The 72,089-nt window shown below is 43.0% G+C and overlaps 1 protein-coding gene across 1 annotated transcript; it reads right to left on the reverse strand.

Moving 5' to 3' along the window:
• Positions 1–20,068: 20,068 nt before the first annotated feature.
• LOC115323488 (enteropeptidase-like) lies at positions 20,069–58,950 on the reverse strand. The gene is made up of 6 exons (XM_040219411.1): positions 58,902–58,950; positions 38,912–39,137; positions 28,625–28,829; positions 28,409–28,544; positions 23,868–24,127; positions 20,069–20,365 (listed from the first exon to the last, which is right to left on the reverse strand). The coding sequence occupies exons 1-6, from the start codon at positions 58,948–58,950 to the stop codon at positions 20,069–20,071; spliced, it is 1,173 nt and encodes a 390-aa protein (XP_040075345.1).
• Between the last annotated feature and the right edge of the window lie 13,139 nt (positions 58,951–72,089).

Here is a 72,089-nt window from a genome sequence, read left to right on the forward strand (position 1 = left end):
TCAACGCGCTGTATAAAAAAAAAATTAATTTTTGTTTTGCGTCGCGTTCTTTTTACACCTTTCATTTAGCCAGAATACATTCCGCTAGTTGTATTTGCCTTGGTTTTCAGGTTTAAGCCTATAAATATGGTAAAAAAGAGCAAGTGCCGGTGGTGAGATTTGACAATTTTCGTGTGAGGCGTTTTAGAGCGCAGCTCTTAGGGGCCCGTTTCCGGCTTGAGCGGCGTCGGCGTCGCCGTCGGCGTAACCGCGCGGTGCATTATGGGTAAATTTCCCCGCTAAATCTAGCGGAAAAATTTCCCCGCTAGATTTAGCGGAAAAAATTCCCCGCTAAATCTAGCGGACAAATTTCTCCGCTAAATCTAGCGGAAAAATCTAGCGGAAAAATTCCCCGCTAAATCTAGCGGAAAAATTTCCCCGCTAAATCTAGCGAAAAATATTCCCCGCTAAATCTAGCGGAAAATTTTCCTCGCTTAGCGAAAAAATTTCCCCGCCGTCTAGCGGAAAAATTGTCCCCGCTAGATTTAGCGGGAAAAATTCCCCGCTAAAACTAGCGGGAAAGATTCCCCGCTAAATTTAGCGGAAAAATTTTCCCGCTAAATCTAGCGGAAAAGTTTCTCCGCTAAATCTAGCGGAAAAATCTAGCGGAAAAAAATTCACGCTAAATCTAGCGGAAAAATTTTCCCCGCAAGATTTAGCGGAAAAATTCCCCGCTAAATCTAGCTAAAAAATTTCCCCGCTAAATCTAGCGCGAAAAATTCCCCGCTGAATGTAGCGGAAATTTCCCCGCTAAATCTAGCGGAAAATTTTCCCCGCTAAATCTAGCGGAAAAATCTAGCGGAAAAATTTCCCCGCTAAATCTAGCGGAAAATTTTCCGCGCTAGAGTTAGCGGAAAAATTCCCCGCTAAATCTAGCTAAAAAATTTCCCCGATAAGTCTAGCGGGAAAAATTCCCCGCTAAATGTAGCGGAAATTTTCCCGTCAAACCTAGCGGAAAATTTTCCCCGCTAAATCTAACGGAAAAAATTCCCCGCTAAAACTAGCGGAAAAATTTTTCTGGGGGGTCACGTGACCCCTCAAGGTCACATGACCCCCCCCTCCCCGCCCCGAGAACAGGTAACCTTCAGTACCCTTCCCTCCTCCTCCTCAAGAGCTGCGCTCCAATTCGGTGTTACAGGGAGTTGGAAATGTCTTTCATTTTTCTGAATCATTCTCAAACCATTCAAAAGAGCGCTTCTATATATTTTTATTGTGATATATATGCAAATCACTAAAACGGCATTATAACTGCTATTTATTATTCGTCGCTTAAATCTTTGCAAAAATCCCCGAGCATGCCTTCGCGAACAACTGTGACCTAAACTGTGGATTTTTTCGTTAGTGGACTATGTTTAGTTTTGTTTTTAAAATAATACCACGTGTAGAACCATTCATTGCCTTCCACATTATGTAAGTGTCTTAATCACGTACGAGTACTGAGAAATATATTATGAACCAGGGGTTTTTACTTTTCATTCATTTTCCAGCACGCTGTATATATATATATATATATATATATATATATATATATATATATATATAGAAAAAAAGGCTTTTTAATTTTTGTTTTCATTTTGCTTCGCGTTTTTTTTTACACCCTTATTTTACCCAGAATACATTCCGTCAGAGGTGTATACACTGGTTTTGAGTTTTAAGCCTCTAAATAGGCAGAAAAATGATTCGGTTCTTTTATCAATATGAACTTCGCGTTACAAATATAACATTTCGCATTTAAAAATCTAGGTTTCCACTAGGAAGTGTATTTTACTCTAATGTTTTACAGTATTATACTTTGATATTTCTAGCCTAGTAGATATTATGTAGCGCATAGGGTTTAGGCTTGAGGCCCCTCTAATCATGGCTCCGGAGGAAATTGTCTGAAAACCCACTTTCGGCAGTTGCGATTTTATAGTGTTCAGACGTTTGGAATTGCAAACTTGCTAATATACGTTTAATGACATTCATATTTTTTAAATGAATATTTATTCAACGTCCCTTAGATTACTATATAAAAGAATAAAATATACAACTATAATCCATAAACCCACCATTAGTATTTGCTCTTTTTTAGCATATTTAGAGACTTAAAACTCAAAACAAGTGCATATACCTCTAACATAATATATTCTGGCTAAGAGAAAAATGTAAAAAACGCGACGCGAAAAAAAAAAAAAAGCTTTTTTTTTTTTTTTTTTTTTTACAGCGTGCTGGAATTGACCAAAAAGTGAAAACTTTCTCTGTTTCGCAATTTAATTCTCACTACTGGTACTTGGTTAAGGCACGAACTTTACATAATCTGGAAGGCAATGAAAGGTTTTACACGTGGTAATATTTTAAAAGCGATGCTAAACATAGTCGACCAAAAAATATTATCCGCAATTTAAGTCACAGTTGTTCGCGGAGGCATGTTTGGGGATTTTTGCAAAAAAGTGAAGCGACGAATAATGAATAACAGTTATAATTACGTGTTACCTACTTGCATATTTATCGCACTAAAAAAATATAGACGCTATCTTTTGAGTACTTTGAGATTGAAAGTGATTGAAAAACGCCACACTCGACAATCGTCAAAACCTCGTAGTTCTTTTCCGCTTCTTTGAGATTTTTTTTCTCAGGAACTAGTCATGTTAGGACATATAAATAAAAAGGAATGTTCTTCTTGGAACATTCTCCAGAAAATATACAAATTTTAAGCAAAATAAAAAAAAACGATTGCCATTCGTTGCCTGAACTCATAAGCAGCATTTCGCGATATTGGACCTCGGAAGTAAATCATTTTTATATCAACATTTGCTTGCTCAAGATGTGATACAAGTGACAAGCCGTCAAATTAAATCTGGCATTTGTCTTCTGTAAAATTGGACAAATAAAATTAAAGGCCGCAGGAGGAGAAATATTTCGGAAAGTTCGGTTAATTCTAGTGCTAGGCACCACATGGAGAACCTGCGTGAACAAATATTTACTTGTTTGAAAAAAATTCGCTTTGTAAATTTTGGCGTTGCCAGCCACCAAAAGTAAGCCTCTATTCGCGATCGACAACCCTGGACTCAAATGATTGTTAGGCAGACGGCTTTTCTTTTTTGGCGTCAAATATTGCGGATTCCAGATACTAACAAAAATTAAAACAGCGTAGTCGAAAAAAAAAAAACAGAAAAAAAAAAGTCGTCATTGTTGCGCATGCGCCGAACCCAAACCGCGTTTTGGATTTACAAGTAGAAACAACCTTATTTCTTTGTGCACTCTACTCTAAAACTCGTACCTGTTAAATGTCTGTGGCAGTTTCTTAGGCAAGAAGTCCCAACCTTTGTGTTAAAATAAATTGAGTGGATGGCACTGGTTATCTAAATATAATCAATAAATCACTTAAATGACTGTCGAAATGGGGCCGAGCACGGTATACACTTTCTTAAACTTCATAAGTTTAAGAAACTTATGAAATTTCTTTCCGACCAACCGAATGTTCACGTCGCAAAAAAAAGATTGAGAACCTCATAAACATGTATAGGTCTGATGTTATGAACAACCAAATTGCCTGATGTTGACGTACCATTACTTCAAGCCTTAGATAAAGTACAATTTAAACGTTCGTTGTCTATCTCCTCCGCGAGTTTCCTCACATAATTAGAAGGAACTGTTTTCGATATATTATGAATTCAAAGAACGATACTTTCAAGAAATACAGATGGTCTTCTTGCGCTGACTATTTGTGACGCATTCCGATCCTAAATGCGCGATAAAAATATACGGGCTTCTTACTGAGAATGTTCCGCCACTATTAGTAAACAAACCTCAGTTGTCATAAGAACAGTCACGGCTTGTGGTTTGGGCGCCGTGGGACCCGGGAAGGCAGGGAAAAGCGTTTTATTCGGATTCCAAGTGTTGCTTGAACCAGCTCCAGCCCAAAACTGTCCGTCTCGTCCATTCTTCTTTCCGTCGTCACCTCGCCTTTTCTCGACGCATCATTCAGCGCACACCACGGTTAACAAAAAGATAAGGATCACAAAACCCGATAACCCGTCGGCGACGGCGCGCGCTGAATCTGGGGCCTACGCATACATGACAAAAACCATTGAACCCTCGTGATGTTTTAGTCGTCGAGTAGACGTATCGGACTGCAGTTCCTAAAGTAAGGCAAAAAAGCGCGGTGAAACGCGACGAAAAACACGAATACAATGCATCCGCCAAAGCGCGGAGGGGAGAGCGGACCAGAAAGTTGAAGCAACCTAATGGCTGCCGCGTCACGTGAGTCCAAGATGGCAGAGCCCATGCGTGGGAGGGTGAAAAGGTTTATATATACGGGGTGTTTTTTTTAGCTTAACAGGTTTGTTAAAAAATATGCCGTGAAAGTTACACTTATGCCGCTTGTGGAGCTGAGTTATACGGCCAGGGGACATATTATAGGGAGCTAATCGTAACGATCAGTTGTCTAATTAATTAAAATTCGTTAATTAACTTTTAATGAATGAAAATAGACACATGGTTCCAGTTAAAAACTTGCTCAGCGTCATCGAACACCACTAAATCAGTAATTTTCAGAAAGACTTTCGGCGCGTGAGAAGCGTAGTATTGTACTAAAAACACCACTCATGGGGCAGGTACAAGGCTGAGGCTAGATAAGAAACGGAAAAATCGCACGGGCGCATTATCGCAACCGCTAGCTTTGTACCTGCTCCACGAGTGGTTAACGTTAGTGCACTACTACGCTTCTCACGCGCTCGAAGTATTTCTGAAAATTACTGATTTAGTGGTTTTCGATGACGCTGAGCAAGTTTCTAATTGGAACCATCTGTCTATTTTCATTAATTAAGATTATTTAACGAATTTTAATTAATTATCCGACTGATCATTACGATTAGCTCCCTGTAATACGTCCCCCTGGCCGTATAACTCACCTGTAGAAGCGGCATAAGTGTAACTTTCACGGCGTTTTTAAAACAAATATGTTAAGCTTAAAAAAAAAAACACCCTGTCTATATATATATATATATATATATATATATATATATATATATATATATATATATACACAACAAGGGCACTTCACACCATCGTACGTGGTCTCCGAGGAGGATATAAACGAATATGTGCAGATGAATGAACCGTACTTAATCCAATGAATCAAAGAATCAAAGTTTTCAGGAACCCGCCAAATTTAAAAAAAAAAAAAAAAAAAAAAAAAAAAAAAAAAAAAAAAAATACAGGAACCTGGCTCCGCCAAAAAACGGCGGAGCCAGGAATACTGGCTCCGCCGTTTTCTGGCCTTCGGCGGGTTCCTGAAAACTTTGATTCTTTTATTCATTGGATTAAGTACGGTTCATTCATCTGCACATATTCGTTTATAAATATATATATATATATATATATATATATATATATATATCAGGGTTTCGAACCGGAACCGAACCGAACCGAACATCGGAACCGAACCGGTATTTTTTCCTGAACTGAACCCGAACCCGAACCGTTATATTGTTATTGCGATGAACCCGAACCGGAACTGAACCGGAAAAAAAATAACGGTTACCGGCTCATGTCAAAACGGTTCGGCCACGCGCTGTTGACAATGAATGTGCTATCAATGCCATTTGTTTTTTTAAGTGCCGTCAACTGACACACACCTCGCTTACATATTTTTCTTCTCCACTCAGTCTTAGGAATATAAACGCTGCATCCATAAATCTTGACAAACGCTGCATTTATGGATCTTGACATAGGAACCAGTATTGCGCTGGTCGCGGCTTGCACGGAAAAAAAAAGAATTGGAAGGCTGTGCAAAAAAAAAAAAATCGCGTCACGGGATTTTATTTTTCTACAATCTCGTAAATCCTAAATGCTGCTGTGTGCTCATCTCATAACACGTTTCTAGAACGAGCGAGTTCTTGAAGCTTGCTTCCATCGGAATGAGAAAAGAAAAGGCTGTGGAGTTTGATAATAATGCATCCGGTTTCGTATAGGCACCTAGAAACTAACATATTTGTGAGACAGCGAACTCTTCTATTTTAATATTTATCCTATTACGTCCTTCTGGCGTTGCGTTCGGTGAAGTGTTTTTCATATTCCGTATCTTGTTTAAAGGGGCGATGTAACGATTTTTGTATTTTGCGAAAATGCGGCTTAGAACGAATCCCTGACGTTAATGACCTGTGAAATACCCGTTCGCTTTTCACCACACGCAATCGAAGTCGCAGGAAAAAAATAAAGAAAAGCGAGCAGAGTTCACCCCCTCAACTCACAGCCAGAACAAACGGCCACGTGATCTGGAGCCCATTATATGCCGCCAATGTTGATCATAGCCATGCGCTGGGGTTGGCAAGGCACAGGACACGCGCTGCGTTCCAGACGTTGTTATGGTTCGGCTGTTGTCGTCATTGCAGCGATTGGACACGGGACACTACCCGAATGCTTCTCGGGCTATAGATTTCACGAGCCTAAATCGAGTGCCGACGGAATGCTCGGGTCCAATCTATGAGCCGCATTCAAATATAGTCACTGGGCGGTACTGCTACCGCCCAGCTACGTCATCAGGTTTTGCGAAGGAGAGATTGAATGAAAACGCTCGGTTTTGTCCTCGAAATTACAGTGTAACAAAGGAGTTTCTTGGCCAGTGGCGCTGCTTGCGAGTATCCTTGAGTCCCAGTAGTGCGAGTAAGCTCGTGTAAAGTGAAAAACATTCCAATTAAATATCGTTGCACCGCTCCTTTAATGAAAACTTCTTTAAGGGTCTAATTTGAGTTACCGAAGGCTAGTTCAAGTAAAGAAAGCTGTATTTTCTCCCCACTGTTACTTCAATTGCTTACACGCCAAGGTGGCGGGATAGTTAGCGAGTTCTACTTGTAAGTGGGTTTGTAAGGAGGTCACGGATTTTACAGCTACTGCGTCGGACCCAATTAGATGAAGTCCGATTGCGTAAACGTCGGTGAGGTAACCTTTGAGTGCACATAAAGAAACCATTCCTGGTAGAAATCCCTGAGCCTTACACTACGATGTATCCCGTTTTGTATGTGCTGATTTCAGATGTTTTATTTGTATTTTATTTTGATGTTGCAATTTGTCATTTATAATTTCCGAACAGGTTCGCGAACCGGTTCAGCGCCCCGAACCGGTTCGCGAACCGGTTCGCGGATCGAATTAGTTGAAGCGGAACTGAACCGGAACAAAATAAATTTACCTGAACCTGAACCGTAACCGAACCCGTATTTTTTTCGGTTCGACACACTGATATATATATATATATATATATATATATATATATATATATATATATATATATATATATTGTGACGAAGACAACGACGCGTAACTGACCATCACGCGCCAAGCATCGCGCGCACGGCCCGGCTTCCATAAAATCCTTTCTATCTCATTGAGTGGACGCGTCATCGTCATTTGCTGCCGGCCGCACATCTTCGTAACATCGTTCCATGATGATCCTACCTCAGGACACATGGGATTCCAAAAAAACATATACTCAAATTAGGCGATGCTACTTCTGGCCCCACCTTCAGACGTCCGTTTTTAAATACGTTCAGTCCTGCTTGAAATGCCAGCGTAGAAAACGCCCAACCACAGCACCTGCTGGCCTACTCCAACCTTTAGTTTGCCCCAGTACGCCCTTCGAAAGAGTGGGGATCGATTTGTTTGGCCCATTCTCAATTTCCTCGCACGGTCATCGTTGGATTGTCACAGCCGTTGACCATTTGACTAGATAAGCTGAGGCCGCCGCGCTGACCTCTGCGACATCTGAAGAAATAGCTCAATTTTTTGTACGTAATATACTCATATGTCACGGCGCGCCACAAGTTCTCTTAAGCGACCGCAGACGGCAGTCTTTCGAGCACACTTGCAGCCATTTTGAAAGCCTGTCGGGTAGTTCAAAAGACAACATTATCATATCACCCGCAGACAAATGGGTTCGCCGAACGTTTTCATAGGACTCTCGCTGACATGATATCTATGTATAGCTCAAGTGATCATTCCAACTGGGACACAATACTCCCCTTTGTAACTTTCGCCTACAACACTGCCCTTCAGTCTACTACAGGCTACTACCCTTTCCATTTAGTGTACGGTCGCGAAGCTTCATGCACTATGGACACCATCTTTCCTGTTCCTCCGTCAACCGACCAAAATGACCTCCTCACCAATTTCACCTCCCGTGCCGAAGAGTGCCGCCAGCTCGCACAGCTAAGCACATCGCGACAACAACATATAACCAAGGATCGCTACGACAAGCATCATACGCATACCTCCTACGCTCCCGGTGCCCTTGTGTGGGTCTGGACCCCCGCCCGACAACCCGCCCGAATTGACAAGTTTCGTCACAAGTGCATCGGCCCCTACCGAGTCATCGCGCGAACATCCCCCGTGTCGTACCTCGCCGAACCCGTGTCCTCCTCCTGCGATGGCCGCCGCCGTACTTCACAGGTTCTACATGTGAACCGCTTGAAACCCTACCGCCCACCGCTTCCCACCGCTTCCCTTTAACCACCTCACCCTCCAAACCCCTCCCCCCCCCCCCCCCCCTCGGGAGGGAGGGGGGGTATTGTGACCCATCCATCGTCCCGTGCAGCCATCACCCTCATTATCGTCATCATCACCACCATCGCCGATAGTTCGCGCTGCTCGCTCGGAGCAGCGCGGTACAGTTCGAATATAGACATAATTGAAACCGGTCGCCAAGCCTCTGTCTTCCCACACTATATATATATATATATATATATATATATATATATATATATATATATATAATTTTCTTTATTCAGACAAATGTCTAGGAGTATGCGGCAAAAGGCGATTTAAATTGCCTGACAAGGCAGCAGCGTAACGCACAGAAACATAGGTAAAAAACAATCAAATACTCATAGTAATATTACACTGAGATACACTGATATAACAAGAGATATGCGGCCGGAAACTTTAATAAGTCATGTTATACCTTAAGAATACGTTTTCAGTGTTCGTTTAAACATGGATATTGTATTCGAATTCTTTTTCATGGACAGTATTTCATGTTTGTTGTTTAATAGCTGTGTGATCTGATTAAGTGTCCTTTGTTTACCGTGTTTGTGCGTACTCTAGACTGAGTGTAGGGGGTGTGGCGAAATGAGTATATTCATGCATTGTTGTTTTAATTATCTTGTACAAACTAAGGGTGCCCTTTTATTTTGTAAAACATGTAAATTACCAGTTTTTCAATGAGTGATTGTTCTACCGTAGGAAGAGAATACTTGATAAAATATGGGCTAGAGTGTTCCTTTTATGTAATATTGTCAATTAACCGTACTGCTCTTTTCTGTAGAAATGAGCAGCTTGGATATGCAGGTCTGTGAGCACGTACCCTATACCGAATTGCAGTAATGTAAACGAGAGCGAACAATAGTAAAGTATAACTGTCGTTTTAACCAGACCGGAATGATATATTTGAGAATATTTATTATGCTTATTGACCGGGAGATCTTGGGTCGGATCTGATCAATGTGATAAGACCAATTTAGGTTTTCCTGAAAATATACACCTAAAAACTTGTGAGCTTTCACATATTTAATTTCATGATTTCTAAATCGTAGGTCAATTTCTTGATTAATACTTTTATTTTTGCTCGAAATATAATATACTTTGCTTTCTCTATGTTTAGCTCTAATCCATTACATGTCAGCCATGCACTTAACTCTAACATCCCATTATTCCTGAGTCATTCAAATTCATCTACGTTAGCACCAGAAAAAAATACGTTGGTATCATCGGCGCAGAGCACAATGTCAGGTGTGTGAGGAATGTTGACAATATCATTAATATACACCAAAAATACGAGTGGTTCAAGGATGGACTCCTGGTGCACACCATATTCCATTTTACCGATGTCTGATTTCTCGCAACTTAAACTCGTATATTGCACACGATCTGATAAGCAATTTTGAATAAGTTCTAGGGCTACACCTCTAATACCATAGTTATACAACTTCTTCAGACATATTTCGTGCTTAATAGAATCAAACGCTTTCCTGAAATCTAAAGATATCCCTAATGTGAAAAGCTTGGTCTCAAAATTGGTTAAAATTTTGTCCTTGATTTTAATTAAAGCTTCCTCGGTTGATCTCCCTTTTTAAAATCCATATTTTTGTTCAACAGTTAGGTGATTTTTAATAAAATGGTCCGACATTCTGAAGTTTATGATCGTCTCTATTACTTTTACAAAAATATAGGCAATACAGATATAGGTCTGTAGTTGTTTAAATTATTAATTGGCCCACCTTTGTGTATTACTCATACTCGGGCGATGTTTAATTGAGCAGGAAATACCCCGGGGCTTAATATTTTATCACAGCTTGCTGATAGTGGTTGACATAGTATCCCAGCAATTGCTTTTATAGGTTTAACTGTTAACTCGTCATCGTTACGTTACGATATCCCAGTCAATGCGAACTGTTCGATGATTTGGCAGAACAAAATTGATGGTATATTAAGGGGAATTCTAAGGGGCGTAGCTAACACGCCTCTGCATACCCCGAGTGAAGAATAGTTTTGATTTCTGCGGCTGCTGCGTTTTGCAGCTCTTTTTAAAAGATGTGTCATTACGAATTATTGTTGTTTATACCAAGTACGGAAAACGACTACGCTTGTTTTATGTGCCTAAACTTTTAATGGCTTACCTGTTTCTTTTTTATAGAGATGAACTCAAAACGTTAATTAAGAGACAGCTAAAAACATTACAAAAAATGTTTATATTTTAATTTTTGTGCCCCTACCTTAGGTCCTTCAAATGGCTGTCAAATACTATTTTCCTTTTGGTCGTGTTTTTGCTTTTTTGACTGACCTTGTCTTTGTAGCTCTCTGGGAGATTCTAGACGAAGTACTGCTTTCTTTATTTATCTTCTGCAGTGTTATAGTGGTTCTTTTAGTGTTATAGTGACCTTGTTTTTTTGCAAGAGATCCCTCTTCGTGCTCATTTTCATCGCATATAATCTTATTTTTTCATATTTTTTTTCTTTTTGCATTTCAAATAATCGATTTTTTTTTGCCATGTGAATAGTTTTGGTGTTTTCTTCGCCACTGCCGAGTCCAGTCCCACAAGCCACTATTGGCTTTTGACGGACCCGCTCTCTTGTTAGTTGCAATAAAGACTTGAAATTAAATTATTATTATTATTTAAAAGGCGGAGTACCACAGGGGTCAATTCTATCACTTCTCTATTTTAATATTTTTGTCAATGACCTCGCCACCATGGTACCGGGATGAAAGCTATATCAATACGCTGACGACACTGTAATTTTGGCGCTACAAATCAACTATGCAAATTCCATCAGCGAGTATAAATCTCAACAATGGCAATTATAAATTCGTTAGAAAAAAACCACCTTGGTATAAATGTAAACAAAAAACTAGTACACTCCCACAATCCACTCAAAACAGTCGCATTCCACATTCCACTAGTTCTGCACTCTTCTTTCTGCCATCAATGCAACTGCATTCCAGTTAAGTATACAGATAGTGTGAAGTATCTAGGCAAACAGTTTGATAGCGGTCTCAAATGGAATGTTCATTTTACATATATCTGTAAAATACTAAGAAGCATTGGTTGCCTTTTATATAATAGAAAATGCTTGTTTCTGTATCCGTTCGAAAACTGATCACCCATTCGCTTGCGTATAGCGTCCTTCGCTACTCCATCAGCGCTTTCGGTAATTCTTCTGACTTTTGGAAAAACAAAGTGGACTGCATCCTGAAACCTATCCTGAAAAGTGTTTCTTTAAACTGAAAACACCTGACAACCCTAATCTTTTCGATTATTTGCAACTACCTAACTTCCAAACCCTTTATGTTCATTTGGTGGTATTGCGACACTTTTGGAATTCTGATTTCAAAATCTCAAACCCACCCTCACGTGAACTTCGACATAGAAACCCTTTTCACATACCTCTTTCTTGCATACTTCATGGCGAAAGTACGCATGCGTTCTATGTACCATAGGTTTGTTTTCTCACTTACTGTCTGAGCTTCTAAGCCATCCATCGTTGGGCAAAGTTAAAAAAAAAGATGCTTAGAGGTATTTCGCTATAATAACCAACTATTGGTTTAGATCTCTACCCTGTTCATTATAGTGTAAACCAATTTTTCTCAGTAATGTGTGCCACTCATGACCGCCTGCCCTTCTGGAACATTGAGAGGTATTTTGCTCTTTGTATGACACTTTAACAGAAAACTCCTTTCGTGAATTTTTTCATTCGAATATTTTTCATATTTGTGGTATTTCATTTTGCTTTGACATTGCAATTCTAACTTCTTGGTGGTAGCAATAAATTATTATTATTATTATTATTAAGTATTATGCAGGGTGCATGGGCGGTGCTGCAGCGGCGACGCACACTCCGCCCCTGCACCACTCATGCCGGCACCTCCGAGGGTCGACGGGCGAGCGGCGCGCCTGGGGTATCCGAGACCTCAAAACTGAGCGTCGCCTCCCCGTCAGTGAGTCAGAGAGCCTTATTTGTCACCAAACTGGCGCCAGACACCACCTGTGAGGATGCTCACCTATCTTCCGTGGGGCTCGACAGTCTGGACTGCCGGCGTCTGAAGACTCGGCACGACTCATACGCTTCCTTCCGCGTGTCCGTGGCTGCTGAGGATCTTGTGAAACTTGCTGACCCTGCCGTGTGGCCGAAATCCTGCCTCTTCAAAACTTTCAAAGGCACCTTTTGACAAGCCCTTCTCCATGTCTCAGAGGGCCCTCCCACAACGGCGAAAGTTGATGAGTCACGTTGATTCACTTTATCAAAACGTCCGCGGCTGACGCACAAAAACCGAATACTTTTTTTTCTGATCTTACCCTATCCAATTAATCTATATTTTGTTTAACGGAAATTCGGTTATGCATTGGGTACTCAGATTCCTTTCCACCTTGTTTTATGGTGCACCGGCGTGACCGCGACTTGGCCACGCGTGATACAACTGGAGGCGGCGTGTTAGTGGCCGTTGACAGGCGTTTCCGCTCGAAAAGACGCGAAGATTTAGAAAAGTTCCCCCAGACTTAATGGGTAGAAATTGAGTGTGCAAAGAAAGTACGGCTTTTTAATGGCCTATTTTACCTGCCTTCGCAAACGAAGCCCGACGACGTTCGCACGTGTCTCGCTGGCATAGAGAACACTGTTAACGAGTTACACAGGTGTGATGTCTTAATGTTAGGTAATTTTAATGCTTCAGGCATACACTGGACCCAGTTTATTGTTTTTACTGACAACCTTTATTGCAAGCACAAAGGCAACGACCTCCTAAACCTTTTTTTTTAGATCTTGCACAACACAACGATATTCTTAACCACCAGGGTATTGCTTTAGATTTATGTCTCTCATACATGGACTGCCTGCGTGCAGCCCGCGGAGAAGTCTCTATGGTTCCCCTGGATAAGTATCGTCCTGCCCTTGACTTAGTGCTTTCTTTTGTTGATTCCTCGATTCGCGCTCCTATTGAGGCTTCTCCTCCGCCCATCTTATACTATTGTTCATCAGGAGGCTACATCGGGCTGTTTCACCACATTTCGAGTGTTGATTGGTCTCCGGTCTTAGAATCCTCTGAAGTTAATGAGCAGGTAGCTTTCTTTACAAGATTGATTTATGAGAAACGCTACTAAAAAGGAAAGACTTCCTGCAAAGAAAGTTTAAGAAAAGTGCTATCTCAAAGTGGGAGGTAGAATTCAAGAGTTTCAGTAAGAAATGTAAGAGAATGTTAAATCATGAACGCCTGGTGGATCGTGACTCATAGCAAGTTCGTTTCACGGCACTCGTGCCCACGCGTGCCCACCGTGGAGCGGATTGGTTTCAGCCGGCAACCCACGAGTGGGTGCACTCTCCGACTTCGTTTCAGCGCTGCACCGAGAAAATTGGGAGTGGGTCAAAATGCAATCCGGTCCTGCCTCGCCTTGGCGAGGAGCTGGAGCAAACGACAAGGGTTCGTCTGCTACGGTGCGTCGTGGAGCCGAAAGGAAAAAAAGAGTAGATTTTTTTATAGAAATCGCGTCTCGCGGGCAACGGAATCAAATGCGAGCTTGAATTGTGAGCGTCTGCTGTTTTATGAAGGAAGCAATTGACAAACCGTGCTTTATTTGGAGGTTTTAAGTCGCTCTGTTGCCGTACAGACGCTAAAATATACCAGTGTGTAAAGAAATGCCGAGAACAGACGCATCAGCGGCCCCCGAGATGTTTATCACCATCCGTGTGCGGGTAAAAAATTGAACATTTGTCGACAAAACTCTTCCAACATAAACCTGTGACTGCCCAATAAGCATCAGAGAAAGCTAAACATAGTGACTCTACCCGAGGCTTGGGCAACATCATAATGTTTAACATTTACCTACGTCAGCTAACTTGCCCCGTCGCATTTTGGTCGACAAAGCTCGTTCTCGACGCCCTCACCAAGGCTGATAAATGATCCACCTGTAAATGACGATCGAAATCAAAAGTCCCACGAAAAGTTTTGCTGAATATTGCAACAGACTAGTTTTAAGACGCACCCTTTCATTAGTTCATGCGTAATACCATGCTCAAACGCATCAAGCTTCTGCTCGGACAGCATTATCAGTTTTCTGCAGTGTAAGCGGCTATAAAGAGATCGCAATCAGCTGCTTTGTAAACACGTGGTTGCGGAAATTTACGCCGTCTGTAACTATCTCTACTACAGCCGAGTTGCTTGAAGTCATCGCAAATATAAACTATAGGTTGCAGCGACCAACGTTTGTAGATAAACGTTGGTAGCGACTGCACTCTCGCAGTCCCACCCATCACTCCGAACCGAAAGGCGCAATAGTCCGTTGCAACATAAGAACGAAGGGCGAGGGTATGACGGGCCTGGGAGGGGGAAGCAGAGGGGACGCTAAAGAGAGAAGGAGGTTTCCCCCTCTCTTCTCCAGCGTTCCTTCTGCTTCCTCCTCCCCGGCCCGTCTTACCCTCGCCCTTCGTTCTTAGGTTGCAACGGACTACAGTTTCGGTTTGAGGTTGGTACCTTTTCTACAACATAGATGGCAGCAGCATCAGCTTTCTGCACTCCGTGCATCTGGCGAGTTCGTTTGATTCCAGTTCTCCGTGCATCACTGCGAGTGCGATGCATTTTGGGAGAGAACTCGAACGGTGCCAGTGCGTGTGAAACGAACTCGCTATCAGTGGAATCTGACCTTGTCGAAAAACCCTAAGAAATTTTGGAGGTACACTAGATCACGTTCCGGGAAGGATATCGAATTGACAATAGCTTTGGATCACCATGAAAGAGATGCGAAGTACGTGCCCGAGCTATTTGCAAATCATTTTAGTTCAGCCTACAAACACAGTGCCGTCTGCTCTGCCGCCACATTGCCTTTCTTGAATGGATTCGGTGACCTACTAAGTCACATTAATGTCGACGAGGAATGCGTAGAGCTAGGTATTAAAAAATAAAAGCCACGTTATCTGCGGGGCACGATGGTATGCCATCTGCAATTCTCAAAACTTTCTATGATATACTCCCACCTACACTTTGTGCAATATTTAATTACTCATTAGGGCAGGGAGTATTCCCCGAAATGTGGAAGATTGCCGTGGTCGGTCCGGTCCTGAAGTTGGGTATAAAGGTGATGTTCTCAACTATAGACCGATTTCCCTTCTCTTGTCATTTTTCAAACTCTTCAAAGCAGTCATTAATTAATATTTGTCTTTCAAATCTCGAAACTTAACCCTCCCTAATCAGCATAGGTTTATGACCGGCAGATCAACATCTACTAATGTTGTAAGTTTTATGTCTAACGCATCCCAGGTAGTCTGCAACAGAGGTCAGCTAGACGTGGTCTACTTTGACCTAAGCAAGGCATTTTTCGATGTTAATCATACGATCTTTTTATCAAAGCTTTCCGCCTACAGGGTTGGTGGCACAGTATACGACTGGTTTTAAAGCTATTTGTCAAAGAGGAAAGCCTACGTTCGAGTTAACAATATGAACTCTTCATTGTACGTGGCAAGCTCTGGCGTTCCTCAGGAATCCGTCCTAGGACCGCTCCTATTCACAATTTTTGTAAATGACGGATATGATGCTAATTCTAATTCTTCTTTCCTGCAATACGCCGATTACATTAAAAATTTACAAGGAAATAGTTGCTTTAGATGATTGCGCTAAGCTTCAGGAAGATGCATGTTTTTTCTTTAGGTGGTGCTCAGCCAATTATCTTCCCTTAAACCGCGCTAAAACCAAGGTTATGACATTTACTTGGCAGGAACAGAATACATTTTTCGCATATGGTATTCATGGCGGACCACTGTCCTGGGCATCTACAATGAAAGATCTGGGAGTTATGTTCGATCCTAGCCTGCGATTCTCTAGTCACGTAACTAGGCTCGTTAACTCGTGTCTGCGCACGCTGGGTGTTGCCCCTTGCTTAACGAGGGACTTCAAGTATCCTTCTGCGTTCCTCACGTTGAACCGCCCGTTGTGCACGCCCGAGTTAAAATATGCCTCAGTTGTGTGGAACGGAATCTCTAAATCCAACTCATTGGAAATTGAACTAGTTCAGAAAAAGCTTATATACATTTTTAAACATCGCTACCTTATGAAAGATGTTCATTGCTCAGTTATGACGCAACGTTAGAGCGTGTTGACTTGTTGAGCCTGCACCGGCGTCAGCAGAGGGCGGACCTAATGTTTTTGTTTAAAACGTTGCATGGGTCAATTAATTCATGAAGCCTCTTGTCTGAAGTGTGCCTTAGGGTTGCACGCGTGCCTATTCAGAATCAATCATCCTTTTATATTTCCAAAATATTTAGTCTTTTAAGCACAATTATTAGACTGACTGAGTGTTATAACCAGTACTCTGAGAAACTCGATATTTTTAACTCGTGCTACAGGGCATTTTTTATTTATATTGAAGATCTGTCCCGCTAGTGAATAATGATTGTGGTTCACTTTAAGATTGATTTCTGAGAGCGCAGACATTGTTGGGTCTGTGCTTGTGCTACGGCTTCGTATATTATTCGCTTTTAGTTCCTCTCAAACTTGTATTTACATCACTACGAGTTCTCTTCATTGTACAAAATAGATAGAAATTGCATTTTGTTACCATTCAGCTCAGTGTATGTCGTGCATTCGCGTCTCCAGCTCGACGCTCGCCCTCCCGCGGCGGAAACGGGAAGCGCTCTAGTGAGGGTCCCCCGATTCACCTGCTCAGCGGGCACGGCGGAACTGCTCGCAATCATGGCTGGCGAAATGTCATTTCCGAACGCAAACAACACTATTCACGGTCCGGTCCTAACGTAGAGCTGCAGCTGGTATGGGATTGTACCTCACTGGAGAGTTTTAGTATTGCGCATAGAATGCGCATAGAAGCAAACGCCAGCGGTGTGTATTTGGGATAGAGTTGCGTCGTCCCCACGTTGTGCGTGTGCCTCATCGCCATGAGCCACCTAGGACCGCAATTTTGGGCTCCGCGCACGCGCAGTATGGAACACACAAAGATAACGCCAGCACACAGCGCTTGCGTTCCCCCGTATACGCAATACTATAATTCACTAGTGCTTCACCGGTTCCAACGCCAACAAAACGTGCTGCAGTGAGCAGACGTGAAAAAAGGTAGGCGTATTTTCGAACTGGAAAGGCTGAGATTGGCAAAACGACGGAGCATAAACATGAAAGTCGCTGAATGCTATGAAAAGATTATTCATTACAAAAAAAGTTTTTTTTTTTATTTTCTTTTTTCTATTATAGGCACTTGGTCGTGAAGGATATTGGCGACGACTTTGGACGTTTTGCCGATTGTCAAAAGTCGCGACTTTGATAGCAAAATATACTTTACTCACAATTATTGTAATTTTACATGGATTTCTCACATTAGCTAGAATGTTTACATTGATTTTAGGCTATTTTTATTTTATTACTTGGTAATTCAAAATGCTGCAATTGGCACCAGTAGTGATAAATAGCACACTTTTGATTGTCATACATGTTTGCGCGTTTGAAATTATATGATAAGGAACAAAGTATGTTACAGCTTAGAAAATTACGTATTAAAATATTGGAATCTTAATATTATTATCATTAATACAAATTGCGGCAATGTTTGCCCCCAATTAATGCCAAGATCACAAAAATACGCCATTTAACCATAATAGTCTTTCCAGAAAGGTATAATTTTGTTTCTTTTTTAGCATATAAAAAAACTCGGACATTGTTATCAAGATAGAGAAACACTCAAACACTGCATGTAATACAAAGTCCTATGCATCACGCGTTGCTATAAAAAAAACACACACACACACACTTCAGCTGTCTGACTCGGATTCCGTCTTCGGGTTGTTGCAGTGAGAACAGCTTTTATTATTTTATACGTTTTGTGGATATATTGTAAAAATTTGAATTATTCTCTTCTTCTTGTGCTGGAAATAATGTTAATCATTTAATACCAAAAAAATCTATTAAAAGGCCCGCACTTCATTACTTCTCACGACAATTATCTGAGCAAGAAAAGGCAGCGAGAACGCACAAATATCAGCACTGATTTTTTCAACAACTACAACAACTACAAATATCAGCCTCGATCGAACATGTATGCCACAAAATAAAGTTTCCGCCGTCACCTTTTCTAACTAAATAATTAAGATGCGAGACACATCTTGAGTTATGAAAAAATCAGAAATTAAGACCTATACCGAGAAATTAAATCAAAAAGAGGTTAAATTCGGTTTCGCTCCAGAATTAAAACTCTCATCCTTACGTAAATATTACGCTAAACACCGTTTTTTTGTTTTCAGGATGGAGAGATGACGTGCGCTCATAACACCCTAGCTTACTCGTATACCAGAAATAATTTGTGTCGCTCAGTGAAGCCAGCACACTAGACAGGTTCAACAGCGGCACGTATCTCCGACCCTCACTATAACCGCCATTTTGAAAAATGAGTGGCGCCACCTATAGTTAGTTGGAGCCGCGAATAATTATATTCAGTTACTGAATAGTGCATTTCTCTTCTGTATTCGTGTTTTATGCATTCATCTGCATCCAGCGTGCCAGTACCAAGACCTCAAGGTTGTTCGTGGGCACCATAATAAACATTGATTGATTGATTGATTACTATTATTATGAATCCATCACAAATAAATTATGAATTGTGAATTATATACCCCAAGTAGATATTACTCAATTTTCGGTTTCTCCTCTGGAAACACGATCTGTGGAAGGTTCGTTAAAGTACCAGTGTCATATAAGAAGTAGACCACATAGGCTGTTTCAGAAATGACTACATTTTATTGAAAGGAAGCATCGTTCAGTGCCGTTTTAAATGAGCAAGGCTATGTAATATACGCTTTGTTGTACCATAATATATTACTCATTACATAAACCCCAAGAGTACAGCCGTTTTTACCTGGGGGGAGGAGACTGGGCTTTTATGTCATGTTCGATCTGAACCAGCTCATTTGCGCCCTTACATTCATATACTAGCCGCCAGTGTAAGTTAAGTGCAATGTGAGAGACGACGGTGATCATGACATTTTGACAGCATTGACACCTCTACATTTGTTTCTAATATGAGAGTGAACGCGCGAGCTTTCGCTGGTCGGGACTGCACGAGAGCGTCTTAAGACAAAGACTTGCAAATTTTGCAGACTTTCATTTCTCCGTGCCGAGACATAAGCCCACTACGGACACCGTTTCCGAAAAATGGTGTTTTAAAACGCAGGAAATGCAAATCGACAGCTGTTCGCGCGTTCGCCCTTGTTATGGACTGGGCTATTTAAAACTACGTGAAGGCATTAAAAGCTCCACTAACGTATGTAGCATACCCCAGTGCTGTCTCTTCTCTGTTTCTATTCCATGCTAGTTGCAGTCGCCTTTATGTTACAATACTCCCTCGGGGAAGGTCTAGTGCTGGATGAACAAAAAATATACTACCCTTAAGTAAACTTTGACGTTTAGTGTTGTAATCAGCGCCGGTATCAATTCACCCCAAACCGCTTGCTAAAAAAATGAATTATTAGAAGTGACTTGAAGATGCATGACATGAGTATACGATGAGCTGTTAACGTTTTTATTCACTAATTTCCTCGTCTTCTCCTGAATCCTCTATCGACATGTTGTAAGAGTTATAAAAAGAAATCACACATTGCTTTCGAACCTCGTCCGCGATACATAAGTTAGGTTTCGCTGATTTTGACTCCGAATATTCCAGTATCAAGGGTAAAATAAAGCTCTCAGTAAAGTGTGACACCTTAACATGTATCGCTGGCCGAGTAGGGTTATAGCAACCACCGCCTACAACAGAATTAATGCCAGCAAGAAACCACTGCCCTTCTTTTTGGTACATCAAGGGTCCTCCGCTGTCTCCCTAAAAACAAATCAAACGATTCAGTATTGAATTGTTTTCAAAAAACTTAAATAAATGCACCTGGGATATCATCAGAACAAACCAGTCTAGCCGATTCAATGCAGCATATTTGGGACTCACGCCATACTAACTGCTTTCACTGTTTGGTAACATTTTGTTCTTGTTTTATTTTTGTTTTGTTCAGCACTATACATATACGTGTGTAGCTCCTACGTTCTGGTGAGAAACAAAAAACTGCAGAAATAAAAACGACTACCACCCTAGGTCAAAAGTTTCGCTCGGCGACTCCAAAATGTTATCTATATGCGAAAACAAATATGTATATCAATTGTATCTTCATTTTTATGAAAAATTGTGACACAGAAATAGAACGCTTTTTTGGGTATACGGCAATACAAATAAAAACAGTCCGAGCGTACTCATGACCTGTTTAAAAAAAATCAAAAGAACTATATAAAATTATTTCTAAGCCGTGATCAAACTAAACCTGTTTATGTGGCGTCACGTAGACCGGTGAACGAGGAGTTTGATGAGGCTGAACTTATCGCGATGCGTACAGACAAAAATGCAAGGGAGGAATCATTCATCCTATCCACAAGACTGGTTTATATTAGACTTTATATTGAACGCCATTAACAACTTGGTAAGGGCGATTCGGTATCAATCCAAGGAGAGCCTGACCATAAAGGGCTTTTGTTGGCAAAATTTAAAGTGGCTGACTTGAGAATCATGTGCTAAACGCTACAATTGCTGGCCCGTTGAGCACGCTGCATAGAGCAATTGGGAATAAGAGACGCTTGACGCGTTCCTCTGGTATAGTTTTGTTACACGATAACGCTCGTCCACATGTTGCGACCATTGTGCAAGATGCATGAGCACAGGAAGAATAGGAGGTTTTTCTACAACGAGATTACAGTCCGGATATGTCGCCATATGACTTTTAGTTGCTCAAACCCTACAGGAAATCTAAAAGGACCACAATTTAACTCCGAAGCGCACTACATGGCTGCGGTTGACAATTGGTTCAAAAAGCGATAGAGTCCTTTCTCGCTAGTGGTATCCGACAGCCTCTAAAAGCAGATGGACGCTTGTGCGAACGCGTGCAGCTATTCTCTGCCTGAACTCTGGTGAGTTTATGTTTCCTTCCACAGGGTGTTTAATTTATGCGTGAACAGATTTTTTTTTTTAAAGCGAGAGTTGCACGGGTGTTGTCTGGAGCTTTTGTTTATCAAGTTCACTGGACATTGTATGATGAAAAACACATCGCAGTAAGTCGGCCAAATAACCAAAACACATTCGTAAAAATTTTAAGAAACGGGTTCACAAAGCATGTAACAATTGCAATAGTTACTCAAAATTCTTAGAAAGATTACCAATTTAACGAATTTGAGAAAAAGAAGGATCCAGTAATCAAATTTTCAGTTTTTTTTTTATTTGCCAGATTTTAAAATTGAGCTTATGTATAGCGCCGAAGGCCTGCTCCCAATGCCGCCTAGACGAGTGACGCAATATTTTCAATTATGTCGCTATTAAGGCACTGTGTCGACGGCGCATGCACCGCGGACGTGCTGGTGAAATGGTAATGACATGACTGAAATGGACATGTACATTCTCCTAAGTGTCATTGTGAACGCTTGCGGCGCTCTTTTTCGTAACACTTTGGAAATTGTAAAAAAAAAAAAGAAAATGCAAAGGGAGATCGATTGACACCTAGAAAACCATTAGCTTTTTCGAATTTTTTAATTGGTCTGTCCTCCTATATAAATTGCAGTCAACACTGCCATTGCAACATCCCTGAAACCAATAGTTAACAGTGACATATTATAGATTTTAGTGAATTACCTAACTTGCTGTGACGGTTTCTTTCTTATCTGATGTGCGCGTTGTTTGATAATTAAATGGGGAAAACTGCACCCGTGGGACTCTCGTTCTGTTTTTAAGAAAGGTATATTCATATCAAAGACGAACAAAAAAAAATATTTAAATCGATATCAAACAATCTGTAAAATGCTTTATCTACTTCTGCCCCATCTGCTGGTGTACCGTACCGTTTCGTTCACCTTCATAAAGGCACGCGGACGGCTGTCTTTTGATAACACTTAATATTTGAAGATTTTTCAAACAAACATATTAGTGTCTTTGTTTTTGATATTCACAATTGTTTGCTTAACCCAGCTCTAGTGGTTGCAACAACGGATCGTGAAAACTTCACTGAAACGTTGTCGAACGCTGAATTCAAATGCGCAGCTTTGCTTACATTTATCATTTGCGTTCGCATCGATTACGTTGTAAGTTTCTGCTTGGTTTCTTCGTGCGAAAAAGTGTCGGAAATAATCTGCAACTGAGGGCGCTCACCCTCGCCCTTTTGTGCTCGCATCACTATTCTACCGGGTTCAACTGAGAAAAACGACACACCGTTTTAGGGGTCGTACAAATAAACTACGCAAGGTCGAAAGCTCAAACGTCAAGACAGGGCGACGCTAGCGGTAGTTAGAGAACGCGCAATTTGAGATCGCATTATCTAAATCAAAAGTTCCAAGAAAAAGACAAGAAATTCTTTGTGAAGCGACGTTCACGTTAGCCATGCATTTCTAAATTCAACAAAATGTCACTTGGGCGTTTGTTGAATTTACTTAAGAATTGTCAACAAGCAAAACAATGTTGGATTTTTTTTTGGCTGGGAAGTTTTTTTATCTATTATTAAAGTACAGGCTACAGGCATTTACAATGTTACTTGTGTTTTTATAAAAACTAAGCTCAGGTGGACGTCGTTTCATATTTGTCTTTCATTTCCTGCATTTATTTTATGCAAGTAACGTCCTGTTTTTAACATTATGGATTTTCGCACACTAACGTCACATTCTCACTTAGTTCCAGCTTTCAGCGTCTAAAAGTTCATATATCTAAGCCGATATCTCGTTTTTTGTTTTTTCCGTGAGACCTATTTATTTTATAGTTAAATAGGAGTCTTCAATAAGGACTGCGACCCTCTTGTTCAGCAGCAGCAGATGCACAGAGCGCATCGATCTGTGTAAACTTTTAGACTTTCTTTGTACACTTAATACATTTTCGAATCCTGGTGCCAGGAATGTCACAATGTTAACTTGCCAATATGAAGAGCATCTACTGGATACAAAAACGAATGCAACCATAGCGTTTTCAGCTCGTTTTAGAACAGATAAGACGAATACAGTTTCAAAAAGTTTTAACACAATTTGCGATACCCATTTCTTCAATCCCAGTTCCCATTAACAAACTTTCTTTCGGCTGGCAACTGAACCAATACGTCGCGTTACCAAATTGAGTAGGGTTGTTAATTCTTTTACATTGTAGGCACGCAGGTTACATCTTTTTTAGATTTATTCAGGCGAAAACGCCAATGTTGAACTTAGTTGCAAATGCATGCGCCTTTCCTACAACACGAGGAGCCATTTAGTTCTTCGTGCAGTTGCCGACGAAATGAATTTTATTCTTAGGGAGTTATGCAATATTTCATACTTACATAATATATTCCCCCATGGGAGCATAGGGCGTATTTTGGAACAGTTGTGGCAAGTTGTCGTTCGCATTGTTCGTGAGTAATTAAGGATATATTTCTTTCCATTAAGGTTTCTGGGTCCGAATATACCAAAACGCCCTCTGCTTCCGACGTTGACGCATCGTTCGTTTTTTCTGCTGAACTCTCATAACCCGCGGAATCTTTCACGTCTTCATCTCCTTCGTTTGATCGTTTATCCGTCTCGTCAGAATAACTTTCATAGTCTGAATAGATTTGTAAAACATTTGATTCTTATTAGGAATGCGCCCCCATTAAAAAGTTTTATACGATCATAGGGCGGCCCATAACCGATCAGTAATTGTTTAATATTTATAACGCGGAGCTTCATATAACTGAATATGTTTAACCAAATTGAAAATGTAAAACTATACATTTCTAAATAAAATATAATTTTGGGTAGGGTATATAGTTTCACCCATGCAAAAATAATACATTCTTAAGGGTGAGCTACAGTTACGTACAAAAAGATGATACACTACCAACGCGCTCCCTAATAAAAGATAATAAAAAAATATGTTAAGGTTTTGCTTAGTTTTATCAATATTATGTTTTTTTAAAAAAAAAAACAGAATTAACCTTGCATTGACAATTCTGGAAAAAACAGGGAAACACAAAATGAATCGCACGTGTGTCGCCCGTTCGTTGTGAATTTTTCTGCTAGTTGCTTCGACCTTAAGGGTGGTTTTGGATGCGCTGCACACTCAACACACACCTGCGATCTTCGGATTCATCAGAATTATTAACACAAGTTTAAGCTTCCTCAATCGTAGAGTGCTTTACGCGCAGGTTTCAATGATAAGTTTTTCTTTGCTTTTGCGTTTTGATGGGCGTGTGCAGGGCCATGAATCTTTAGTACTTTTGAATTATCACAATCCTGTCGTGGTAAAGGAAGTTAATCGCGACAGAGAAGGTTTATTGTGCAATTTACTCTATCAACTGCTATTTTTTTCGAAACTCTGACATCCATCGCAAGCTGTGCTATCTCTTCGATACGTTATGGTTCATAATTCTAGAATTTCCCGAGACTGCCTGAAGCCAGAGAAACGACAGGAAGAAGGAAAAGTTTTCTTAACGCAGCATAAATTATATTGCCACAGAATACATTTATATATGACCTGGACAAGAAAAGAGGAAAGGGGAAAACATGGAAAAGGGAAAACCCGCCAGTGGCGCGCTCCCAAGGACAAAACGCTTAGTACGAACACGAACTGTATCAGACAGATTGATGTAAAAAATATGCTGAAGCTGAATTGTCCAATCAATAGTTCACAGTTTGAACAAACACATAAAAAAGGGGTCGCCTCAAAACCGTGGATTGTAATTATAACAAGCTCAATTGAAAACACAGTGTTGAGGGAGGCACCAAAGTTGCGGTTTTCCACAAAGAGGCCAGAGAAAAACTTTTTCCACAATTTAGACATCCAGTTAGGACTACATCCGGGTTTGTATACAGACCGTATGGCAAGGCGACGGCAAAAGCAATTCTTTTGTACACCAGCTGCCATTAAGAAACTGTGAAGTCGGGTTTAGTGAGCCATCTCCTAAGTAACGCAGTCCAAAAGCCCAGCGCTCACTCTATAGTGGAGTCATTACCAAAACTGTTCAGCCGTCTCAACGAGGCAAAATACCCTCAGGAGCTTTTCTACAAGTAGCTGCACTAATTCGTTTCTTCCAAAAGGAATGCTAAGAAAAGTACTGGGGAGGGGGGGAGGAAAACGATGCTGTCTTACCGTTTTTTTTTTCTTTTAATACACCATAACCCCATATCTTTTGCTGAATTTGGGTCCCATCCAGCATTAAGCATAGACTACAGCTTTAAAAGGTTGATTACCTTCACTCCAGCTATAAATAATTACCTTAAAGCAAGAAGTGTCGCGTGTGTTTCAGCGAGTCTCTACAAAACCACATTTGACTGTGGTTTGCGCTATATTGGTAAACCCAAGCGGTGTATCAATGACCGTTTGAGCGAACATAGACGGTGTGTACAGAATAAGAATCCGTATTCGGTAGTTTCAAAGCACGTCGAAGAAAGTAACAATTGTGTACCTTAGTGTAATTTGACGTCTTGTGTGATTCCAACAGACAATAATGACTACAAACATTTTTTAAAAAAGTGAATTTTAATAGGAAACCATAGAAAGTTAGTAAATAAGCCGGTCCTATATTTGGAGGCCGAGTGGAAAATATTGCTTGACCTCTAGCATCTGTGGAGGTGGAGGGGGAAATATTTGTCGTAAAAGTTGGCTTTTTTGTCGTTTTTTTAAATTTTATGTTTCGTTTGTACATGCGTGTTCTTTAAAATGCACGGCTTTGAGGTCACCTCCTTTGTATGTGTTTGTTCAAACTGTGAACTATCTTTTGGATAATCGAGCTTCAACATCGTTTGGACCTCAAACTGACTGATATAATTAATATTCATATCGTGTGTTTTACCCCTGAGATTATATCATTTACGCTTTTTTTTCTCCTCTACCCCGGTTTTCTTTCTCCCACTTTCTTGTTGAGCCCATATATAAATGAATTGTATGGCAATGAAAATTTGAGCTGTGTTCAAAAATTCTCCCCTTCTTCCTGTCGTTTTGCCTCGACGCCGCAGTATCGGGTAATTTTACAATTGTGAACTTACACCAGCTACCTTCCACCTTCCCCTTTCTTTCATTTATGTTTTGCCCGTGGTGTGATGAGTAAACATGAGGAGGAATAGCCTTCGTACAGGAACCAGCTGCGGGCGCCGACGGTCACCCAGGAACTAAGTATGGTGGGCTAGGTATTTCTCGCCGCCAAAGGTGGCCTGTGGACTCCGTTTCACTTTAAGTCCCACCGCAGCCACCGACGGAGCCAGTCAAGCAGTACCAAAAGTGCATCGTCAGAGCGCTAATTGCCTTTGTAGTTTTGGTATAACCGACGTCTAGGGAAACTGCTAGGACCACCTCAATGACAACGTCTAGGATGAAGTCAACAACGTCAGGTCACCTCAGCTTCAGCTGCCGGCGCCTACGAGCTTACGCGACTCGCAGTTACGCGATTGGCGCTTACGCACCTGCGCTTACGAGCTTAAGCGACCGGAGTTAACATGAGCGGTGTTTAGGCGACCGGAGTTTACGCTTCAGCCGCCATCGCTTCAGCCACACTCATTACGTGACCTTCAGCGTTGTTGGAACTATAAGACTACTTACTGCCTTCAAACAATTTATGTTTTTCGGATGTCCAGCTGCCAGCTACTTAGTATGCAATTAAAGTGATGACAACCGAAGCAATGAAAGCGGTTTCACAGAGTGGACATTTTTAAATATAATTTTGTGTGCATGCTTACCCCCCCCCCCCCCCCCTCCTCTCCTCTCCTGGCCCTGCTTTCGGCTGTCACCATTTTCGCAGACCAAAGTTCCGTTCGACCAACATATTCAGCAGCTATCTTTACGCATATTTCGTTTTCTTGGTGATCCTTGTATGAGTATATGCTAACTTGGGGCCATGAAAGGCAACGAAGATCAATACAACTGCACGATTACAATATATTTTGACGGACAAAGGCAAGTCCGGCTTCGCTTCATTTGCAGTTCAAAGACAACCTCGCAAGCTGAGCTTGTTACTGGAAGAAGCTTCATTGTCACGCTTAATTATGCATCACGGTTTTTCATCAATAATATACTAAATACCACAAAGGCTCGTTATTACTTTTTTAACAATTCCCGTCGATTTGATTGTTATACGTGCACAATATAATTTAGCTGCGTATCGAACATGTTGGGAACACTTTTGAAACAGCGAGTTGTGTTGTGGTAAACGCCCTGTAGCTGGAGAAACAGAGTCGCGTCAGTGTTAAGATTCTTTGATGTTAATTTTCGCAGCCACTATATTATCATGCCCGTAAAAGCATACAAAAGAGTTCAATTTTAGTCAATTATCCGTTTGAACAATCTGTCGGGGAAATCTGCGTTAACAGTTAGGTCAGTGGATACGATTCATAGCTTTAATTATTAAATAAACCATTGTGCCGCCGTGTCTCCGGAACTTTTTTGTGTGTATATAAGCATTTGCAATTATTGGTTTCGCAAATACATTATAAGAAATATTCAGTGAAAATTACAGACATCAAGGTAAGTTATACTAATACAGTGACTGTACCAATGAGGGCGCTCTTGTTTTTGTTGATTGTTTCTGTATCTCAAAGTAGATCTATCCATGTCCCCGATCAATAATCACTAACGTAACAAAAAAAATTTGATTTGTATCAGATATTTCAGAAACAAGGGAGTGCCCGCACGCCGTCCCCAAGAAATAATTTAAGGAAATACATAAAATCACCCGCATTCTTTTAGCATTTCAGAATCCACTCCTGCCACTGACCTGCCTTTTTCGTATACCGCAGCAAACTCTGCATCATTCAAAGGCTTGACTTTTATATTCTTTCTAAAATCTTTGTCCCTCTTATTTGTTTACGATAAATTATATGTGGAACAAAATGAGGCGAGAAAACTATTTACCATAAACTCTGCCCCAGCCGACAGCATACATGTCGACACTTGAAGGTGGTTCCTCGCAGTGTTGAGGAAGGCATATTGGCTGAATGTACTTTGTAAAACTGACAGGTTTTCTTAACTTCAATAGTGCAAGGTCCCTCTGTAAGATAAATACTGTAGTTTAAACAAGAACCGGTTCAAAGCTTTTTTTAAAGAAAACAAAACAACAACAATACATACCATGAAAAGGGTACAGTTGTCCTGAGGGGGTATACAGACATGATCTACATCCATGCAAATGACCTGGCCTTCCAGATCCTCATGGACGGCTCTTGTATCACTTCTTTCTAGATAGTTCTCTGTGTTTTGTTGACAATGTACGGTATAATTGGTTTTTTTCCTACTTCCCAGGCGAACTGAAAGGAAGTCTGTAGTGTTCTCGGATCTTGAAGCATTAGGGGAATGGAAGAAGAATGGCAAAAATAACTATATGTTGTTGACTTACTGAAGTCTACGTCAAAAGATGAACCGCTTCCACCACTTCAAATGATGGATGAAAAAAAAAAACGGTTAGTGATATCACGACGACATCTACTTGAGTCCTGATAACTATGGAATATAAGAAACATGCATTATATGCATATACCGAGCGTTCCATCTAAGACGGAGACAAAAGCTGCTGCAGTAATTTGATCACAACTAAACTCCTCGCACGTCTTTTTCTTTTTTTTTTGAGGGGTGTAGTTATTTTTGAGAAATCATTAACCTATAGAGATTGATTCACCAACTTTCAACGAAAGCGTCATTGCTTATCGCTAATCAAAGTCGCGGTGACATCATATATGTGAACTGCTACTGTTTTTAGTATTTAGAGTTTTGCTTAAAACAAGCAGTGAAAACCACACTAATGCGGTCTACGCACGTGAGTCATGCGACCAGGGAGACATACAAGTAAGAAAGCAAATTAAGTACAATTTGCGAATGCACTTGACAATTAGTAAGAATAAGCATGGTTTCGATTATAAACTTGCTGAGCGTCGTCGAAAACCATTTCTTCATTAAATGTTAGAAGATTCTGGAGTCCGTGGAAAGTGCGGTAGTAAACTAATTGCACGACGGTGTTATTTTATGTATCCGCGCTTTCGCACCACAATTTCCGGCTTCAACTAAACAAACGGCCACCTAGCGTTTCATATTCGAAATTTTCCAGGGACGGTTTCCTGCTAATTAAAGTTTATGCAACGGGATTTTCGGTTGCGTGGTGGTGGAAGCACGAAGCTGTTTCTTGAGGGCCTGAAAGCACGTGCTTTGTGTCGCGGATAGCGTTGCACTTCTTGCACGAGTTATAACTTTAACGCACCACCGCGTTTCTCAGGCACTCTAAATCTTGCTAAAACTTACTGACTTCGTTTTCTTTTGATGACGCTCAGCAAGCTTCTAATTGGAACCATATGTTTTTTTTCACTAATTACGAATTCATTTGACATTTCAGTGAATTACTACGCTTATCGTGAGCTATTCAAATGTGGCTTCCTCAAGGACCGTGCTTTTGGGAGTTCAAGCGTTGCGTGTTATCCAAAACAAAATGTTTTACAAAGTAAAAAATTAACCGAAATATCATCTTAATAGCCACCAAACCCACGAATTGGGGGGGGGGGGGGGGGGGGGTAAACTTACTTTAGACAGCGATTCGGCTACAATCACGACTTTACTAATTATTGGAATACATTTGTTCGTATTTTCTCGAATATGTGTTGCGATTCTGTTTTCAAAAAAAATTTCGCCCGTGAGCCTTAGATCAATGGTGCGACTCACGAAGATTTTCTAAAAGAATGGAGCTTAAACTGCCAAATTTTGTGAGGGGGTTATATTTCTCGTTCGAAGTGAGGATAAAAGTATTTAAACTTATCCACGCATACGCTAATACTGCGTTCATATTACGCATATGCGGACTTTTCAATGCCGTTTCGACACTTTGGCGATACAAATGCAGCATATGTTCCATTTTAATTCAGATTTATTCAAAACATTCGTAAAAGATGCGCTAATGCGGCTTGCGTAGGCGAGTTATACGGCCAGGGTTGCATAATGTGATCAGCTAATCTTTGCGATGAGTTGGTCGGATAATTAACTAAACGTGCTTCTTTAGCTTTTGAATTAGTAAAAATATTCATATGTTTTAAAATAGAAACAAGGTCTGCAAAATCGAAAACCACTATATCAGTCAATTGTTCGAAAAAAAGAAAACTCAAACCAAAAGTTTAGAAACAACAGTTCCCAACGTTTCGGGGTCGACTTGACTCCTTCTTCAGGGGTGACTAAAAATGGAATGGGACAGCGCGAGCTTCGACCTCTCCTTCTTCTTCTACCGAGGTGATGTTTTCTGAACGTGACGCAGGCCATGGACGTAAATAGATGGTAAGGCCCCGAGGGACCTGTTAATGTTCCCCGGTGTATTCTGGATGTGCCACGACTCCAAGAACAGGCGTCTTCGAATATGTGGCTCCGTGTCTATCACGTGTGCTTTTCCGAAGTCGATCCGATGATCAAACACCTCGCAATGTTCCGCGACGGCGCTACGCTCGCGATCGAAATTGCGCACATCGTTCTGGTGCTGGCGCATGCGTTCGGGAAAAGATTTAGTTTCACCGATGTAGGCGGCGGGGCACTCTGCACACGGTATCTTGTAGACCACGCCCTGTGCTTTCTCTTTTGGGAGGCGATCTTTCGGCCTTGGCATGAGCCGTCCTAATGTTGACACTGGCTTGTGCGCCACTTGAATCCCTTCTTTTCGGAGCACGCGCGCCAGTGTCTCGCTCGTCCCTTTTACATAGGGGACGCTGATGCGCGCGATGGGGCGGGGCTGTGTGTCACCCGATGATCCATGGTTATTGCGCGTGCAGCACTGTCGACGGGCGACGCGTTGGACGAAACTCCTTGAATAGCCGTTTTTTTGGAGGTCAGCAAGTATGGTCTGATTCTCCTTTCTTCTGTCTCTTTCCGACGAGCAGATGGTCGTTGCTCTAGACAAGAGAGTAGAGACCACCGACGTCTTGTGACTCGTTGGGTGGTTCGAGTCATAATCAAGGTAGCGTCCGGTGTGTGTTGGCTTCCTGTAGACCGTGAACCCCAGCTTGTCTCCTTGCCTTTTCACCAGAGCATCGAGGAACGGCAAGACTCCATCTCTCTCGTGTTCTACAGTGAACTGGATGGCCGGTTCTATGGAATTCAGGTGTGCGAGGAAGTGGTTCACCTCTGATTTCTTCACGATGCCAAAGCAATCATCTACATAGCGCATGAACTCTTTTGGCCTGTTAACGAAAGTGCTAAGCGCTTTCTGTTCAACCACTTCCATGGTGAGGTTTGCCGTCGTGACCGAAATAGAGGCGCCCATTGCCGTTCCGCTGACTTGTTTTAAAAGCTCACCCTTGAAGCTGAAGTACGTACTGCCAAGGCAGAACTCGAGAAGGCGGCATAGCTCATCAACACTGAGGCTGGTTCTTCAGCCCAATGTTTCGTCTTTCTCGAGAACCTCTCTGGCTGCAGCAACTGCTAAGGGAACTGGCACGCTGGTAAAGAGCGACACAACGTCGAAAGACACAATCGTGTCATCATCGCTGAGTCTCACTTGCGAGGCACGTTCCACGAAGTGACCGGTGTTCAGCACATGTGTCGGCGTATTTCCAACAAGGGGAGCTATAGTCCGGTGTAGGTAATTTGACAGCGCTCGGAGCGGGGAGGTCGTAAAGTCCACGATAGGTCTCAAGGGGATGTTAGGTTTGTGGGTCTTGGGTAGTCCGTAGAAGCTTGGCGCAGAGCCATTCCTGCAGATGAGATGCAAGTAAAGGGCTTTCGACTCTGGATATTGCTTGAAAATGTCGGACAACATCTTGTTCATGTTCCGCTGAATTTGGGACGTTGGATCTTTCTTAAGCTTTTCATAGGCCGGACTTTCCAGAAGATCCCGTGCCTTCTGTTCGTACTCCTCCCGGTCCAGGACGACGGTAGATTTCCCTCTATCTGCCGGCAGTAGCACAATCTCTGTATCTTCGCGGAGCTTCCGAAGCGCAGCAGTTTCATCGCGAGATAGATTGTGGCGTTGCCTCGGCGGAGGTTTTGAAAGGATGCCTATCGCTTTAAGTCGTACACCTTCTCGGACGCTAGGGTCTAGACGCGCAATGCCGTCTTCCACAGCGGCAATCATTTTTGGTAGAGGGGGCCGGGTCGTGGTCATGTTGAAGCCGTGGCCTTTTGCCAAGACTTTAATCTCGCAGGGGGAGAGTTGTCTTGAAGACAGGTTCGTGAAAAAACTGGCGGTGTCAGCGCCTCCCCTTTCCGGGTCTTTTTTCCTTAGCTTAGAAAGCTTCTCTTCTTGAGATGCCTGTCGTTTTTCTCTAGTAGCGGAGGCGATGCTGGAAGCGAACGACTGCAACGACGGAAGCACACCGGGGATGCGATGTTCGAGCTGCCAACGCGTGAAGTACAGGTCCAGTTCTTTTCTCCTTAGGATGGAGTGGCACTCGTGAATCCTGGCGCTTACCAACCGGTGCTCCGCCTGTGCCAAGATCTTGTTTCCCTCCTGGGTGTGTACGAGGCGCTTGAGACGGAGGCTTTTGGGAATCACGTGCAATTTTTCGAATTGTTCCCCAAACCAGACAGATTTCTGTCGAAGATGTTTACTTTCAAGTCATTATCCATTGACTTTGGACCGGAGACAGCCCAGCTAGCGAAGCGGTTTGTTAACATCACCCGCAGCATCGCTACCTACAAGACGCATATTGACTTCACGAGGGCCTGCCAGGACTTGCACGTGATTCCCAAAAGCCTCCGTCTCAAGCGCCTCGTACACACCCAGGAGGGAAACAAGATCTTGGCACAGGCGGAGCACCGGTTGGTAAGCGCCAGGATTCACGAGTGCCCCGCCCCATCGCGCGCATCAGCGTCCCCTATGTAAAAGGGACGAGCGAGACACTGGCGCGCGTGCTCCGAAAAGAAGGGATTCAAGTGGCGCACAAGCCAGTGTCGACATTAGGACGGCTCATGCCAAGGCCGAAAGATCGCCTCCCAAAAGAGAAAGCACAGGGCGTGGTCTACAAGATACCGTGTGCAGAGTGCCCCGCCGCCTACATCGGTGAAACTAAATCTTTTCCCGAACGCATGCGCCAGCACCAGAACGATGTGCGCAATTTCGATCGCGAGCGTAGCGCCGTCGCGGAACATTGCGAGGTGTTTGATCATCGGATCGACTTCGGAAAAGCACACGTGATAGACACGGAGCCACATATTCGAAGACGCCTGTTCTTGGAGTCGTGGCACATCCAGAATACACCGGGGAACATTAACAGGTCCCTCGGGGCCTTACCATCTATTTACGTCCATGGCCTGCGTCACGTTCAGAAAACATCACCTCGGTAGAAGAAGAAGGAGAGGTCGAAGCTCGCGCTGTCCCATTCCATTTTTAGTCACCCCTGAAGAAGGAGTCAAGTCGACCCCGAAACGTTGGGAACTGTTGTTTCTAAACTTTTGGTTTGAGTTTTCTTTTTTTTGAATTGTTCCCCAAACCAGACAGATTTCTGTCGAAGATGTTTACTTTCAAGTCATTATCCATTGACTTTGGACCGGAGACAGCCCAGCTAGCGAAGCGGTTTGTTAACATCACCCGCAGCATCGCTACCTACAAGACGCATATTGACTTCACGAGGGCCTGCCAGGACTTGCACGTGATTCCCAAAAGCCTCCGTCTCAAGCGCCTCGTACACACCCAGGAGGGAAACAAGATCTTGGCACAGGCGGAGCACCGGTTGGTAAGCGCCAGGATTCACGAGTGCCCCGCCCCATCGCGCGCATCAGCGTCCCCTATGTAAAAGGGACGAGCGAGACACTGGCGCGCGTGCTCCGAAAAGAAGGGATTCAAGTGGCGCACAAGCCAGTGTCGACATTAGGACGGCTCATGCCAAGGCCGAAAGATCGCCTCCCAAAAGAGAAAGCACAGGGCGTGGTCTACAAGATACCGTGTGCAGAGTGCCCCGCCGCCTACATCGGTGAAACTAATGGTGAATTCCGCTCGCAGATCTCGAGCGCTCCAAAAGCGCTCCATTTGGAGCGCGCATATTCCGCTCGCAGATCTGGCTCAAGTTGGTCATCTTCCGCTCGTAGATCTCTGGCAGCGCCCGCTCCACGGAGCGCCCCAAACTCCGCCGAACTTGCTCTGCGGGATTTCACAGATCTCTCCGGAAATTGACAGAGCGGCCCACGTGATTTCCGTCTAAATCGGCGGTGCGCATGCGCGGCGAGGTTGGAGAGATCGGCGGGCCGGTCGGGCCACGGTCGGGTCGTGGAGTTGGATCTGTTCGGGTGCGTCGGTTGTTTACTCTGGACTGTGACGGCTCGAACGCTTCTACCTCGCGTAGATCAGGGATAAAAAGCCGGGAATGTGGAGCGTGGCAAATCGTAAGCGCTGACATCTGTGATCACCGAGGAAGAACGAAAAAAAGAACGACAGAAAAGCCGGAGGCAGACGCAAGGTTAGGCCTATTCATTCTGCAGCCAGTGATTGTTTACCTTTTTACACTGCATTCCATCGGCGTTTTCCCGTGAAATAAAGCAAGAAGTGGTTAGGCAACGACCGCGCAAGTGATGGTTTGTTACCTCTGTGTTTATTAAAGTCGTACTAGCAATCTGAACTCCACCGCTGGCAATCGCTGTCCGTGCCCCGCCGCTTCGAGGCGGCCGAGAGGTATGTGACGGTGCCGAACGCGGACGTCTTCGCTATTTGTGACATGGGCGCCGTGGTACGTATAATTCCGCCCGGCCTGTGTCGCGTGTTACTTCTGCAGCTAAGCAGTGACAGTCGTCACTGGTCGTCGGAAACATCAGCCGGCTGAGGCGTTGGTGGGCTGGTCAAGTTCGAGCAGCGGCCATTTTGAACGGCGGAAGGAGAAGGGGTGGGGAGGGGTGTGGGGGAGGTCGTTCCAAAAATGCAAGTTTATCTTCCCCTCGTCGATACGGAGCGGGTCCCACGGAGCGGAATTTCGCCTCCCTCGCGGATTTTGGAAAGCGCTCCAGATCTACGAGTGGAATTCACCATAAATCTTTTCCCGAACGCATGCGCCAGCACCAGAACGATGTGCGCAATTTCGATCGCGAGCGTAGCGCCGTCGCGGAACATTGCGAGGTGTTTGATCATCGGATCGACTTCGGAAAAGCACACGTGATAGACACGGAGCCACATATTCGAAGACGCCTGTTCTTGGAGTCGTGGCACATCCAGAATACACCGGGGAACATTAACAGGTCCCTCGGGGCCTTACCATCTATTTACGTCCATGGCCTGCGTCACGTTCAGAAAACATCACCTCGGTAGAAGAAGAAGGAGAGGTCGAAGCTCGCGCTGTCCCATTCCATTTTTAGTCACCCCTGAAGAAGGAGTCAAGTCGACCCCGAAACGTTGGGAACTGTTGTTTCTAAACTTTTGGTTTGAGTTTTCTTTTTTTTGAATTGTTCCCCAAACCAGACAGATTTCTGTCGAAGATGTTTACTTTCAAGTCATTATCCATTGACTTTGGACCGGAGACAGCCCAGCTAGCGAAGCGGTTTGTTAACATCACCCGCAGCATCGCTACCTACAAGACGCATATTGACTTCACGAGGGCCTGCCAGGACTTGCACGTGATTCCCAAAAGCCTCCGTCTCAAGCGCCTCGTACACACCCAGGAGGGAAACAAGATCTTGGCACAGGCGGAGCACCGGTTGGTAAGCGCCAGGATTCACGAGTGCCACTCCATCCTAAGGAGAAAAGAACTGGACCTGTACTTCACGCGTCGGCAGCTCGAACATCGCATCCCCGGTGTGCTTCCGTCGTTGCAGTCGTTCGCTTCCAGCATCGCCTCCGCTACTAGAGAAAAACGACAGGCATCTCAAGAAGAGAAGCTTTCTAAGCTAAGGAAAAAAGACCCGGAAAGGGGAGGCGCTGACACCGCCAGTTTTGTCACGAACCTGTCTTCAAGACAACTCTCCCCCTGCGAGATTAAAGTCTTGGCAAAAGGCCACGGCTTCAACATGACCACGACCCGGCCCCCTCTACCAAAAATGATTGCCGCTGTGGAAGACGGCATTGCGCGTCTAGACCCTAGCGTCCGAGAAGGTGTACGACTTAAAGCGATAGGCATCCTTTCAAAACCTCCGCCGAGGCAACGCCACAATCTATCTCGCGATGAAACTGCTGCGCTTCGGAAGCTCCGCGAAGATACAGAGATTGTGCTACTGCCGGCAGATAAAGGGAAATCTACCGTCGTCCTGGACCGGGAGGAGTACGAACAGAAGGCACGGGATCTTCTGGAAGGTCCGGCCTATGAAAAGCTTAAGAAAGATCCAACGTCCCAAATTCAGCGGAACATGAACAAGATGTTGTCCGACATTTTCAAGCAATATCCAGAGTCGAAAGCCCTTTACTTGCATCTCATCTGCAGGAATGGCTCTGCGCCAAGCTTCTACGGACTACCCAAGACCCACAAACCTAACATCCCCTTGAGACCTATCGTGGACTTTACGACCTCCCCGCTCCGTGCGCTGTCAAATTACCTACACCGGACTATAGCTCCCCTTGTTGGAAATACGCCGACACATGTGCTGAACACCGGTCACTTCGTGGAACGTGCCTCGCAAGTGAGACTCAGCAATGATGACACGATTGTGTCTTTCGACGTTGTGTCGCTCTTTACCAGCGTGCCAGTTCCCTTAGCAGTTGCTGCAGCCAGAGAGGTTCTCGAGAAAGACGAAACATTGGGCTCAAGAACCAGCCTCAGTGTTGATGAGCTATGCCGCCTTCTCGAGTTCTGCCTTGGCAGTACGTACTTCAGCTTCAAGGGTGAGCTTTTCAAACAAGTCAGCGGAACGGCAATGGGCGCCTCTATTTCGGTCACGACGGCAAACCTCACCATGGAAGTGGTTGAACAGAAAGTGCTTAGCACTTTCGCCAACAGGCCAAAAGAGTTCATGCGCTATGTAGATGATTGCTTTTGCATCGTGAAGAAATCAGAGGTGAACCACTTCCTCGCACACCTGAATTCCATAGAACCGGCCATCCACTTCACTGTAGAACACGAGAGAGATGGAGTCTTGCCGCTCCTCGATGCTCTGGTGAAAAGGCAAGGAGACAAGCTGGGGTTCACGGTCTACAGGAAGCCAACACACACCGGACGCTACCTTGATTATGACTCGAACCACCCAACGAGTCACAAGACGTCGGTGGTCTCTACTCTCTTGTCTAGAGCAACGACCATCTGCTCGTCGGAAAGAGACAGAAGAAAGGAGAATCAGACCATACTTGCTGACCTCCAAAAAAACGGCTATTCAAGGAGTTTCGTCCAACGCGTCGCCCGTCGACAGTGCTGCACGCGCAATAACCATGGATCATCGGGTGACACACAGCCCCGCCCCATCGCGCGCATCAGCGTCCCCTATGTAAAAGGGACGAGCGAGACACTGGCGCGCGTGCTCCGAAAAGAAGGGATTCAAGTGGCGCACAAGCCAGTGTCAACATTAGGACGGCTCATGCCAAGGCCGAAAGATCGCCTCCCAAAAGAGAAAGCAGAGGGCGTGGTCTACAAGATACCGTGTGCAGAGTGCCCCGCCGCCTACATCGGTGAAACTAAATCTTTTCCCGAACGCATGCGCCAGCACCAGAACGATGTGCGCAATTTCGATCCCGAGCGTAGCGCCGTCGCGGAACATTGCGAGGTGTTTGATCATCGGATCGACTTCGGAAAAGCACACGTGATAGACACGGAGCCACATATTCGAAGACGCCTGTTCTTGGAGTCGTGGCACGTCCAGAATACACCGGGGAACATTAACAGGTCCCTCGGGGCCTTACCATCTATTTACGTCCATGGCCTGCGTCACGTTCAGAAAACATCACCTCGGTAGAAGAAGAAGGAGAGGTCGAAGCTCGCGCTGTCCCATTCCATTTTTAGTCACCCCTGAAGAAGGAGTCAAGTCGACCCCGAAACGTTGGGAACTGTTGTTTCTAAACTTTTGGTTTGAGTTTTCTTTTTTTCGAATTGTTCCCCAAACCAGACAGATTTCTGTCGAAGATGTTTACTTTCAGTCAATTGTTGTAACGACTTGAAGCAGTGGTTATTTTCCAGTTTATGAAAACATTAACTGAAATTTTGAAGTGTTCCGTAAAGGATTAAGTAAACGCAGCCCCAAAAGTTGTCTGCCCCGTCTGCGTACGGTCCTAATCACAGTTAGCGGGAACAGGTGAGCGTTTGGCATCACACGCTATCAGAGCATTCGGCATGGCAGGATTGCAGTATAGCGATTCGGACGCTCTTCAGTTGTCTGCCGGGCTGGTAGAGTGCTCTCGTAGTACTTAAGAGCACGCGCACTGACGTTCTCGCTAGCAGTGATCAAGATAGTACGTCGTCACGAACTCGACTTTTATAAACCCAAGTTAACCAATGTGAAATCCCGAAACGTAACAGTTGATCTCGTAACTTTATATTTGTTCTCAAAAATACATACCCATAGCAATGAGCAGCAGTTAAGACATACTGGTTGCTAAGTAAAACGCCCCCACAATGGAATTGATCTTCCTTAGTGTACAGCCCCACCATCCACGGCCAGTGGCCCGGAGTTGCATTTGTGCCGTTAATAATTCGCTCAGAAACTGTATCCGGTATTCCACGTCGTCCACATATCTTCATTAAATTATCTTTCTCCCCGTTTGTGTATTTCGAGCATGCCCCCTCTGTAAATGAAAAATAGGAAATAACCGTTTTCATAAGAGGGTATATAGGCGGTAATAATAATTATTATTAACTACTTTTTAAGCAAAATAAATAGTTTAGAAAAGTTTATTGGGCTGAGGTTGATCAGTTCACTTTCATAGCTTTCAAAGAAATTCAGCTTCGCTAGAATACTCAAATCATTCCCGTCTAAAAAATAAATAATAAGTCCAGAGAATATAACGAGACTCAATGAGAAGGATTGCATCGCTTTCTTACGAACTATAGTCCTGTCTTGATTAAATCCTTCTACTTACATTCATTTATGTTATAAATTGAACGTATATTAGTGGGCTTTGCGGCGATATAACATCTAATAAATAAACAAAGATCAAAGCTATATTCCGTTAATGAGAATAATTTCTGTAGGAAATTATATAGGGAAGTTAAATATTTTTGAGATGAACGAAGAGCATATCTCAATAGAGAAATATTTCTGTTGCGTTGTCCTAGTAGTGGGCATCTCATATCAGATTATTTTAAGGCAGTGTAGAAGTGAACAAAATAAGTTTGGTCACGCCCTGTAATCTAATGCATATTTTATTCCCTCGACCCTTCTAAGTACTACATTTTCTTCGGAGAAACATTATTTTGCAAAACGTGCCCATCAAGGCACTCTTAACATTTATTTGTTTTTCCGTTTCAGCTTTTTTTTGAGCCCATGATTGACGGCATATATATAAATGTGTTAATAATGAGCTCACCATTTGCGAGCTCTGATTGTGCTCGCATGAACTTTAGTGCGTTGCATGAGTACCTTATGCGCGAGTCCCACTAGAGCAATAAAAAAGAAACAAACGACAGTGACATGCATCCAACCATATCCTCCTATATACTCACAAAGCCTGGCTGATCGCCGCGAGAAGCGTCCGTCGAAATGGGTAAGGGGGAGCGGCGGACAACGGGTGAAATGTGAGCCACGTGACTGCTGCGAGACGCCGAAACACACTTGTCCGGAGCTAACAAGTGTGTTTCGGGTCCTCGCCGCTACTGCAGGCTGTGCGCTGGCGTCCAGGTTCCCCGAGAAATGGCTCTTTGATGCTCTGTGATACAAGATCCTCGCGGTCCAAATCTGCGACCGGACACTTTATGGCTCCGTCGTCGAGCTCCCAGGCATTGTGAGTATAGAGGAGGCTATGCTAAAACACATGCACGGTGCTCGCGATGATACCTTTGGCAGGCGTTTAGTGATTCGGTGCTCGTGAAGTAAGCACGAGTGATCGCAAGCCGGCCAAAGACACCCTCGCATGCATGATGCTCGCGTTTCAGCATAGCCGTCCTTTATTCCACGGAGCCGGCCGAATTGCGAAAGACTCTAGTTTGAGGCTTGTCGCTCTCCTCTATTTCCGTTTGTCCCTCTAATGGGACCCGTGCACTAAAACACAATTGCATAGGACAAAACCTTGGAACGCATTTTGAGCAGCACTCAAATCACTTTCAATATACATGAACCTGAATAGAAAGCAACACATTTCGAGACGTAAACAAACTATTTTCTCAAATATATGACAAGCTGAGAAGCAAGTGATGAAGTTGTGTTTTCTTAAGAAATAATAGAAATGTAGTCCACTCGCTTAGATCTTTCTTAGTAAAAATCGAATTCCGCGGTGATCTCTTTAATGGCCCTTCACCACCTACACAAATGACTTCCCCTAGGTAACCTAGTTGCCATAAGTTTAGTTGACTTCACAGGGATCTTCATCATAAAGCAGAATTGGGAAATGTAGGCGAGAAAGTCGTAGAATAATTATGGCGCAGACGGGGTTAACTTCTTTTAGGCATGGAACTTGCTGTTACATCGTCTGCTTGCAGGCTTGCTTCATAAACCGTTCGGGGAGAGTGCACAGAGGTGTGGCTTGTATAACCCGAGAAGCTCGTCAATTTTTCTCAGTGTCGCCCCTCCCTTTAATTGTCTACGTGCTCAGTCGAGATGCGTGTTATTGGCAGAAAAAAAAATGATTGATTGATCTTGACAGTACGGATAAAGTCAATGAACGCAGAGTGCGTTTCCGCGGAATTTCTCGGTGTTTGTGATGGACATTGCAGTTCCTTCTTTCTGTGGTGATTGAATGTTATTTCATTTAAAGCTGTCCTTTTGATATGGTTGTGGCACGTCTTGCACTTTTCTTCTATTTGAAATTTCAACAAACGGTTCAAATGGGAACGAAATAACGCCTAAAGCCACTTTTTGCGCTGAGGCGGTTAGTGACACCAAAGCAATAGAGACAGTCACTTATCTTTCCCTCTATATGCCGCATGCAAAGCTCTTGCCAGCTATCATCATCATGATATTCGCATCCGCCATATTGCTTCTTCCCACATCTTTCATGCGTAGACAGTGCGCATCTTTATTTAATTCGGTTTTTATAATAATAGGAAAATTTATTTGTGGAACCAATGAGTTCCCGTTTAGTTTCAGTTCAGAGAAGAAAAGGAAAAGAGTAGCGAAATTTTGTAATAGGAATAGGCTACTTCCGAAATTCCCCCCAAGCAACACTGCGTGTGCTGCATGATGGGGTATCTTTGGGACGTGGTAGGGTGTACAGTCGGGGACAAAAGTCCCCAGGACGCGCGTGCTGCGACTGAAACGCATTGCTCTGCCATCTGCCGGAGAGTCGTCTGGTTTCGAGTTTCACAAAAGCGCACGCCCTTCCTACTCTGCCTGCAAGCATCTGTGTGTTTTCCGCTCTTCTGCGGCACAGCACCTAACTAGGAATTGGGCACGTGGTACCGCTTGGGAGATAGCGCTGGCGGCTGACGAGCGCCTGCTACACATTCCGAAACTCGAGATACCGCCTGGGGCGTTGCTCTGCATTTCGGAGCAACGCCCCAGGCGTTGCTCCGAAATGCGATAAGCCGTACTGGTTATAAAGCAAGGTCAGCGGACCTTGCTTCATAATTAGTACAGCGTATCGCCCAGTTGAACTGCCGTGACTTCTTGCTTTATAGGTGCCATGTCAGTAAGCGCTATCTCCGAAGCGGTACCACGCGCCCGATTCCGAGTTAGGCGCCGCGCCGCAGAAGAGCGGGAAAGCGCACGTGTTTGCAGGCACAGTAGGACGCGCATGCGCTTTTCAGTAATCTCGAAACCAAGCGACCCGTCGGCAGATGGCAGAGCAATGCGTTTCAGTCGGAGCTCGCGTGTCCTGGAGGATTTTGTCCCAGACAGTACCTTACCCTAGCCATGGAGGGGAGTAGCATGGTTTCGTTTTGATCGCCGCGTCTTCTCAGCACTGCAGAAAAATAAAGTCAACGCTCCCGGATAGCCCTTATTCACCTTCGTGACAGCCTTTGTTGAAACACAAACCTACAGCGGCCGTATGGACATGCCTAGAGTTATCGAGGAGTAGGAGTACGGCGGGCCGCGTCCCATATACCGTACCTTCCAGGCTACATTTCTACAACTCAAGAGTGCAGCATGACCCTCCCGAGTGACGGATCATTTAAGAAGTCTAGGGCAGTGAGACGATGGAACAGGATGAGAGAGAGAACAAATCTTTATTGCAATGAAACGTTGAAAGTGAAGATGTTAGCATAAGCAGGACCAGCGCTGAGTTCCCCAGATCATTGATTGAAATTAAGAGCAGCATATCAATCTGACAAAAAAATATTCATTTACATATTTGCAGTGACCAAAACTTAACGACACAATACGTCCATTCATCCCTGTTTGGATGCACCGTCCCGGACAAAGCACCAGTCCTATATAGGAGGAGGTAGTCACGTTGCATATCGTGCGTTCCCGGTGGGTTATTTTGTCGCACGATTCTTGTCTCCACACGTGAAAGGAGCTGCAGAAACCTTGCCCGGCTGAGGCGACGCTGGTTTGGTACTCCTACGGGTCCGTGAAAAAAGCTTCCGCCAATACTCGTCTAGCACGCCGCGATAATTCTTTCACGTCCAATGAACTTTTCACCGAGCAAGCCCTTTACTTGTGGCTGTGGTGTACTGAAGCGTTATGCAGAAGCGCAGAGTGCGAGAAGGAATCTCCGAACGCCCCTCCGCGAGTCCAGAACTTCGTCGCTTCTACGCCGAACTCTTCTCGAGCAGGACCATGGTTGTGTCACGGTCATGACTTGGGTTAGTAAACCTAGTGGCACTTCGCGCGAAGCCTATCACGGTGTTTGTCTCGATCTGTGCGTAACAGTGGCTACGATTCCTTATCGCCGAAGCAAACGGTGATTTCTCTTTTGGACAAAGGTGCCACGCTGCGAGGTTAGAGTTTCGCAGCACTATGGGTTGGCGAGAAGGTTCGGTTCGTCCCCGCTAGCGTTTGATCGTCGTCTTCCTCGTGTGGATGCGCCTGGGATACGGGCGAACCGCGGACATGTCGTGACGTGATCAATCCGTCCGTGGATCACTCCGTCGTGTGAACCGGCCGTAAGCAACAAAGTGGTTGAGAAAGAGTCGAAGCATACAAAACAAAACAATTATAAAAATAAACTGCCCGATGGCTCTAACAGGGGGCCCACGCATAACAACTCAGAAAAAGAAAAACAGAAAATCAGGCGCAGAAAAGTCGCCAGGGCGCCGCGGCGTTTCATAAAAAACAAAATGAAAAAAAGTAAAATAAAGTCAGAAAAACGAACTCAGAGTGAGACCTTCCTCCAAATGCTTGCCTCTATCACGCGCAAGGAAAGTTAGACATCTACTTAAGGTGGGGAGTGTATTATTGCAAACGAGTTTCCTTTTCATTTCCGTTATAACGCTCTCTTTTTTCGGGTGTGTGAAAGTGCCAATTATTTCACACTCCGTTTGTTTTTCGTTTAAGTCTACGTGTACGTTCATTTCTGTATTGACCTCAAATTTTATATGCACACTCTCCTCCACGCAGCATATGGACATCGTGGTAGTTAATACATTGTCATAGGGTTTATGCGGCGTTTTATTTTTATAGCTGGCGATGGGTGTCGGCAGAATTAGCCGATTTTGTTTTCGGTAAAACAGATATGACCAAGCTATTCATAAAAGCGGTAATGCCAACATCAAAAGTAGGGCGTATTCAATGATCCGAACACTAGATTTGAGCCATAGCTAAATTTTGTGAGCTTTAAATGTTTAAATTAGAATTAACAAAAACAAATAAGCAAAGATACATTTTTGGTTCGCATTTCTTGAATAAATTTTGATATTAGAATGATTTATTGGCTAAAAAAATCTACTTAAGAGCCAAGAAAAACATTTTTTTCGCAAAAAGTACGTGATCCTTCGCTCACAAAATTAAATACCTTTTAACAAACAATGCGAGCAAAAAAAAAATTCCGAGGACACCCAAACGCTTCTTATAAGTTGTGAATGCGAACGCATAAATGTCGTTCTTCCGCTACCTTAGTTTGTTTGCGCTGTACTGATGTGGACGGCCACGTTGCGCTACTGCCGAGGTTGCGGCAGGCGGCCGAGTGAACGCTCTCGCGAAGAGGCCGCAGCCCCCTCCGGTAACGCCTGACGCGAGAGCGAGCGGCGACCGAGCGCACGCTTTCGTGCAGAGGCCGCCAATGGCTACCTAGGAGCTGTTTTGCTCAGCCAATAAAATAATCGTCATTTCTTGCGCGTTTTTTTTTTTTTGTTTTTTTGTTTGGTTACACGCGTTGTTGGCTCAGCTCCATGGAGAAGTTAATGCTTTCGCAATAAGAAAAAAAAAACTATCGTGGTGTTATTTTTTTGTTTCCCTCGTGCGGGCGGAGATAGGCAAAGCCAATGCATTTCGAGGAGTTTGTCTGCTAGCAGAGACTCCAGGCTCACCAGGGGCACTGCGATCAGTTTTCGGCCGCGCGCAAAGGGAGTTTCCAGTGTAGGTCTCAAATGTGTTTGGATACACTTTCAAGTACAGCTTTGTTAAAGGGCAAGTTCGGAAAAAAGAGCTCTCCCACAATGCTAGAAACAAGGGGAATCGGTGGCCAAATTCAGCTCGGCCACCGATCCCGCACACGTTACTGAATATTGTGGGTGTGTTATTGACCTTACACCAGCGGGAGGGCACGCCGAAGTCAAAGTAATAAAAAAACGCGATATATTACTATTCTTTTAATTGGCGCGCAACTTTTAAGTTTGGTAAGACAACAATTGTGCGATATGATTTAAGACTTTAGTTGCGTGTGACGTGGGCATTGACGTCATGGTTTTGTTGGCATCTTCAGTACGTATCTTTTTTACTGTTATTGGATTCAGTCATTTTTATTTTAGATTTTCTACGTTAGATAATCTGAGTGCCGACTGTGCTCAAATGTCGTCAGATGCATAAGAATACCAAAGTGGCGACCGTACTATAGCGTATTAATTTTGTTTTAATTCTGCCAATAAATGCAGAAAGCAGGAGTATTCTGGACTTCATTAGAGGTCAGCAAATACGATCTCGAAAAGGCACCTCTCTTCAGCTTGCAATTGGCAGATACAATCACGTTTGCACTAACAGGCTGGAAAATCAAGACAGGACGTTTCTGTGTAAATGCAGCAGATTTATACATAGTTCAACTACTCTACTCAAACTACTTTTCCGGGTAACTTGGTAACTTTCGATTACAACTTTATTTGGGTAATTAGTAGTTTAATTTCACTACGTTGTTCAGGTAACTTCTACTCAAACTACTAACTACTTTAGAGATCTGGTGCTAATTTTGCTCATCACGAAAGTGTGAGCGCAGAAATAAATAAGACGCCAGCAGATGAAGTGGGCATTCCCGAACAAGGGGCTTGCTCACATTCCGTTCCCACGCACTTATACTCGCCAGACGTAGAAACTGCATCAAAGGCGTCCTTGGGCCAACGTGGTGACGAGTAGCTAAAACATAACACCGGCGCGCACGAACGCGGGAGGTGATGCTTAACAAGCCTTGGTCAGATATTGACCTAATCTGGTAATCCACGCAGGCGCCGCGCCTCCAGCTGCAACCGTGAAAGACGGGGACACTCCGAGGGTCGTTGTCTTCATGTTGTCTGCCTTTAGTGAGTTCTGACTCAAGCGGTTTGGGGGTTCCTGGGGAGCCACCACTGGAATGACCTCGCAGCTGGGCGCCTGTTCCTATGGTCGCCTCGACGTCAGCGCATACGCCCTTTCAAAGCCGGACTCCCCCGCGGACAAACACAGACACGGATAATCCGTTCATGGGAGTACGTTCTCGCTTCCAGCTGCAATTGTACGAGCGACGATGCTTGTTCACGTAATTTTTCGCGTCCTTCCGACCTTCCACGCCAGGGAGACCTGATCTTTGTTTAAAACGATTTCCTTGTCAGGCGCGTCAGGCTCGTCACGATACCGTAGTCGCCGGCAGGGGTTACGAGTAACACCTGGGAGGGCAGCATCCGCCCTGTTGGACCCGGCGTCAGCGGCGAAGTATAGTTCGTTTCGTCTTCTGTTATACAAAAAAAATCTTTTTTTTCAGTATCGTAGCACTAGCACTGCAACGAGACGCGCAGTCGTCCGGATGATCTCATCGTCACGGCGCGAGACTTGAACCCTTGACGGTCAGGTGTACGTACTCGCTCAGCGTACTCCCGGAACGTCGTGGAATGAAGAGGGGCCAGTGATAACAATCTCAGGTTGCCGAAGAAAAAAAAGGAGAGTTTGTTACAGAAGACCCTCTAGCCGAGGCAAACCTCACATGCTTACCCGACCCCGCGCAGCCTGTTTCTCAAATTCAACGCCGCCGTTCCATCAAGCGCGTCGGTGGAACATCTTTTTAGCTTGGCTGGGGACGTGTTTAGGAGGGAAAGGGGAGAACTCTTCTATCGAGAACTTTAAAAAACAATTGCTTCTGCGGGCGGACGAACTATTTTCGTGAAAACACAAGCCATAAAGTGACTGCATTTATTCTAGGCTCGCAGGGTTTTTCACGGATCAAAACTGCTGTTCATTTTGCTACCACAAAAATATAAAAAAGTAACTTCGAAAGTAACTTCAAAGAAACTCACTACTTTTTAAAGTAGTTAGTACTTTACTCAATTACTATTATAAATGCGTGATTTCTACTCTACTATAATTACTTTTTGGCGTCGATACTCAGTAACTTAACTTAACTACATTTTCTGAGTAATTTGTACATGTCTGAAATGCAGTTATCTCTTGAGCGACTACCCACATGGAGAGGAAGGTGGAAATTTTTAACTCATCAAAAGTCATCAGTCATATGTTGTTCAAAGTATGCTGCGAAGACCTGAGCATCGTTCATGCAGACACCTTCAAGAGGGAATTTGTTTGGAACACAAGTCATATGCAAGAATCCGACAAACTTCCAGAACCATCGTCGATAAACTCATATATATATATATATATATATATGTATATATATATATATACAGAGATGGGCAAAATACGTGGACATATGTAATGAAATACAAATACAAAATACTTTGTCAAAATGTATTTAATTACAAATATACTTACATTTCCAAAAAGCATTTAAGTACAAGATACAAATACAACGAAATGTATTTGGTCTCCTTTAAATACTTTTCCAAATACATTCCTGAATATTTGCGTCAGCGACTTCAAGGCACCAGCAACGGGTTTCTGGGTATCTCATTTTAATTTTGCATCGCACACTCGGGAGTTAGTGTGCGAGGCTCTAGTAACGTAATAAGAAGATAATCACAAAAAATGTATTCAGCTTCGACGTAATAGGTGAAAAAAGTGCAGAGCTTCAAGTAGTCTTTTTTGTCGATTACGTTTTGGTATAGACCAACAAAGGACCGAGACGACCAAGACGCGCAGCACTAGCTAGAGAATTTTTTATTGTTGCAACTCGCACCAGTTACGAAAATCTGGACGACCCACGCATTTAGAATGTTCCGGGCAAAAACATTGATGGAATGCAGGCTGGAAAGCATCACAAGTTGTCACAGGCACTTATTTAGCCAGTCTGCCTGTGAACATCGATTTCGTCACGGTTCTTGCCCTTGACTAGCACCGTAATCACAAAGTCACTAAACGCTTGTGTTTGATTGAGATACACTGCATTCGGTGCAGAACATAGTTTTCTTCCTGCTCTGGACACGTCTTAGGATGAGCGAAATGAGTCGTGACAATAAATTTGAAGGATGGCTTCGATGCCATCTTGAAGAGATGCGCCGCCGCTTTGCTGTGCAGCTTGATAATGCAGTTATGCCGTTTTTTTTCTTTTTCGTTTTCGCCACATAAAAAAAGTTTTTTTTTTTATTTAATTTAACTGGCGTTCTTATAAATTGCCGCAATTTCAGGAGTCATTTTAAAACAAAATTTTTGTCGTTCTGAAAAAACCTGAAATTTTATTTCCTATCGCTGATCGTGGCGAAAATGGCGATGCATTCAGTTACCATGCGGAGAAAGGCAGTTCCAGCACCCGGTTCAATCCTATGATTTTGTACTTCATAGTTATTACCTTATTCTGTACAGCGCACACGAGGAGTTCCAAGAACAGGCTGGTGATATAATTCTCATTCTCGGCTGTCAGGGTGTGTTTTGGTGTAGAACGTTCCTGAAGTTGCCTCTTGTAAAATAAGAGCGGTCGCTGCCTGCTTGGGCAAAGTTGTCCAACCTTTAGTGCGTGGAATCAAGCTCCGTAGTACGTTTTTAACGTTTTAGAAGCACAACATTGCCTCATAAAACATTTACTTTAAGTTTTACATGCGTCTAATACTTTCCATCCTGGGACACTATTCACCTTACAGAAGGATTATTGCTCTTGGCCCAATGATTCGTGATATCGGAATGTATTTCAAGTGTTCTTTTTTTTCTGGTTTATCTGGTCATGCTCTCAGCCACATCTCTAATTCGGCCGATTTTTGTAATTACAACGTTTTAATGAAAAAAAAGTGAGTGCGCAGGCGAGCTGGTGGACATTGATAATGACGTAGAAAACCTGACACTGCGGTAAAAGCAGAGAAACTTGGTCGACCAAGTTTCTCAGGTTTTACCGCTGTCTCGGGTTTTCTACATCATGAACGTTTCAGTGTTAGGGAACCTTAACGTACCTGGAGTTAACTGGGATTTAAACATGTCCAGTCCAGATTTAAGCACTGGATGTGAGCAGGAGCTACTCAATTTCTTGAATTTTAATGGTTTTCAACAAATTAGTCGTGCTGTAAATGCTACCGGTAACGTCCTGGACCTGTGCATAACGAACGTCAGAGCGGTCTCGCACCGCGTTGTTGCCTTTCTAGTCGTTCCGGTTGACAAGTGGTGCCTGTCTTTTTCAGCGGTGGTTTCATTTCCCTTTACAGTCAGATCGGATGCGCGGGCTCCGATGTTTTACTACGCTCATGGTGACTACCTCGGATTGTATGCGCATTCGAGCAATATTAACGGGACACTATTTACAAGTGTGCTGATGTTCACAGTGCCGTCTCTCGGCTGACAGATCTTTTAAAGTCTGCTGTGGACCGCTTTATGCACTCTCGGAAAAAAGAAAGGTATATTCTTACACCACTTGTCCCATATTCGACACCCCAGAAGTTAATTTCAACGTACAAAGCGCTGCCGTCGAACAGACGGCCTCAACGTTTACGTGGTGCTTGAGAACGGTGAGATATGCTTAATTAAATCGCTAAAATACGTATAAAAGACAGCGGAAGAAAAACACTGAGGTTTTGCACTAAGGCTAAGAAAATCCCGATTAATCTTTTTTTGTAGTCAATAACACATACCTTTGCTATTTTAATAAGTTGTACCACTCGGCTATCGAGCCTCCTGTGAATCTTGGGAACGTCGGTTTGACGTCACTACGATGTACGCCGAACTGAAATTTTGGGATGTCCCATTTATGGGACAAGGGGTGTAAGATTATACTTCTGGGAGTGTACCGATGAAACGTGGTAGCCGGGGGAAATGTCCTCGGTGGTTCTGAAGTGATCTACGGCACGCACTAACTTTGAAATCGCGTTATCACAAAAGATGTAAGTAGTCTGCCTTGGACAAATGGCACTCCTTATTTAAGGAGTATCGCTCTACCGTGAAGTGTTTAATTAAAAGAGACGAATGGCCAACTGCCTGTCTTTGTTGAGCCTGACCTTAAGCGCTGTCCCGACCGCCTCTGGGGATATGTTAGGTATAATAGGCCATCCAGTATGGCTGATGATATAAGTCTCAAGACTCAAACAGGTCATGTCTCTGACTCATTCAGTCTGTGCAATCTCTTTGCAAAAAACACTTCTCATCAATACGAAACCCCAATGTCCTCCAGTCCAACAATGCAACCCTGTGTTCTGAAAATTCCTTCTGATGCCAATCCCCGTACTGACTATTGATGACGTGGTCTCGGCCATAAAAGAACTTGCCCCCAAAAAGTCATGTGGGGAAGATGGGATCCCGGCTTTTATTGTTAAAGGGTGCTCTGATATCTTTGCTCCTGTACTGTATCCCATTTTTAACATGTCCTTAATAACAAGTACATGTCTGTCAGCCTGGAAAACTGCTTTGATTGTGCCAGCACACAAATCTGGAAGCTACACGTGTATTGATAACTACAGACCAATTACATTGCTTTCTGTTTTTTCGAAGGTTTTTGAAAAAGTCAGTTTTAAGCGTCTGAGTTTTCATTTTCAACAGACGCTTAGTCCAAATCAGCACGGTTTTTGTCACGGACGATCTGTTGAAAGAAATCTTTCAACCTTTTTGTAGTTCGCGAAACCTATAGTTTGGTCCCGGTGGTCAAGTTGATGCTATTTATTTTGACTGTTCGAAGGCGTTTGACCTCGTAGATCACAAATTATAGCTGTCGAAGCTGTTACATATGGGTCTTTCTTCGGGTTTCTGCGACTGGTTTGCTAGTTATCTTGGCGAACGCTCAACCATGGTTTCCTACTTAGGATGCAAATCATTCCTTTATCTGTTGAACCCTGATACCCCAAGGGTCGAACCTCGGACCTTTGCTTTTTAATATTTTCGTAAATGATCTTGTAACTAGTGTGTGTGGCTCAATGATGCACCAGTATGCTGATGACGTGAAAATTTATCGTAATATCCCCACGCCTGTGGACTGCGAATTGTTACAAAAAGATATTGATGCAATTCATTTGTGGTGCTGTGCGAACTCGCTGGTTTTAAACCCCAACAAAACTAAGATCGTTATTCTTTCCCATAAGGCAAATGTTGTACATCCTTACACATTAGACAGCTCTGAAATTTCAAGATCTTCTGTTGTGCGTGACCTTGGCATTTTGTTCGATTCACGCCTGAACTTCAACTTTCATGTTTCAATGGTTATTGGTGATTCTTTGCGAATCCTGGGGATAATTGCAGGCATTACCCATGACTTCCGGAATTATTTGAGAATACTGCCGGCCAACTTTTGAGGGCCAAGGCATGATAGACAAACATCAGAAACCATCAATGAGTCCAATGAACAAACAACAATAAACAAGTAGCTTAGTCATTGGTGACAAAAAACAATTCATCAACTGCACTCGCAAATAAAGCGGTAGAAGCAATCGCCGTCACACTTGGTGGCAACTCATTCCACTCACTAACAGAACGAGAAAAAAACGAGTTTTTAAAAACATCTTTTCTGCGGCGGACCTCAAGGAGCAAATTCTCGTGCTTCTGCCTTGTAGCGATATTCGCGTTATACTGCAAATAATCATCAAAATTTAAACCAGCGTTATTATGAATAATGTTATTCAAAAATGTCAAACGCTTTACTTTCCTTCAACATGATAATATAGACACTCCGGACGCGGTATACAATGGTGACACGTGTGAATCTTTGCCGTATGAATTGTAAATAAACCTAAGCGATTTTTTAAGGCCTTCCGATTGGTCAATAAGCGATTGCGAGTGCGGGTCCCATACAATGTCAGCCTATTCCAGCAAAGGAGGAATCAGCGATCTATAGGCCGTCAGCTTTGTCGCAGGAGTACAGTGACACATTTTCCTAGGTAGGGACCATAATTTACTTGACGCTTTTGTGACAGTCTGCTCAATATGACTATCCCAGCTTAAGTTGGACGTGATAGTAACTCCTAGATACTTGTATTTATTAACTACTTCTAAGGCATTTGAATGAATAGAATAAGAAAAAAAGATAGGCACCTTCTTCAGTGTAATCGACACCTGCACACATTTCTTGACATTCAAATTCATTTGCCATTTTTGACACCGTAATGAAATCATCTGAATACTCTCCTCTAAGCATTTTTGGTTAGATACGCAAGATATATTTGAAATCAATACACAATCATCAGCAAAAAAAAAAAAAAAAAAACGGCACTGTATCGAGGGCTTATCAACTCGCAGGTCATTGATAAAAACCAAAAAGAGCAATGGTCCGAGTACCGAGCCCTGGGGCACTCCAGAAAGAAAAGGTAACTCTATTGATTCAGCATTGCCTACGCACACAAACTGTTTACGATTTGTAAGGTACGAGCTATCCATCTCAGTAGGCGATCATTGCCCAACACTTGCTTCAATTTGTGCAGTAACTTGCGATGCGAAACCCTGTCGAACGCGAATTACAACTGTATACTGAACCTTTTTCAGGCTTTGGTTCTATTACGGTTGGACTTTTGTTCTACGGTGGGGAATTTTTTGGGTGTTAGTGAGGCGCTCAGGTTGGAGTGCATACAGAGACGACTTGTGAGAATCGTCTACCATCGCCACATTGGACGGAGTGTTTGTTTTATGATTATGTGCTTCTTTTCGGCACTCTTCGTCTTTTTCCTCTTTCAACAAGGCGACTAGTTCGCGACATGATGTGTTTATATAAGTTGTTCACTTCTGTTTTTGATTCCCCAATGTTATTGAGTAGAATCTCAATTGATGTCCCCCAGCGACAAAATAGGTCTACTCCTTTTTTTTACCCCCCTTATCTAGAGTCCAGTCCCCCGCTGACACGGATGATGCTCATGTACAAGTATTTTAATCCTCACGTGGACTTTTTTATACCTTTTAAAACGTTCAAGCATAGTGTTGTGGTTAGGACTGCCGTGTAGTTTGATTAGTTCAGTGCTGTTTTATAAGCTGAAGTGTAACCCTAAAAAGGCCCCTAAAGCTGTTTGGGAAACACAGTAAAACTCTGATTGATTGATTGATTGATTGATCTACCATGCCACTCACATTGGCAGCTCTGCAGTTATAGTGCTGGGACTCATCACTCGTATAACTAAACGTTTTTATGCGTGACACATGCATGTTTATGTTATTCTTGTCTATCATATATCTAAATATGGAGTTTCGATTGTATGGAGTTTGCTCAGCGAACCCAATGCAACCAAAATACAGTCTATGCAGCGACGTCCTGTGCGTATAGTGTATGACAAATATTGGTCGAAGACATATTTTTTTCATAATTGTGAATGACTTTTTAATTATACAATCTTTAAGTTCTATATATGAAGGGCTAACCAAAGGTGCAGGTTAAATTTTTTAAAAAATGCACAGTGATATTTATGCTCTGAGCTTGTGTGCTCAGTAAATATTAATGTAACGTCTAGTCTGATTAGGAGCGTTTTTTTGTCATCACTATCAACATATGTCATCACCAAAGACAAGAGTAGAGATATGTGTAAATAATTTAGAGCATGAAAGGCTTGAATGTACTTTTGTTATTATACTAAGTTAAAAATTAAGTTGAATGCGATGCTTATTGCTTAGCTCAGAATTTGTTATTCTGGTAGCTTCTGCTTTTCATTTTCGTGAAGTATGTGTATTTTATATGTTTCAGTACGTTTTACATTATATTACGTTGCGCCTCATTACATAATACTGATATTTATGAGCTAAGAAATAAAGATATGATAAATAGAACAGGGAGAAACATCAATAATACTTAAAAAGCGAGCGAGCTGGTGATGATTCGTGGTAACAGAACCCGAGACTCAGTAACACAGGAGGGGACGAACACAACACAACGACGTTGAGTTGTGTTAGTCCCCTTCTGTGTTCCTGAGTCTCGGGTTTTGTTACCAGGGAGAAACATTGCAGTGAAAGGTCACAGCAATGAAAAATGATGTGAGTTTTCGAGATTAATAAAAGTATATTTTATAGCAAATGGCCACACAAAGATTGATCCTGAATGGTACCTGCCATCGTACACGTCACGCTCCCGAAATACGAGGAAATATTGCTCCATTCCAGTACAGGAATGATGTTTTTAAATACTCGTTACTGCATGTGTTTTACTATAACTGACTAGGTTGATCTATCCGATCAAGTTGTCAAATGTTGTAATCTTGATTTATATGAAACCGGTTAAATGAATTATATAGTTAAATCACTTCGGTGCGTAAATCAATATTTGTGAAGTACATTGCTGTTTGTAACGCTCTTCTGAATCATTCTTATGAATCATCTGCTTAGTTAACTCCTTAAGTGCATGTTCCAATATTGCTAATGCATCATTTTGTTTAGTTAAATTGTTTTGAGTGCAGGATGAATATTCCCGGTGTATATTTTCACCCCTCTGTAGAGCGGAAGGTCCACAATATTGCAAATATACGAATAAATAGCATAAATAATGTGAAGCATGAAGCTGATGATGACGGTAGTGGTGGTGCTGGTGGTGATAAAATAACAATATGTCGCTGTTTTCCTACTCCCTTTCGTCGGTACGTCTCAGAAAACGATGATAATTTTATGTGTTTTTTAAATATAAATTTGAACCTTGACTATAGGCCGTATACACATTTTCAACACAGGAGGAAGGGCAGATCTCCCTCCGATAGCATGTTCTTTTATCGGTCCACACACAGATGTCTGGAGGCTTAGGCCCGTGGCTGCAGCGACCCCTGCCACCATACAAAGCGGACCCCTATATAGCTACTTATTTGCCCACATTTTCTGGAAACGGATGTTTATTGGTGGGTGCTGCTTATGCAATTGGGCGACTTATATTTGAATTTTAGTATCGGCTGTCTCAAATAGCGGCCACGTTCTTTATTTCGACCGCGAAATTCGGTTTCTTAACCTATCGCGTTACGATTTTGTGCAGCGTTGCCCACAGGTGGTGTATTTTTCATATAAAAATTGCAAAGAGCGAACTTACGCGAGGAAAAGTAAAGGAAGAAAAGTCTTACCTCCTATGATAACCCAGCGAAACCACCGGTCTGAAACCAATAGGGCGCCCTACTGTTTAAAGACCAATGGCTTCGCTGCATTTTCATAAGAGTTAAGCATTTTTTTTTACTTTTTTCTCATTTAAAATTGCCCTTTGAATATTTTATAGAAAAAAATGAACAACTGTTGCCGAACGCTGCACAAAAGTGTAGCGCAATAGGTTCAGAAAGTGAATTTTGCGTTCGGTTTAAATCGCCTGGACGCTACTTGACACATCCGGTAGATCGTTCCAATACCTCCAATAACGATATGCGATAATGATAAGATGCCTGTGCTAAGGCATCAACGGAGTATCGGGTATCGCTATCGAGGTTATTTGAACGATATACCAAAACTACCTATTAACCGGAAATACAATATACATAGATTACCGTAAATTGTATTGAGGATTCGTCGGCCATAGTTTGGAATTGAGGGCTAGTCAAAATGTCACAGTCAACGATCTCTAAAACCCCGCCGTGCATCCGCGCGTTGCTTTGAAATTTTAATTCTTTAAAATTAAATAGGTTTCAATATGAAGTGTAATTTCGCGCTGTATACGTCATAAAATATCAATACACAATTAAAAAAGTGAAAAAGATTCTAAATTATTCTACTGCCTGACTCAAAATAAAACTACCCGAATGTTTGCAGTACGCGGTAGGAGTTAAAACGAGGGCTGCGTAATTGATGACCTAATTTACCGATTAAGCGATAAATGCTTTAGTTGTGATCAGTATTTCTTAACGAAATAATCGATTGGGTTTAAAGTTAGGAAGTTTGGGGAGAACTTAAAAAAAATGCTTCCTTTACAACTTGGTCCATATTTATAAACTTTAGGAGATGGCACCGTTTTCTTTCCACGGTTAGGCACTTTAGCATTTCCCGTGGTTGTATTCCAGCGTGATTATCAACGTTAACATGTTATAGATATATGAACCATTTCAATGGCTTTCGTTTCTTGAGGGGTACGTATTCCACCAAGAATAGCATAGCCATAAATAGTAAGAAGAATTAGAAGTTGAGTCTTTGTCCTTCTGTCACCTTTTGCTTTGTCTTTCGCGGATTGATGTTTCTTTAGGTTTGTCGCCTCGGTTTCGGGCAAGTCAAGTTCAATACCCAGCCCCGCCCGGTTCGATCTGAATGATCATCGTACCAGCCTGCGGTCGTGTGGTGCGTGGTGCACGTTAAAGACCCCCAGGCTATCAGTCGTACTGCACTGGCTGAGTTGATCATCTATTGTGGGTGACACTGCCACCATGGTCGGGCTGACTAAACTCCTGGTGCATAAACAATAACGACTTTTTTTTTTTTAGCACTGGCCTACGGATCCCCATGTTGTGGTTCAAATCCCGGTCGAGGTTCCCGCAATCTGACGGAGGCTTATTGCGGAGGGGGCGCCGTGTAACCGAACTTTCGGTTGCACGTTAAAAGATCCCCAGGTGGTCCAAATTAATCCTCAGTCCTCCTCTGGGCCGTGCGAGATGGCCGGCTTGGCACGTAAAACCCCCAAATTTTTTTTTCGCCGAAAACGTAAGTTTTTACATTTTTTTAGATATTATATGCATGGACGTCGACGCAACCTAGTAATGAAATGACTAATCGATAAAATGATAACGATTAATTCGGTTGATATTTTAATCAATTCAAAGACTTTGGGCAAACATATTTTTGTGTTTTAAGGGGACGGGGTGTCCCACTTAAAACACGAAAACATGTCTGCCCAAAGTCTTTGAATTTAAGATCCCTTAATGATTGCAATAATAACACTGCTTGTCATTCCAGGATTTCAGCGGTTAACTGTATTGATGAGGGAAACACTATATATATATTTTTTATATCTGACCTTCCTAACAAATTTTTAGTATCTGTACCAATTCAGTCGTTTTGTTCAGCGTAGTATAGGTATAGGCTAAGGAACTTAGCATTAAAATTAACGCTAACTGTTGTCCAAGAACTTGATGTCAGATTTTTAACACTCAAGTATTGATGTTCGGCAACTGATATTCAAACTGCAGGTTCCCTTAATGAGCAAAATGCAGAATATAGGGTAGTTTAACTCACCAGCCTCGATCTAAAATCGACAGTTAAAATCGACGCCTGCACGTAGAAATTTAAACTTTTCGTCAATGGTGTAATTCACGGGTCGGTTTTTTCTTGTAAAATTACAAAGCAAGGCTATCTTTCTGTAAAAAATAAGGCCAAGAAACTTGCCAGGGTCTACGGCGGGAAGCAAAGCAGACAACAGGGGTCCAGTAGTGGGATGTGTTTGGTGTTCGTATTGATAGATGGCGCTACCTCCTTATCGCGACGGCTCGCGACCACCTTGGTTTATTAAAACGAATATAATCTTTTTTGAAATGTACCTTAGGTTAAAAAAAAATACGAACAATAAAAGCAAAACTCAAAGTAAAATAAAAAAAAAAAAAAACGCGCCTGGATATCGGCGGCGCTTTTTGCGGCCAACGGATTTCGTCTGCGTGTCGTCTGTTATCTGTCGCTGGTCGGCTGCACCTTCAGACGCTGCTCCCGTCGCCATCTATGGCTACGAACGCCAAACACACCCAGATACTGGACTTGGTTGGGTGGGTCGCCAGCCACCGTAGACCCGGGCAAGTTTCTTGGCCCTATGTTTTACTAAAAGAGAACTACGCTTTGTAATTTTACAAGAAAAAAAACCGACTTGTGAAATGCACCATTGACGAAAGGTTTAGATGGCTACGTGCAGGCGTCAATTTTTTACGGTCCATTTTAGATCGAACCTGGTGACTTGAACCACCCTATATAGTAGTTAAAACGACGGAGGGGAAACTCATAACGAAGATATGTTATGAATTCTGTCTTTCTGCTTTTGCCCAGGAATGTCGGAAGCATTTTGTTTTTACATTTCTACGCATTTTCTCTTACTCTGCACTGGAGGTGAAAGCATATTGGATCTTAATATTTAGCAGCCAGGGATTTTCCAGGCAGCTGACTTCAGGCGTTGAGGCAACACAGTTTATCGAACAACATGGAAGCATGTTGAGAACTCAAATGTCGAAGGGCAAGCACAAATAACAAAGGATCAACCCTTAGACCTTTTCGCTTCCATCTCAGCTTTGTGCTAAAACTACGCATCGTTTCTTTTTTCGTCTTTTTTTTTTATGTGGCAGATTTTCCGAAAATTCCGTTTCCCAGAACAGCAGTCCTGGTCGAAGGCGATTTTTCATTCCGTAACGCAGTACTTGCGTCTTCACCTTCTAAATGAATCACGTACGGTTAATAAGACGCGATCCTGCGCTTACTTTTGTGCATGATTTGATTTAGCCGGCGCTTTCAAACTCACTAAAACGACGAGAGTCATGACCTTGAACTTTTGACACTGCACGCCTGGCTCCATCGGGTTGTAGCGTTGGTCGGGTTCGGGCTGAATGTGTACTTCAGCAAAGGGCAATTGTTTTAGTGTTACGACGTGCAGATTAGCGGATACCGATTCTACTTTGTATTTCGTAGATACTAGATAGTGACTCATCAAAAGAAACCCTTGTATTTTTTTCGAAACATTCTGAATCTTCCAGACGTGCGGGAGGTCCCAACCACTCAAAAATAATTCTACGTAAATTTTGCTCGAAGTCTACGTGCTAATACTCCAGGTAATCTTCTTTTTCTCTCGATCCTAGATTGCGTTTGTATTTTTGGGGAATAACAGTGTTTTGGTCCCTGATCGTGAGAGGGAATGTTTACTTACCGAAATATGTGCTGACGATAAGCAAGAAACCAATGTGACGTGAGCTCATATTTCCTACCTACAAGGCGACAACACGCCGCTTTCGGTTTTAAGCGTTTAAACAAGGTTATTTCTTATATCTCAGCTATCGATGATTAGGAGAAACCTCAAGCTGTAGTTAGGTGCAGTTATGTAGGTCTTAAAAAGCCCCTCGCGAGCGGGCTTCTCAATTTTTTTATGATGAGCTCTTGACGGGCGGCTTACGTTCGAAAAAGCGCTGACGTCAGGACTAGTCCATCTGGAGCAGATAGCGGGGAGCCCATCAACGCGAACTGCCGTTATCATCTGTGCCAGAGTCACCACGGCATTATTGAAAAGGCGAGGGAACTCTCGAAGCGGCGCATGTGGAGCAGATGGGGCTCTCCCCTATCTTCTCCAAATGGAAGAGTCCTGACGTCAGCGCTAGTTCGAACATAAACTACGACTTCAGCGCTCCTCAAAAACCACAGAAAAAATAAAAAAAAATCGCCTACTAGCGTGGAGCTGTTTAGTGTCTTCATGGCTGTACATTGTGACACGTGTTGTGTCCTAGCTACGCAGCTGCAACACAGTTGAATGAACCCGTTGTCTCAAACAATCATTTTAGCAGACTCCATATCATGGTGTCCTAAAGACGAGTTTTAAGTGAAGATTGTAGAGCCTAACAGATTATTTCTTCAGCTTTTGGTTTGAATTAAGCCCTTCGACTAATCACGGGCTTTCATAGAGTTGGTATTACTCAGTTGGGGGAAAGAATTTATGGTACGCTGTATCTAATGCGCTACTTCATGGAAGTTACAAAAAAAATTACCGCATCTCCACGTGGTGAATGATGTTGATTGGGGCGAAGCTCTGATGGTGTTAAGGATACTGACTTTGTTCATAGGTAGCGCTGATGGTGTTGATTTTTTTTTTTTTTAGTGGCTACTTGCAAGATATTATCCATGACATCCCCAGCTCTTGAGTTACTACCATATCTCAGAGCCCTCTACTCGTCCCGCAGTCGTGGCCGAGTGGTTAAAGCGATGGACTAGAAATCCATTGTGGTCTCTCCGCACAGGTTCGAATCCTGTCGACTGCGCAAACTTTTTTTTTCTTTTTTTAAGAAGACAGATGGGATGGCAGTCGATGTGAGCACGGACGCCGGACGAAAAAGGCTGGACCCTAAGGAGCTGCGCCCCTAAAAAAATGTACTTTACTTGAGGTACAGTGCTAATTTAACTTGTCTATTACGCGCGAGCGTGCGGCTTTCTCCGGAGAGTGCTAGACTGGTGGCATTCGCGGAAGCTAAGCTAGTCACGTGGCGCAACATGGAACGGCCCACTCGAGGGGTGTCCTGCCCGCTCTATCAGCTTGATAAGCGATAAAAGGAAAGTGCTTTATGATATATTTTTGTTTTTTGATGACGACATCGTTGATACACCTTCATGCTTTAGTTCGTTTATTGTTCGAGAAATGTTGTTTGTAAAAGGCGTATGAGCAGCCTTCGGCGTTCGCCGCCAGCTGATAGCTGCTGATTTCATGTTGCGCCACGTGACTAGCTTAGTTTTCGCGAATGCCAGCAGTCTAGCACTCCCCGGAGAAAGTCGCACGCTCGCGCGTTCTATAGACAAGTGTGATTAGCACTGTACATTTTCCCAGCATGCAATGGTAATTAACGTAAGCTACTTTTCTGGTACTTTCCGGGGAAAGTAAAACTCCCGAATCTAAATTACATTACCCAAATATTGTTTATTTAAATTTGTTTCACAATATCTTGCTTTGTGAAATATGACAAAATACTGGAAGGAATATTCACCTCTCACCAGAAACGCGAGCACAAGACGCATCGCTCTCATTGCACCGGGGGCGGTTTTCTCGCAGCATTTCAAACTCTTGATACTTCTCGCACGTTCAGCAAAAACCAGGAAGTTGTGTATATTATGAGAGGACACTCCTCAACGAGACAATTGCTTGCCGAACAAACGGCGCTAACGTCATGCTCTCTCCTAATACGTTTAAGCCTCTAGGGTGCAAGCGAGTATGAGCGGAGTCAAATTCCGAAATCTGAGGGAGAGGGGGGAAATTGCGAAATGACTCAAATGCAGAAGACATTAATTATATTGACTGGTATTGTTAGTCTAAATAGAGCTTACTGAACAAAAATTCCCCTTGAAAGGATGCGCTCCCCTGTTTGACTCAGAGTATTTACATGCACAAAACTATGCCTACTGCATGATCGCACTGTTACAATATGTAACCAGCTGTGGTGTCTAGCCAAACCTTCTGACGTGCATCTTTATAATTCCCATATTTTTCTCAAATATCTGATAGCAATTTAAAGCTTCGGAAACTAAATTCACGTGGTTTTCGAAATGTTCTATCCTCCAGTAGAGGTATGTGAAACGTTTGGCGTTGCTTGGAACTTGCAATAACGTACCAGTTCTAAAGTTTGGAACCCTCTACTTCTCAACTATTACGCGTGCGTTCATTGTACCCGTGTAATCTGGCAGGCTTAAGCAAACGAATTAATATATTAGCGCCTGAATCAGTTGAAAACGTATTTTAATATTTGCCAAGGTAATACTGTCACGAATGGCAATTGATGAGGCGACGAAAAATGAACGAAACTAAACGTTTAATGGGGCGAACTTCGTACTGCGTGGTACTGTGCTGTAAAGTACTGTGTGGTACTGTGCTGTAAACATTTTTTTGTCTCATCAAAATTTATGCCAAACTTCCAGGGGAAGTTTGTATTTCGTCTAGATTTCTTACGTTTAATATATCGTGTCTTTTTAAAATAACGCATTTCACTTTCAAAAAACTGCACGTTACTGATTGCTCGCAATGCTCGCTTTTGTATGAAAAGAAGGCAATCTAAGTTCGCTTGGGATGTGGATCAGCAAACTAAAAGACAGTAACTCAAGCGAGACTGTACGGCGGCAAAAGAGATTCGCCGTTTCACTTTCGTTGTGGCGCAATAGTTTTACGCGTTCGAAACAAAACAATCCCCCACAGGTTCTTTCTCATGGAGCCAATAAGCGGTGTTCATATTAAAAATTCAGGAAATTAAACTCTTAAAAGATTAAAACAGAGCAAACGACGACGGACGAGAAACAGGACACATACACAGCGCAGTGTATGTGTCCTTCTGTTTCTGGTTTCCCGTCGTTTGCGCTGTTTTAACATTTCACAAATGACGCATCAACTAGCCCCATCTTCAACCTGAGTTAAAATGAAACTCTTCAGAATCGCATTGTTGATGGGAGTTAAATAAAAGAGTCACGAAGTTATAATTTCAAACTTGAGGATGACATAAATCACTTTGGTCAAAACAGTAAGTACTTCGTATTACTGATTTTTAAAGGAAGTTTATTTGATTTAAGCCACGAGTCTGAACGCAACAACCAACTTTTTTAGCGCTTCCGGAGAGTTCTATCTTGTTCACGCTAGAAAAAAAATATTTGTATTGTCGGCATAATTGACGATATTTGATCTACCCTTTACGTTTGCGATGTCATGTGTATATTAGAAAAATAAAACAAGAACCAAGAATGGATCCGCGGGGGACCGCATATTTGTAGTACTGAAGTTCTGAGATTAAACAATTTATTACTGCATGCTCTGTTCTAGAAGTAAGATAGTTTTCTCACCAACGTTAGTGTAACTCCACTTACTCGGGAGACAGGGAAGCTTACTTAGAATTGCACCATGTTGACCGCAATGGAATGCATTTTTAAAGTGAAGAAATATGCCAACTTCATAGGTTATATGTTCTCAAGAATTCTGGTGTTTTAGACCAAACAATGCAACTCTTGGGGACTTATCCTTCTGAAAACCGAATTCCACGTTTACTATAATCGTATTGTAATTATTAAAACTCTGAAGTCTTTTATGTATAATATGCACAGCGACCTTCGCGAGGACTCAAAGCACAGAAATAGGTCTGTATTTGTTTGAATCATCAACAGGGCCACCTTTATGTATAACAGCCACACGTGCATGTTTCATTTTGTTCGGGAAAACGCCTGTGGTTAGCATAAGGTTAAAAGATGTGCCAGTGGAGTACACATTGTCTCACAGATGGCCTTTATCGGCATAGGCTTAGTATCATTGAAAGGGCAGTGCAACGATTTTAATGTTGAAAAAATCGGGAGTTTTTTCATTTTTTATATTGTTTATGCAAGCCCAAGGGACCATAAACGCGTCACCTTTCCCCGAAAAACTGCTATTCTGCTGCGTAATCGCAAAGCAAAAAACGAATTACTTGCCGATCTGCAGCCGCCTTTGGTGATTACAGGAATTGAAAAGACAGCGTCTCTGGGGGATTCGCGGAAGTTCACAAAACTTGTACCCCTCCGCTGCTACTATCACCGTCAGCCCCGTGGCGAACCGTCCTTGGTGTCGATAGCTCGCCGCAATTTTCGAGGATGCTTATCCTTTAGAGGTCGACAATCGCGGAGGAAGCGGCTGGGGGCTCTGAAGAGAGGGCCCAAGGGGAAACCACGAGAACCCCCAGAGTACGTCACTCGAAAGTCGACGTGGAGAGTTGAGAGGCACTTTGAGCTTCGATTTTTTTAATTTTTCTTTTTTTAAAAAAAGAACTAGCGTTTACAGAAAAATACGGTTTTCTGTTTTTCGTTTCATATGTGACGCTGATTGATTTTCGCAGTTAATTGACCAAAGTATGAAAATCGTTGCACCGCCCCTTTAATATTATCCGCTCCAGACGTACAGATATATTTTTTTTTAAATATAGAATTAATTTAATGATTTTATACTGGTCAGTCGGATAAAGAAAGAAGGAATTTAAACAATTCGTTGTAATGAACTGTTTGCACGGTATTTCGACGCAGTCTTTAAAAGGAGCACCGACAGCAACAAAGTGTGCATTAAATCGGTTTGGGGTGATTTCAGATAAGATCGACCAAAGGGTGGCTGGTCGACATTTTTAAATCAACTGATGTTTTTATATGACATTGTCTAGTGTCTGGTATAAACGAATCCACACTTAGTTTTGACCAGAAAAAAAAATTTGGAGACAAGAAAAATCGTAAGGCAGGGAGAGGTGGACAGTTGCAATAACGCGCGCTGATGGAGGGGGCAAGTTTGAAAGTGAATAATTAAAACAATAAAATTAGGAGAATTTTAAAACTTTTTACAAACAAACTATGGGTTTAACTTGCTTGTAATATAAAGTAACAATATTTATTAAAAATTTATTTAGTTTTCTAAAAATTGCCAAACATGCCTGCTCGAACGACAAACGGCAAACTTTGAAAATCTGTATCTCATGAAATAATTTAATCATTACTACATAACTTGCAGACATTATTTTACTAATATATGGCTATTATTGAAAAAATAAATAAGGTATCTGAGTGACACAATAGTTACAATATATTTAGGCAAACATGGGAAAAAATCAAACAAAGAAAAATTCCAATGCGAATAAAAAAAAAACACCACCTTCGATTTTTTTTAAATTTGGGTACCCTGTTATACTCTATTTCAACATTCATTTCTATTAAAAACATGTTGCATCATTGCACTGTGAAAGAAGAAACAACTCCCCAAAGTAGGGTCCTTTTTCAAAGCCTACACTTAGCAGTGTCCTATACAAGAAGTGACTCTGAGTTCCAGTTTCATGAAACTTGCACAAATCTTTTATATACATTTATTGAGATGAGGTCATTGATAAAAAGAGCGATCGGTCACACTGTAAAAGGGAGGAGAAACTATATACAGCGTTTTACATAAGCGTACAAAGTGGTATCATATTAGAGACTAATGATTTGAGAAAAGATGATGTAGTGTGAAGTTGTACCTTCCGGTATATTTTACATCTAGAGTAAAATAAATAACTTTACTTCCACACACAAAAACAAAGATATAATAGTAAGATATTTAGGTTGGCTGTGTATTTACGATTACAAACAATTTCAGGTGACGGATGCCATAGTGCCTAACTGGAGCAGCTTCGATGCTCTCGGTGTATGAATGAATCGTGGCAAGCCGATATATTTTATCCTGCTCGAGGATAACATTTTGGGATTTTTTTTTATAGTGATCAGATAAAAATTATTAGTAACCACCAACAAAAACAGTAGGTTAAATACCCCATGAAGAAAAATGTGATAAATAAGATGTCCCTGCATTCAAAATGAGCAGTCCTTGGGAAATCAAATTCGGCACTTTACGCTAAGTTTTTCCTCGCTGTACCCATTTAATAAAGTTGCTTCCAAGCAGATCCGAATGTCCGTGCTACATATACGTCACAGGTCCCTTCTCTTGATGACTTGCTGAGCCGCCACGCGTGCCAAGACTGAATGCCAGGGAAGGCGCGCACCGTCAGCCACTCTTCTTTTTTTTTTGTTCACGATACCGAACAACCTCATTTTCGTCCAGATATACAAGATGCACGCCTTTCAGTTTCTTTGATAGAACGCTCACCATTGTCCTGGCCGTCTGAATTGCGCTTACTGAACGTTCTCTCAGGTTGTTCAGCGTGGCCTGGTGCTTCACGAGTCCGCCAACTCCGTCACATGCATTTTTTCCATGTCCAGATGCAGAAAATAACCACTGGGCTTGTGGGCAATCGACCTTTGCAAATTGGTGAAGCTGGTAGCGATTCTTGAAATGACTGGCGGCGCCGTCACTTACGTACGTCACATACGAGTATACCGCAACGTTGTCTTCAACCCACTCCTTCACTTTTTCTAGAGCCAAGCAAGCGTGAGCGGCGTCGTGACAGAGGTCCTCACTGATGATGGCAAAGCTGTTTGTAGATTTTCTTGTCGTCACTACACATGTAAATATCGAAACTTGTTTTTTTTCCCAGTGATATGCTTGCACTTCCTCAGGAAGCACGATGGTCTAGTTTTCAGCAAAGTCAAAATGAAAGACAATGCTCCCGCGTTGCATGCACTGTTTTTCATCGTAGATCGCTTTACCTTGCGTTTGCCGGATATGGTTGTGAAGTACCCAACTTCCAACCGTCACTTGGATGACTTTTAGGAAAGTCTCAGGTTCTAAAGTTTTTTTCACAAGGTCGCCGGACTCCCATGTTGCAAGCACAATCTCTTCATCCTCCGGGATATCAAGTTCCTGGAGTGTAAGAAACTGGCCTTTTGGGCAGTGATCACAGTCTCCTAGAAGGCACAGTTCTGTTGCTGGATCGCACAGAAATGCCGAGTTCATTTCACCAGTGTTGAATGTTGAGCCTGTAACGTTCTCTAGAGCGGCAATACAAAGATAATAATTGGCGCATCGCACACAAACGCACACTTCCTGGTGTGGAATACATTGGACCCATCTAGGGCGCAACGAATAAAATTTCGTTAGCCCAACGCCGGAATCGGGATGCTTGTCTTTGTATATACGGAAGGCCTCTCGTATTGAGCGTGTCATGAAGCGCTTTGGCACGAACGTTTTCTCTCCGTTGAGCATGACAGAGATGACGTCCTTCTGGTTGGGACTTTGGCGCGAACATTGTAGCTCGTCTTTCGTGAAGTACTCTAGGGCAGCAGACAGGTTCTCCCCAAGTAGCACAACTCGCCGGTTTGGGACTGGGGCGGTACCGGTCTGCCGGTAAGATCCTACTGGGGCGACGCTGGAAACGCACCGCGGGGCGACAACGGGCCAGTGAGATTGCCAGTCACTGGCCAGTGACTGGGACGCCCGGCACTGGGCGTCCCAGCGAGTTCCCGGATGCTGCCAGCACAAATCCCCAGCGTAGTACCAGTAACGCGGTAAGATACCAGCAAGATCCCAGGCTAGCGGCCTCAAGCCATACAGTCCCCGGGCTTGTTTTGTCCCAGCGAGTTCCCGGGCTGCTGCCAGCACGAATCCCCAGTGCACTACCAGCAGTACCGCAAGATACCAGCAAGACCCCAGGCTAGCGGGCTAAAATCGTACAGTTCCCGGTCTTGTCATACAGCCTAACATGTGGTTTTGTGTGCAATTTACACCTGAATAGAAATGATGTAGTTCATAAGAAGAATAATTTTAACAACAAATGAGTGTAAACAATTATGTTGCACTGTACATGAAAGTAAATTTCTGGCATAGGTATACACCTTATTGGTAAAGCGGCTGCCACAGCCATCTGTCGCTCATACACATGATAGCAAATAAAACATACAAAATTGTTACCGTAATTGTTTATTGTCAGCTCCAGTGAAGCTACAGCTTGGCTGGTCATCATGGGCTTGTCGCTAGAGGAGTGCGCTGGATGAAAGAGGCTGCATGTCACGGGCCTAGGAAATGTTCTTCACACTTTTCATGCAGCTTGTGATGCAAGTCGACCATGCACCCAGGAAGGGGAGTCCTTCATTAGAGCACCTGCAAAGAGAATCAACAGCACAGTAAAATGACAGGGTAAATCAATACCAGCTGCACATGATAATCCAGAAATTCCAAACTGGGCAAGCGCTTAAAAGGTTAAAACAGCGCAAAGGACGACGGACAGGGTAAAGGACACGGACAGAGCGCTGACTCGAAACCAAATTTTCATTGAACTCAACGGCGCAATATATACACACTATTGAGAACAAAAAAAAGAAAATCAGCCTGAAAAACACCCAAAACAAAAGCACAAAAACTAAGTATCACCTCTAAAAAGATAAACCAAGCTAATCAAGTGGCCAGAAAACCAGAGGCATGAGACAAGAAGCCCATGTAAAAGAAAAACTTTTTGTAACCAATGCATTAATTGTCTTCATTTCATTTTCAATCTGGAAACTATATCAAAACAAAAATACTTTGATTGCCCTAAGGGACACCTGTTACAACACACTGGATAACCAAGCGGCAAAAATGGCCCAGTTATCTCATAATCAAGGTTAGCTATTTGCATGAAGGCCCACTTCAAAGAAAGGCTCGTGGAAATCATCTACTTTAATTCAAAAGGGCATGTCGAGAGACGGGCAAACTCGCCGGAGTAGTTGGCATGTAGTTTAACATTGCCGTTCGTCCCGATAGGTGCGAGAGATCCAGCATTTTTAGGTAAATATAGTGATTCATTAGTCTTACTGAGACAATGACAAATCATATCCTTGACATATTCGCGACCCTAGCAAAACGGACAGCACCAAGCGGGAAAACCGGGAACCAGCCAGAACAGGTCGCTCTGCGCCTCTCCACGTCTCTGGCGGCTTTCGCGGACACGTGTTATCGACGCGGTGGCAAACAATGTAATTTGATGAAGGTCTGAATATTTCTCAAGTTTGCCTGAGTGTTCATCAGTGTGATGAAGCCTCAGTAAATTGTTTTTTTCTATCACGTGTTTGAAAGCCTGTTTACTCCACAACACACAATCGCGTGCTTTCAATTTCTTGGATGGGGAGGAATCAAGGAAAAACGTTTTGATATCTTCTCTGTCCCGAATGACATTCAAAGTGACGACTACTCGGTAACTGATAAGTGGTATTTAAAACAGACGAGGTGTTTCACTGGAGGGAACCCCAATGCTGCAGTCAAGTGAATGGGAAGGTTCAATAGCTGCTTTTCTTGAATTTGGCTGTGTTTGATTAGCGTCAAGATTGAGCCACCCACGCTGGTCGGTGCATTGGCTATTCATCTTGGCAGCTTTTCACCGAAAAAGCCTCTGGACCACACCGAAAAAGTTGGGCTGATTTCGCATCTACTTGATTCTCGAAAACCTCCTCGCTGCATACGATTAATGAGGGATATTGTCTGCTTTCAAAAAATGGGGGTTAGAAGCTGTCACAACATTATGATCTATTGCGCCTCCAATATTTATAATATACCCTCGTTGAAGCCAGCAGCAATATCCGTCTACATTGCTCAGGTTGTCCGGCCACAAAAGATACTCTCTTTCCCCATTCAGGATTTGAAGTCAAGTTTAATGCAGAGGGGTTCTGCGTGAATCTCCGATGAAGACTATCTTCAAATTTGTCCGCAATCATCTCCGTGCTGCCGGCTAGAACCATATGGCTGAGTTTAGGTAGTATCTCTCCGTCTGTCAAATATACTTTGATTCAGCAGTTCACCTAATAGCTTGTCAAGTAAGCTCATATTTCAGCCCAAATAATATACTAATATCCCTTTAGTGGGACATGGTACGTAATATAATGCATAACCCGCACATTCGTCAAAATGACTTCGATTGTCACTAAAACCTGAGTTGAAATAAGAGTATCAGCTGCTTAGTGGGGCTCAAGAAGCTCAAGCTTGGCTCAAGAAGCGCTTGCTTAATTTTCGTAATTTTCCTGCGGCCTGTGTTGCTGATCGAGCAGACGACTGGAGCTGTTTCTTAATACGCACAAAAGCTCGATTTCGCCGACAGATAAGTCGTATGGTCGAGTGATGCGAGTTAGTTGAAAATTACTGTCGGTGGAACAATTCTGTAGTCATCGCTGCTTTCCTTACCTGATCAAAACTGATTAGAGTCTATTACCGTCTCCCCGGAGCCCATAGTTTCGGTAATGAACGAAACCTCCGAAACAAAAGTTTGACATGAAAAGAACAAAAAGCACCGGGAAAACAAAACTATGCTCTGCAAGTTTATCTGCACCGGCTACACTTAACCGTCGCAGTTGAAATACCTATAAAATAGGGCATTAAACAAAAGAAAATCTGTTAAATTGAATGCGCTACCCGTTCAGGCGGCCCGGCTGAGCCGACGCGACCTGTTCCCAGCCGCCATGTTTGTTTGGTGGTGGCGCCCCCTATAGATCGTTGGAGTCGCGAATACAGCTCATTGTTGTACACATACTAATGAGATTGGGTAGACACATGTAAACATATAATATATTGCAGAGTATGGCCCCTGTGTTCCCACATAATGGCAACCTGACTAAAACTCATCTGCAGATTTCACCAAATAAAAAATAGCGACTTACCCAGAAACTAGTATATATTATTAGCGTCTACCATAAACTCACATTGAGTGTTTACCATCGGCATGCCCCATAGCCCTTGAAAACGCCCGCAAGCCTCACTTACTTTAAGCATATGACATCATATGACAACAAACATTCCCTCGTGATCATCATTAATATCTACAGGTGCGAACAGTTCAGGCAAATCAATAGAAAGATAACAAATCAGTAGTGAGGTGGTGTACAGTGGCTGGTAGGTGCAGGTTAATATGTATGGGACATCTATTTTCTGAGTAATATTGCTTATCTGGTCAATTTTCTTCACAGACCCATCACATACTGAGGCAAGGTTCTCAATACAGTGAAAAACAGGAAGGAGGAGTGAGTTCCAGATTTAGCTTTGCACAAGCTATGTGGCCACTGACTTCATCCTCTTAGAATTTATTGGAGTGGATCTGGGTATGATTATGTCTAGCCCAACAATACTGCTAGGAGCACCTTCAAAACCTTCAGAAAGGGGTAGAGGAAGTTTGAATCATAATTTCCGTATTGCGATGAGAGCTGCTCATACTGAGAATTGATGTGAGTCAATGTCGGCCATCCTTCTGCCTGAAATATCTATGTGTCAGCCACCCCCTATCAGAAAAAGTTTTAGCTGAGCGCTTTTTACTGGCCGCTCCGCTCAGCCACTGAGCAGGAAAGTAACCAGGCACGCACGTAACGCTCAGTCGGCATCTGCGCTCCGACTGGTCGTTGCTGACTGAGCGTTGTGAGTATGCAGGTGCTTTCCTTTTGAGTGGAGCGGGTCGTAACAATGCTCAGATAAAACTATCTAATGTCTATGTCGCAGCCTCAACAGCCAAACGAGCAGTCTTCTTCCTCGCTTGCACAATAGACCAAAATTGCACTGCATACTGCTTTAGAGGCTTGTTGGCATGTTTCACACTTACTCTCTGCAGACAGCTAGGACTGTCGGTAAGCGAGGAAAAAAAAAAGTGTGAACACATATCATGCACGCTAAAAGAAAACATCAATGGAACTACACGAGACTGCATTAAAGTTGCCAATTGGGCGCGTTTTATACCGCACAACCACTGTGTGTGCACAAGTAAACTAGCTCTACATATACCGCTCAGCACACCACAGCTAGGCTGAATCACATAAGTGTCACACTTGCCGAGCTTGAAGTACAGTCGTGATCTCTACGAGTGTGAACAAGCGATCGTCGACTGCTCAGTACTGGGAGCATCATGCACCAGCGAACTTGCTCTCCTTTTAAAATGCCTTGCGAACCAAGCATGGTAAGTCATCTGATAAGGAGAGAACGTCACCAGGGACAGCACTGAGCAGTTGATAATCGCCTGCTTACCTTCATATGTATCAAGTCTCTACCTGGCCGAAGTAGGCAGTATGTGTGCAGCAGAAACGGCTGTACTGAAATCTCAAAAGGATGAAAGATCAGAACAGGCTTGGTAAGCTTTCACGTTGCAAGTATGCCCATGCGAATTTCACTTTCTAAAACATAAACACACATTTCAAATTGTCATCCAGGACAAGCTGCTATTACACAGCTGTATATATAAGGCAGCTTACCATCAACAACCTTTGCAGACTGCCATGGACCTGATCCTCAGGTCGGCTGGTGATGCAGGAACGAATTGGCCTAGTCGATGCTAGCTTCCGTTCGGCAAGGGCTGCACTGAGTATAAAGGTGAAAAAAGTGTTTTAGATAATGTGAAACAAACAAAAGCAATCCTAGCATCCACAATTCGCTAGAGGCACTGAAAACAAAAATCAGAGGTTGGGTCAATTATGTTAATGCAATATACTTCGGACACATACCATGACTGCAGGTAAGATATTTGCTGCCTTCAATCTAGATCTGCTTGAAAATTTACAAGCCAAATAACAAATATTTTATAAGCTGAAATATATTTCGATGGAACTACAAAATCTGAAGACTATCTCTGCAAATATGGTGCTATCTAGTACACCAGGGATGAGTAGAATTGGATTACAGCATCCCCCTTACAAAGATTGAAGCAAAACTAGTATAGAGTCTGCCGTGCCACTACAGTAAAACCTCGTTAATTTGGATCTCATGGGACCGGCAAAAATGTCTGAATTATCCGAAGGTCGAAATATCGAAAGAACAAAGAAAGCTGCGTGAAAACGTTTTCTTTATTTTGAGAAGAAATCTGTTATTACCGCCTGCTTTCTGGACGACACTTGGGCGGAGACGGCAACTTTCCTTAGCGCGGTCGAGTGCTCCACCGCACTCGCACTGTCGGAGCTACGCATCCCGTGCGCTGACAATGTAGTAAAGCAAGGCCTCTTCTAGTTTCGG

Source organism: Ixodes scapularis, unplaced genomic scaffold (assembly GCF_016920785.2).
Source record: "Ixodes scapularis isolate PalLabHiFi unplaced genomic scaffold, ASM1692078v2 PGA_scaffold1__304_contigs__length_218370807, whole genome shotgun sequence".
NCBI classification, from domain to species: domain Eukaryota; kingdom Metazoa; phylum Arthropoda; class Arachnida; order Ixodida; family Ixodidae; genus Ixodes; species Ixodes scapularis.

Coding starts and splice junctions, on each gene's coding strand:
- LOC115323488 (XM_040219411.1), bottom strand. CDS start 58,950: ATGAGCTCACGTCACATTGGTTTCTTGCTTATCGTCAGCACATATTTC. Junction 39,138..58,901: donor TATCGTCAGCACATATTTCG/GTAAGTAAACAT, acceptor TTTCATTTACAG/AGGGGGCATGCTCGAAATAC. Junction 28,830..38,911: donor ACTGCTGCTCATTGCTATGG/GTATGTATTTTT, acceptor TAATGCTTCAAG/ATCCGAGAACACTACAGACT.